This window comes from Medicago truncatula, chromosome 3 (assembly GCF_003473485.1).
Source record: "Medicago truncatula cultivar Jemalong A17 chromosome 3, MtrunA17r5.0-ANR, whole genome shotgun sequence".
Classification (NCBI taxonomy): Eukaryota; Viridiplantae; Streptophyta; class Magnoliopsida; order Fabales; family Fabaceae; genus Medicago; species Medicago truncatula.
The window spans coordinates 43,263,128-43,335,216 of NC_053044.1; the positions used below are offsets into that span (position 1 = coordinate 43,263,128).

General features: G+C 31.5%; 7 protein-coding genes across 10 annotated transcripts in view; 3 read left to right on the forward strand and 4 right to left on the reverse strand.

Moving 5' to 3' along the window:
- Positions 1–594, reverse strand: part of LOC11416117 (short-chain dehydrogenase RED1) — a 1,856-nt gene extending 1,262 nt beyond the window's left edge. Inside the window, exon 1 of the mRNA XM_003601965.3 lies at positions 212–594. Coding sequence (XP_003602013.2) covers positions 212–569 — 358 coding nt within the window. The 5' untranslated portion in view covers positions 570–594. The remainder of the gene's footprint in view (positions 1–211) is intronic.
- Positions 595–1,718: 1,124 nt separating this feature from the next.
- LOC11414023 (short-chain dehydrogenase RED1) lies at positions 1,719–4,187 on the reverse strand. Of its 2 annotated transcripts, none has more exons than XM_039831636.1 (3): positions 3,715–4,187; positions 3,002–3,161; positions 1,719–2,290 (listed from the first exon to the last, which is right to left on the reverse strand). In XM_039831636.1, the coding sequence occupies exons 1-3, from the start codon at positions 4,091–4,093 to the stop codon at positions 1,954–1,956; spliced, it is 876 nt and encodes a 291-aa protein (XP_039687570.1). In that variant the 5' UTR covers positions 4,094–4,187; the 3' UTR covers positions 1,719–1,953. The 2 variants fall into 2 exon arrangements, with proteins under 2 accessions (XP_039687570.1, XP_003602014.1); XM_003601966.4 differs by having other exon boundaries at positions 1,759–2,290; positions 3,736–4,179.
- Positions 4,188–25,419: 21,232 nt separating this feature from the next.
- Positions 25,420–26,223, forward strand: LOC11417623 (E3 ubiquitin-protein ligase RNF13). The gene has a single exon (XM_003601970.4). The coding sequence runs from the start codon at positions 25,533–25,535 to the stop codon at positions 26,004–26,006; it is 474 nt and encodes a 157-aa protein (XP_003602018.1). The 5' UTR covers positions 25,420–25,532; the 3' UTR covers positions 26,007–26,223.
- Positions 26,224–30,244: 4,021 nt separating this feature from the next.
- On the reverse strand, positions 30,245–35,670 carry LOC11418111 (uncharacterized). The gene is made up of 7 exons (XM_003601972.4): positions 35,368–35,670; positions 34,007–34,092; positions 33,112–33,258; positions 32,892–33,000; positions 32,596–32,719; positions 31,464–31,737; positions 30,245–30,641 (listed from the first exon to the last, which is right to left on the reverse strand). Exons 1-7 carry the CDS (start codon positions 35,495–35,497, stop codon positions 30,534–30,536), a joined length of 978 nt encoding a protein of 325 aa, XP_003602020.1. The 5' UTR covers positions 35,498–35,670; the 3' UTR covers positions 30,245–30,533.
- A 7,746-nt stretch (positions 35,671–43,416) lies between these two features.
- On the forward strand, positions 43,417–46,963 carry LOC11419128 (transcription factor TGA1). Of its 3 annotated transcripts, none has more exons than XM_003601974.3 (9): positions 43,417–43,871; positions 44,551–44,771; positions 44,865–44,939; positions 45,051–45,110; positions 45,204–45,281; positions 45,398–45,461; positions 45,566–45,837; positions 46,017–46,244; positions 46,541–46,963. In XM_003601974.3, the coding sequence occupies exons 2-9, from the start codon at positions 44,610–44,612 to the stop codon at positions 46,691–46,693; spliced, it is 1,092 nt and encodes a 363-aa protein (XP_003602022.1). In that variant the 5' UTR covers positions 43,417–43,871; positions 44,551–44,609; the 3' UTR covers positions 46,694–46,963. The 3 variants fall into 3 exon arrangements, with proteins under 3 accessions (XP_003602022.1, XP_024634133.1, XP_024634132.1); XM_024778365.2 differs by having other exon boundaries at positions 46,559–46,963; XM_024778364.2 differs by having other exon boundaries at positions 45,575–45,837.
- Positions 46,964–47,124: 161 nt separating this feature from the next.
- On the reverse strand, positions 47,125–51,704 carry LOC11414027 (glutathione hydrolase 1). Its single transcript, XM_003601975.4, has 7 exons — positions 51,450–51,704; positions 50,472–50,809; positions 49,342–49,857; positions 48,810–49,045; positions 48,443–48,710; positions 48,210–48,347; positions 47,125–47,624 (listed from the first exon to the last, which is right to left on the reverse strand). The coding sequence occupies exons 1-7, from the start codon at positions 51,472–51,474 to the stop codon at positions 47,382–47,384; spliced, it is 1,764 nt and encodes a 587-aa protein (XP_003602023.3). The 5' UTR covers positions 51,475–51,704; the 3' UTR covers positions 47,125–47,381.
- An 11,977-nt stretch (positions 51,705–63,681) lies between these two features.
- Positions 63,682–72,089, forward strand: part of LOC11414801 (long chain acyl-CoA synthetase 9, chloroplastic) — a 9,909-nt gene continuing 1,501 nt past the window's right edge. The window contains 9 exon segments of the mRNA XM_003601977.4: positions 63,682–64,333; positions 64,441–64,521; positions 65,674–65,937; positions 66,086–66,217; positions 66,325–66,394; positions 66,397–66,497; positions 66,587–66,816; positions 68,362–68,479; positions 69,609–69,740. Of these exon segments, the coding sequence (XP_003602025.3) occupies positions 63,890–64,333; positions 64,441–64,521; positions 65,674–65,937; positions 66,086–66,217; positions 66,325–66,394; positions 66,397–66,497; positions 66,587–66,816; positions 68,362–68,479; positions 69,609–69,740 (1,572 nt within the window). The 5' untranslated portion in view covers positions 63,682–63,889.

Here is a 72,089-nt window from a genome sequence, read left to right on the forward strand (position 1 = left end):
AAAATCTTATCATTCAACATAATGTCAGTGTCGTGAGGGTGTGGAACACTGAACACTAGTACGTTTCTAAAACCGGGACACGCCTTCAAACAGAAATGTGCTGTTACAAACATAACTATTTCCTTTTTGAACATCAACTTTTAACAATTATACATATTTTCAATTAAAAAAACCAATTTTTATTTTTTTGTTTATAAAAAGAATTACCAACCAAAGACGTTAGTATTAAACGTGTTTTGTATCGCAGAGAGAGGAACCTCAGCAAGTGGGCCTGTACAAGGAACACCAGCGTTATTAACAAGAACATCGATGCGACCAAATTTATCCAAAACAGTATTCACAACTCTGTTCACGCTTTCATCGGACTGAACATCGAGTTCTTGAAGGAAGAATTTAGGGTCTTGATCCAAATCCGCCATGGTAGAACGTGACCTGCTGGTTGCAACCACATTGCAGCTGTTGGCTGCGAAGGAGCGTGCAAGCGCGTTACCTATTCCTCCTCCGCTGCAACCTGTGATGAGAACCACAGGTTTTGAATCTTCTTGATCATTGCTGTTGATCTTCTCCATTGTGTAGATGTTGTTGTTAGTAACTGTAACAAGAAGCTTCTTCATATGTGGACCAGCCAAAGTTTAGCTTAATATAGAAAGCTTAATATAGAAATAATGACTTGACCGGGGCACAATTGGATTGATGACCAATCATGCATAACATTAACAATCAATTTATTTTTTAAAAACTAACATAATTGATTTATGTACAAAGGATGGTGAATTTAACCATACATTCAAGTAGGCGAAGACCAGGATAGATTAGTATAGATGGCGACCTCCAGATGGACCTTTCAAGTGTACCATAGCCCGCAGGGTAGTTCTAAAGCTTCTGGCATGGAGTTGTTATCAATGGTGAATCCAGTCGGGCAAGAGAACAAATGATAAAAACTTGATGAAGGAAAATATAAATGAGAAATGATAAGCATGACAAAGGATTTTTTATAACTAGAATTTGTTGTCGAACTTAAAAGTTAATGGAGTATTCAACTAAAACGTTAAGAACTAGAGGAATGAACTAACTTTTTTGAGCAATCTCATTTTATTAAGTCCTCAATAGTGATTTTATTTGTTCTCAACGTGATTACCTTGAGGAATGAACTATTGTCCTTCACTTGCGAGAGTTTATCTAGAGAATGTTAAATGTGACCAAAAAAAAAAAGAGAACTAAAATCTTAAGTAAAAACTAGAAGGAAAAAATATAGATCAAATGTGAGGAAATTTTGTTGTTTGATTGATTATGCTTAAAATGAAATTTACAACTGGTGTTTATAAACAATTGTTTCAGAGCCTAAGTCCTATTAGATACGATCTAGACCTAAAAAGATTGTACCATGCTTGACGTTATTCAGCTAAACCCGTGTGAACTTGAGCATTACTCTACACACGTGGCGTGCCATATCCTATGCTTTTCTCCACGTTATGTGACTCATTATGTTACTCACTCCCCACATACCTCTTTTTGATAAGCTTCCTAGATTTTAAGTGTGTTTGGCTGAAGCACCTTCACTTTCATCACCATAACTGATTATGTACTCGACTATCAAAAAACTCAACTTATCCTCCTTAATCCGTACATGTTATATTGCCATCAATATTATCCAGTTTGTGAATTGGAAGACCGGAAAGATATCTGAAGCCACCATCTAAGTCTCTGAAAGAGGAAGCTTACTCAAGAAATAATAATTGATTTTATTATACTAACCAATGCACAAAATAAAATAATAACTGATTTATGTACAAAGGAAGACATTGAAGTTGCAATATCATGGGTTAAATCTTATTCGAGTAAAATATTACAATTGAAAGCCCCCTAACAAGAGATTCCCCGATATTATCTGCTATCAAAGTGGAGTACAATTTATTGATTGAGATTGCCATAAAGATGGACAGCGGGTGTAGATCAACATTTCATTGCTTTCTTAAAAAGAAAGTCTCTAACACAGAGAGGTAAATGGTACATAACAGCCATGGCAGTAGAATAACGGCCATATGAGAACCATGCAGGTGGTTTCTTCCTAAGGACAGCAGCTACGGTGTGTCTAGCAAACTCATCTGTAGGGGTTGATCTTAACCCCTGAGACAATAGAGCTCTCTCTCGGATTGCTGCTTCAAATGGTTTGAATAGTTTCCACTCCGGCATGCGGTTGTAGATAGCTATGCCGGAATTTCCAATATTTGACTTCACAGCTCCAGGGACAACATTCACAACATCAATTCCAAAATGTCCAAGTTCCAATCTGTTTGTTGAAAATAACAACAACTGTTAAACATAAAGGAAAAAAGGTCAAATTGGCAAGCAACTACAAAACTAAATAATGGCAGAGTCCAGCCACCAAATCCCAAATGGTGTATTGTTGCATCCACCAAAATTTGGTCTTAGTACTGTAATGCCTAATATGAATAATATAGTACTCGTAGAGCCTCAATCTGATACTTCTAAACAACACATACTAGTCTAGTCATCGAAAGTGAAAGGTATCTAAATTTTTTGAAAAATGTTAAATATCTGTCAAATTAGTCTTTCTTAAGATAATTTTTAGAGACATTTTCGTCTCCATCATGAGCTATTTCATTTCAGTATTTGTCTTTTGCAATGGTCACTTGGACTTTACTCATATAAAGTACTGTGTAGGGCTTAACAAACTCCACTAGATTCTACTATCATCAAATTACCACATTGATACGAATTAGACTATGTCTAAAAGCATGCACATACATAGCAAAAGTGAAATCTGACACTAAGAGACTGATTCTACAACTTAAACCAGTGATTTCCATTGACATGGCATAGTAACTGTAACACTATTAAACCAAGGTTTCCTTCACGTACACTATAGCAAAGCAAAAATCTCTATCAAAACAAGCAGATTTCTATAACTTCCCTATGGTTGATTTGATTCAGACATGAACAACATATCCAAATTTAAAACAAGTTTGGAAAAAAAAACCTTAATGTATCTGTCAAAGCATGAAGAGCAGCTTTAGAAGCACAGTAAGCACCATTCCAAGGTCCAGATACCAACCCAGTAACACTTCCAATGTTAACAATCTTTCCCCGTTTCCTAGTTGCCATGTGGGGAACTACAGCCTGGACCATTCTCATGGAACCTGCACATGTATGCAGTTCTATTAGAAGCGATACTCAATAACTAAAACCTACAAACAACATTGATAAATACAAATACCTTTGTTTACACTTAATTGTACTTGGTACTACTAATATAACTAGACAACGACAAATTCATGTTCTGTAGTACAAAATGACATTGAAGTTTCTTTTGTTTTGGACCATACCAACACAAATGCACTGAACACACAAAACACAAAGTCTAATAGTATAAAAATTGTATCATTCCCTATGAAGCATGGTGCACGGAAACAGACACTCGGATACTGATATGTTGACACCGATCAATTCTCGAGAAAATGACATAATTCATTGTAATGTCGGTGTTCAGGTACCGTGACACGCCTTCAAACAGGAGTGTCTGCACCACAGAGATCATTCTGTTTTTTTAGCATCAAACCAATTCTCATTCTTGAAAAGAACACAAAAATCTCTACAAAAAAGCCAGACAACTACTTTTCAATTTCAAACAAACATGAATCCAACAAACAAAACTAGAATTAAGAATCATGTTAAGCAATAAATCAATAATACTCAATTTTTTTTTGTACAAACCAAAGACGTTAGTTTCAAACGTGTTTTGAATCGCAGAGAGAGGAATTTCAGCAAGTGGGCCCACACAAGGAACACCAGCGTTATTAACAAGAACATCGATACGACCAAATTTATCCAGAACATTATTCACAACTCTGTTCACGCTTTCATCAGACTGAACATCGAGTTCTTGAAGGAAGAATTTAGGGTCTTGATCCAAATCCGCCATGGTTGAACGTGACCTGCTGGTTGCAACAACTCTGCAGCTGTTGGCTGCAAAGGAGCGTGCAAGCGCGTTACCTATACCTCCTCCAGTGCAACCTGTGATGAGAACCACCGGTTTCGAATCTTCGTGATCATTGCTGTTGATCTTCTCCATTGTGTAGTAGTAGATGTTGTCAGTGATTGTAACAATAGGGTTTTAAGCTTCTTCATATGTGGACCCGCCAAAGTTTTAAGCCTGTAGGAAAGGAAAGGATGGAGATGGACCCAACAACATTATTATTATTTTTCTTTTTTTGACATAACCACGTTAGAAATGTTTTTCTTTTTTAATCTTTTAAAGAAAAACATTAATGTTTTTATTATTGGTACTTTTAGAAAATATCCTCAAAACACTTCAGTGTCAGTCTGAATACATATGAAAACTAGATATATAATCCGTGTGTTGCACGAGTTTGATCATAATGTTTGTATAATATTGAATTATTGTTTGATTTTAAAAAAGGGCTTTGTCAATGATTTAAAATTAGAAATAATCTATAAATTTCATGTAGAAAATGTTACTTTTTAAACGTTTAATGTGTTGAAAGCATCATTTTCAAGACAATTTTTTCTTTAGACTTTTTAACAAATACTTTTAAAAAAATACTATTGAAATTGTCGAATATTTGCTATATTGAAAAAAGGATAGTTTTTAAAAAAGAAATTAAAGCATATGGCATCTATCTATTTAAATTTTATGACTGTTTCTAATGGGATACACCAAAAAAAATGGATACAAATTTACAAACACATCCTAAAAAACTTCTTATAGTTTTATTGACTAAATTAACAAAGGAATAAAAATACTAACTAAAGACAGATATAAAGATCCAAGAGACAAAAAAGAATGTTGGTTTGTTTTCGTGAATGTATAGATTATTTTTAAACTATAGGGGAACACTGGAAATATAATTTTGATAACAATGACACTGACAATATTTTAAAGCCTAAAATATGGTTTTAGTCCCTGCAAATATAGCGAGTTTGAATTTTGGTCCCTGGTAAAAAAAAAAATTGAAATCCATCCCTGCAAAATTTTTTGTTTTTCAAAAAAGTCCTTGGCCCCACTTTCTTGCTGATTTGGCACCATTTTACTTAGGTGTCACTTGCTGATTGTACGAATTCATCCACATGGCAAATACATGGCATTTCAAGTTTTTTTTTAAACATTTATAAATTAATTAATAATAATTAAATTGTTTTTCATAATTAAGAATATATTTAATTAAATTAAATGAACAAAATCATATCAGAAAAGGAAAAAAAAATAGGGTTTCAATTTCCCCCTTTTCTTCATCCATCCCAATCCCTCTATCATTCTTCATCTTCTTCCTTGGACCTTCTTCATTTGACCTCCATCATTCTTCTTCTTCACAGATCCTGCGTTCCAATTTTTATTCTTCACATATCTTTTTATTTCTCTTCTTCGTTTCACTTCTTCATCACAAAACCTCTTCTTCGTTCCCTTTTTTCTTCGACGTTTCATTCAAAATCGAAACCTTCATCCAAATCAAAATTCTGGAAAACGTCCTGGGTGAAAATCTAGACTGAAATCCATCAAAATCAAAATCGAAAGCTATGCCGCTGCAGATTATGTTGTTCTTGTTTAATTTGTTTCTTGTGTTGACAGATGTTTTTGTTTGATCTGTTTTTGTTTCGTGATTGTTTGTTGTTCATGATACAAAAGGAATCAATTTGAAAAAAATTGGTTTGAGTAAAAATTTGGATTTGTTGAATGAGGTTTTTGTTGTTACTTCTTGCAGATTCAAGAGATGTATAGTAGCAGATCTGAAATAATTTTTTGTTGTTACTATTGCTTCTCTCTTTGTGATTTACTACAAGTGAATTTCGTTTAACATGAAGATGAGTTAGTGAATGAATTTGGGATGAATTTTTAGACTTTTCATTAAAATGAAATTATGGGTTTAGGGATGATTTTTTTTGGTTTGGGACGAAATTCATGATGAATTTCTATTAGGCAGCATGAATTTTTATTAATGAAAATTGTTTGTTTAAAATTAATTGAGTTTTTTAAATTTCAAAAATATGTTTTTTGGTTTTTTTAGTGTTTATTAATTAGTTAAATAAAATAATTGCTATTTAGATGCCATATGTACAAGTTATGACAGTCAGCATCCGCCACATGTACAGAAATGAGACAAGTCAGTAAAATAATGGGTCCAGGGACTACTTTAAAAAACAAAAAATTTTGCAGGGATGTTTTTCAAATTTTTTTTTTACCAGGGACCAAAACCCAAACTCGCTATATTTGCAGGGACCAAAACCATATTTTAGCCTATTTTAAATATTCTCGTGAATTTAAACCATATTTATCCAGGTTATAAAGTCAAGCTCTTACCACTCAATTACAGAGAATACATATTGACTAAAATATAATAATAATTTAGAGTTCGTATGTTATAGAAGTAATGTTGGCTAAGAAAAGTTAAGAGATTTTGAGTTCGAATTTAGATCTTTATATATCATCGTTTTTATAGCTACTTAATTTTTAAAACATGTAACCTAAGAAATCATGTCTTATTCGATTCCTATACCAGCTACACATTCTTAGCTTGTTATATGAATCTTAGTTTTATCTAAATAATAATTTATATAAACATTGATTGGCATAGTAGCAAGCTATAGCAACACTTATTCGTATTCAAGCACCATCTAATTTTTCATTTAAAGGCATTATCAAAGTCATTAAGCTTTCTCCTGTTATCCCATGTAATTTATTTTTGTGGAATCCAAATAATTTTTGTATCAAATTATTTGTGCAGGATAAAAAATAATTAACCTTTACATCTTTTTTATAAAACAGCCACAACATATATTACTACACTCTTTAGGTACGCTACCATGTGTCGTTTTGATGGTATATCTTTTGTCCTTCATGTTCGTGTAGTGTTGTTTTCTTTCATACATGGACGAATTGAATTCTTTCCCACAGTAGCAGGTAGGTAATGGTAGTAAAAAATTTAAATACTAATCAGTAGATACAAAATCAAGCTTCGATTTCACTAATTGTGTTGGCCATTAATAATATACTCAAGCATGCTTTCATGATATTATCATATCATAAACCGTGCTGAGGTGATGGACATAAATAAAAATCAACCTTGACAGTTGTTTCTAGAGAAACAAATGAGCCTCATGTTTATATTATGAATAGTTTTTTTTATCTAGTATATTGTCTATATTCACAAAGTTTTTGTGTGCGATTTTTAGTTGGTTGTCTGATCAGTTGGTTGTCTGAAATTTCACACGCCTATATACACAAAGGTTGTACATAAGGCACATATATATTTTAACTCACCCGACTTTTTTATACTATTGTTGAATTGGGAGGCTATGAAGAATTTTAAAAGGTTGAACTCTGAATAAGTTACACAGTAAAAAGGGATCCATCTCTTCACCTTTTTATACTATTTTTTTTGAAAGGAATGAGTTAGCACTATTTTCCTCAAATTAAACGGACGTTATATAATAAATTATGGTCAATAAATTTGTAACTAGTAGATGAAAAAATTGAAGAAAAAAAGAGCTACATGTAGTAGAATAGACGTAAGAATAAGAATGGATAGTGGGAGGGAAGTTACAAAGCTCAATTGGCAAGTTATATAATAAATATAAGAATGAATATATGTAAACATTTAGTAAATAGATGAAAAAAGGAAAAAAGAAAGAAAGAAAAGAGAGAGCCACATGATGAATGCTTATAGAATATAAGTTAGAAAAGGGGCATTTGTGAGATGACATGTAAGCAAAGTGTAGCTTAGAATACATGTATATATAGATAGTGGGGCTCGAACCCCGGACCTTGTATATATTATGCATTGTCCTTACCAACTGAGCTATAAACACTCAATCATGTCTCACCGTGTAAATATTTGTTAATATTTTTTTTTTAAATTAATTACTTTTTAGGGAAAACAATAATAATTAGTTTTAAAAACATTTCATGACACTTTTCTTTTTATATTGATAAGTGCATACCAATTAAACATAAAATATTTTACTAAAATTTTTGGATTTTTTTCGGCCCCCAATATCGTTATATTATAATGGCGAAAAGACGGGCACGATAACGTTTGAAAATTATTAACGATGTTTTTTTTATAAAATTTTGATTTTGATTAAAACTAAAAATATAAATGTTTGTTGATTTCAAGCTATAACAAATCAAACTAATCACGATTATTTATTTCAATGATACCAATAATATAACAAAAAAGATATAATATAAATTCTTGTTTTTAACAACACCAACAACAATCTTTATTATAAAAAAAATTGTTTAAGGGTATATTTTGGATATTGAAAAAGTAAATATGAATATATTCATCTAATTTGTTACACTTTTTAATTATAAAGAAAAAAAACCAGACATATATATATATATATATATATATATATATATATATATATATATATTCATATCGTATTTGTTACATTTTTTTAATATTTAAATTTTTTCTTATCGATTTGTTACATGCGTTATTTGTATTCAAAATTGAGGGTATTTTCGAAAAGAAAAAAAATCAACCCAAAAGAGCTCAAAGAAATTATTTTCTTTATATATAGTATAGATGTTGTAATTTAAATATTCTGCGCAATATGACATATAATATAATTATATTTATTTTAACTTTGCTTTATAGTACTCTTTAACATACTTCCGAGAATCTCTTTCATTCTCTCGTTATTTAATATTTATACATTTTTTTTAATATGTATGAAATTGTCAAATTCATCACTCATTGTGGTACTACGGGAGTAATATGGAAATGAAATGATCTTTATTATTATAGATACAAATTACAAAGGAAATTATACCCTTTACAATTACAGAACGGTGCTACAAGCCTACAACTGTAGAAAGTCCAAATTCAATACAAAGTCTACCCCTTTGTTATGTTGAAGTAGATACACTGATTCAAATTTGAGATATGTTACAAGCTACTTAGATCCCAAATCATAAATGACTGTATTTTCTCACTTCTATAAAGTAACTAAACAAGCTTTATTAGACAAACAAACATTTAAACTTCTTTTTTGAAGGATCAAACGTTTAAACTTTGATCATACTAAACAGATATAGATAGAAAGAAAGAAAGAAAAAAGTAGAAACTGTAATTGTTTTTTTGTGAGAGACTCTTTAGTCATCATTATGCTGAATTGGGTGCAACTCCTGGGTGCACCTTATTCTTACCAATAGTACTAGAATTTGAACTTGCCTGCACCTTTCTATTTTGATTATCACCACTTACCTCTCCCTTTCTTACTCTTTCCTCTTCCATTATTTTCATCTTTTCCTTCAGCCTCTTCTGCATAACAAAAATTTCAGCTGAACGTGCACCAATTGAAGACATGTTATATTAATTATTTGACTAATACTAGTACTTAATTATTATAATAATATATAATTAAACTGAATTGAACTAGTTATGAAATGTGATCTGCCAAACTAGTGTTCCCAAAGATGGAATTTATAGGAGTTGGAATTGGAGGTATGTATGGTAGATAGTGATCAGTATGTGGAACAAGCAGTCACGTTAATTAATGTTGTTATGGTTTGTGGTTTTGCTTTACAACCATGCATAGGTGTTTATTTAATTAATTGAACAAAAAATAGAATGTCCTGTTGTCATAGTGCCATGTATTATGGAAATTAAAATTTGGTCTGTGCGTGCAGCATCATGTGTTCTAACCGTTAACTAAATATATGTTACAGTTTGTATTATACACAAACACATATACACCACACAAATATATACATTAATATGGTGGTCGGTTTAGAGCATAGAGGAAGTGGTTGTTAATACAATTATAAAATGACTGAAGTGGGCTTCATCATGGTTAATTAAAGGTGCTAATTGCTATCCCAACATTATAGAAATCATTAATTAATATTATTGATGCTAAGATGACAAGTCAGCTTTGATCCACTGGGTGGAAGAAGTGTTTTCTTGTGATTAGATTTTTTATTTTATTTTTATATATCGATAATGTTATTCTTATGATGACTATTTAGCTTTGAAAAATGAGGGCATTTTATTTTATGTTTTAATTTTTAATTTTTTTATACTTTGTAAACTTTTTTTTTTACTATTTAAGTTAAGAGTAGAAGTGATATTCAAATCCATTTACAAGAAACATAACAAAAAAATTCCACAAAACCATAAACTAGAACCTATTAGTTGTTAAAGAGTCTCACATTAAATAAACTAGGACTTGATCATGAATTTATAAATGAGTGTAATCCCCATCTTGTAAATCGATTTTCAAAAGATGAATTTCACCCAATATAAAAATCTAATAAGATTACAGAGCCTGTCTAAGATATGTTAGATTACATGCTAAGATCATCGCTTTTAGGTCACATATGATATGTCCAGTCACGAGCGTGAAAGATATGTGTTAAAAAATCCCATATTAAATAAAGAGAGGGTATGGACATGAGTTTATAAATGAACGCAATATCCTCATCTTATAAGCCAAATTTGTAAGAATGAATTAAGCCAAAGGAAATGGTAACTTTTGTCGTCCTAAAGATATATACATGCTAAGAATTTAAGTGTAACTCAATAAAATCCTTTACAATCCTAAAATAAAATGACAATGAAATGTTTTGAAAATGCTCGTGTGTTTAACTTGTTCCTCAAATCAATAGACCTGGTAGACTTATCCTTGATGGAGAGGAAATTTACATGGTCCAACCAAATAGGAAGTATATCAGTTGCTTGGATAGGTTGATGATCTCACAACAATGATAAGTGAAATGGGGAGATTTGAGTATGTGGGCACTATGTATATATATTTTAGATAGTTGCCCAATCACTCTAAGGTATGTCGATTTTGATTAGGATAGAGAAACACACAAGAGAAGAGTTTGGCCGATCCACCAATTATGAATGACACTAAAAAAATGGTCCCTTAAATAATACTTCATAATTTTTTTTTATCCTGATAAACGTTGAATATGACAGTTGAATTCTCAACTATGTTGGCACCCAATTTACCGTAATAAAATGTTTTGAAATCCCAACTATATGCTGACATCCAAAACGTTAGGGTTGATAGTGATTTTCACCCCTGTAATATATGTTATTTTCGGTTTTTGACTTTATAAAATTTTTCGGTTTGATTTGCACCCTCGTAAAATTTTTATTTTCCGGAAAACACCCCTAATAGGCCATTTTCAGAATTATTTTTCAAGAAATTTTGGTTTTTGAATGGCCTATTAAGGGTGTTTTCCGAAAAATAAAAATTTTACGAGGGTGCAAATCAAACCGAAAATTTTATAGGGACGACAACCAGAAATGACATATATATATTACAGGGGTGAAAAACACTATTAACCCCTAATAAGTAAACCATTTGCAAAAAAAATATTGTCTCAAAAAAATGGACTCATATTACTTTTCAATACAACATTAATTACTTTTTTCCGATAATATATCTAATTAATACTACTTTCATCATTCTCAATTCAATATATTTTTGTGATAATACACTCAAAACCATCTCTCTCTCTCTCTCTCTCTCTCTCTCTCTCTCTCTCTCTCTCACTCTCGTAATATGAACAATGAAAAGAACAAAAGACTCACTTCTACTGGGACTGAAGGACTATTAATAAAAAGTTATGAACAAAATACTCACTTATAATGGGACAAGAGAATTATTAATAAAAAAGAATAACAAAACAAAAAAAGTTTGCGGCCAAACCAAACCCAACAAAGTTATGTAAACGATATGTAAGCTTATCAAACATATCTAAAAAACTAGGATATCTAAAAAAAACCTTTATAAAGAAAAACATATCTAAAAAACCAGCCCTTATAAAACTACGATATATAGATCACCATTGAGAATTTACAATTGTTTTACAAAATATCAACAACAAAGAAGCTTCACTTTTATCGGGAAGTCATGAGATTGTGGTTTCTTCAAATATTTTAAGATGCAAAATCACTTCAAATGTCTTCGATTCCTCAAATCTATTTTTCAGAAAAGTAATTTTCATATAAACAACAATAAAAAATAGTTGATTCTTATGAATTCTTGATCAAATAATAAAATATGTTCAATTTTTGACAATTTGTATTACGTCTCTTTAAATTGTCATTTTAATATTTTATGTCACTGTTTTGAAAAAACTAGTTAATCACAATTCAAATTATAAAATACAAAATACAACAAATAAGTTTCGAATTATAAAATTTAAACAGAAAAAATGATCAATTTGAAGGCGATTGAGAAGTGATTAGGGTGAGAAATAAAATTAAAAAAAAAAAAAAATGACGGTCAGGTGAACTTAAGTATGTTAGGGTTTAGAGCTTTTAAAGTAGTTTTGCAAAAAAAAAAAGAAAAAGAGTTGCGGGCCTTAAGTTTGTTGGGCCCTTTTATACGTTTTATTATATACAACATCATAAAATGAAGCTTTGCTATTTACACCTATTCTACAATTTTTTTTTGCCCTCTACTAGACTGGACCCAAGGCCGTCGCACCCCTGGCCTTCGCCTAGGGCCGGCCATGTACATGAATGATGAGCATTGTTGATCGATTCCTCGCCCCTTGGATGCCTCTGATCGTTGATATCCTTCATAAATTGAGATTTTGCCTTCTTCTCCTCGACATAACGTGTTTTTCAAGTGAGGCAAAAACTCTATATTTATAAGCGATAAATTCTCTAATTTTCTGAAATAGTTAATATGCGATGTACACAACCTTCTACACGTCTTGTCATGGACAATAGCTGACGACTTCGTTTTTCCTTCTGATGGCGTGACGCGTGGCTCATAGACACATTACACTTCTTAATTATAATAGTTAAATTTCTTCATCCTCTGTCCCATTTCGCCTCACCAAAACATCCGCAGTGACCATACCCCAAAAAATCATTGTGATTGTTTTTCATTTTATTCTCCCATGCGTATGTGTCGGTTTATTTATGAAAATTCAACTAAAACCATAGATACTATGCCAAAGGACTCTAAAATAAATCCTAAATTATGTTAAAATTACTAAATGACTGATTGTCATCCCTTGCAAAAGTTGGCATGTTTTATGAATATTGTTTGCACCTTAAGATGTGCAAAGTTGATGATGTGATAGAAAAAGAGAGATGTAGAAAAAAAAATGTTGAATGAATGTATGAAACTTAAGGATATCCAAATATAATTGTTGATATTTTATAGGTTGGAAGTGAATGAAAACTTTGAAGTTACAAGAAAAATGTTTAGTTACTAGCTGCAACAAATTCTTGCAATGCTTTATTGCATAATATATATATATATATATATATATATATATATATATATATATATATATATATGAGAATCTAATCCATGTAATTAATCTTCATGCTATATGAAGTCTCATGGAAGATCGCATACATTAATGTCCCTGGGTGATTCAATTTTTCATATTGTTCAAAATAATCCCTTCCCAGTTTACCCTTGGAGACCTCAACGACCTCTTTCCCTTTTTCATATTGTTTAGAATACCTTCTCAGTTCACCCTTGGAGACCTAAATGACCTCTTTCCCTTTCTTATTGGCGCCACATTCAAATTCAAAAGCTCCTCTTTATTTTTAGTTGCAACACTTGATCTCAAGATACACATAAAAGCCAAAAAACCATCTTTACTAAATTTCCAAAGTTTGAAATCAGGGTCATGATAAAAAACATGAAGGGGCTCTTCATTCACCACATGACCATGACCTTGCAACCAAGCAATTTCAGCACAATCAACGAAAAAACTAAATGCACGCACAGAAGCATATGCAATACCTTGATCATCATCATGAGCATTATTAGATGGATGAATGAATTTGACAAAGGTATTTGCCAATGTATCGATTATCATGCCCTCTATAATCTGTTTGGTAGATTTTGACATGCGAGTAGCCCTTATGCGACATGCATTTAGGTCTGGTAACATAAAACGAGACCTCCCTGGTAAATGGCCTAGTCTCTTTAGGGTTTCATGTGTCAATGCTTCAATATTTGGACGCACCTTGTTCATATGTTTGGTTCATTATCCTCTACTAAGTACCCTGTAACCAATCATATAACAAGTTAGCTATAATGATACATGTATATTAAATAATAATCAGGGATTGATGAAAATTACATAAGATAAAATATAAACAAACCTAATCGTTTTCTAAATAGTGGAAATATACATGCTCTTTTTTGTGGGGGGTATATATAAGCTCTTTTTTATCATGAAGAAAGTACTTTACCTGGTTATTATTACTAATATCCTTATAATGAGAAAATTGGATAACTCCTCAACAAAGGTATTTATGAGTTCTAGTTGGCAATTCGTAGGAAATAATTGAAGGCCGTATAAAAGACCAGGGCAAAGACAAAAGCACATTTGGAGATTCGAACAACAAGAGTGTCTCTTGCAAGAGGCCACACAAATCCTTCAACACAACAAAAAGTTGTATGTAGGAGACAATTAAGGTGTAATGCAAGGTTTACCGAAAAACGCCCAAAATTCAACAATGTTGATGTTTGTCCAACATTATAGTCCATTAAGATTAATGCACATGTCTGGCAAGCCAAAAGAGTAGTTATGCATCCATTTCGAATTTGTTGTATATTTCCTTGTAATGTTGACATGGTTTGTACACTGCAAAATATGATCTATACGAAGAAATTTTGAAACAAAATTAGAGGAGAAAAAAAAATATAACATATAAAATTAAATCAAATTAAAACAATTATAAAAATTTGAGATTAGACTCAATATTATGTACTATGGAAAATATTTGCTACAATTATTTTTAAAGGAGATGTTATGTTGATGTAAATCAATCAATGAGAATCTACTACAATTTGAGATTATTTATGTCGTCGTGATCGCATAAAGATTGTGATAAATATTGCATCTATCACTTTTGATGATGATTACCCACAATTCAAGAATTTTGATCTTTAAAACTGTGACCACTATTTAAAATATATTTTTGATCAACAATCAATATGGAGATGAGCAAACACCCATACACACAAATGAAATAAAAGATGAATCTTTAAGCATCGATAAAAGTAAAATGACATAAATTGTAAGGATTAAATGAGCATATACCTCGTCTCAGTCTCTAAAGAAGTATAGGGCAAAGAGCAAGAAAGAGCGTATATGATATATAAAGAGGGTTATGTGTTCATGGACATGACTGTTTAATTGTGAACGAGTGATATAAAGATGTGCATTGTACAATAACCGTTGATAATGAGCTGGCAATGACTCAATGCATAATTTTTTGCGCGTATTATTAATTTAATAATAAAAAAAATCCATTATTTAAATAAGAATATTAGTATATGAAAATAATAGGTAATTATTCAATAAAAATATTCATACAGAAAAATATTTATGAATTTAATTTTTCTCTTGAAGGAATGAATTTAATATTTTTACTCATATAGATTTCATATAAATATTCTATGTTTTTATATGTAAAAAATACATGTTGGTTTTTGTATACAACTTTACCGGTAATTAATCTCTGCGGGAGAACTTAGTTGACAACATTTTTGTAGGGTCTCCCCGTTCAACCATAATTTTTTCAATCACAAAATTCAAATTTGAGACTTTATCTTTAGAGAGTCCAGTACTACATAAACCAATTATGTGTTGAATGACTAAGTGTTAGAAAAAATATCATTATTTTCAAGAAAACATATCCTTAATCAAGGTTTTAATTATAGATAATTTTAGTCAATACGATTATGATAAATGTTGCATATACCACTTTCGATAGTGAATATCCATAATTTTTCAAGGATTGCAATCTTTAAAACTTTTACCGATATTTAAAATGATGTCCTTGATCAACAATCAATATGAAGTTTAGCAAACATACACATACACACAAATAAAATAGAAGACAGAGCTTTAAATATTGACAAAAGTAAATTGACTGAAATTGTAAGCATCGGACGAGCAAGAAAATACAAACAATATATAAAAATGTTTCAGTCTTTAAAGAAATACTTACATATGAGCAAGTAAAAGTAAAGGGTGGAGTGAGGAAATTAGCAAAAGTATATAGATTATATTATATAAAGGGGTCATAAGACTCTTTAATTGAGAGTGAATGGGTCATATAATAAGGATGCAACTCTTAATAATATTTTTTATTTTTTGGCAAAAAGGGTGGTAGCAAAGGAGCTAACCAAGCCAAAAAATAATATGTTGACATTAGTGAGTGCAAAACTTTGTGTGGTACTAAATTAATATAAAAAAATTCAAAATTAATAGTTTAAATAATTAAATTAGTATATAAGAATTATAAGTAATTATTTAATAAAAATATTCATAAAGTAAAATATTTATGAATTTAATTTTATACCTCATGTGAATTGCAAATAATATATTCTCTATTTTTATATCTCAAAAATATGCGTTGATTTATTTATACAACTATGCTAACAATTAATCATCGTTGGAGAACCTAACTAACAATTTTTTTGTGGGATTTCCGCTCTCAACCATAATTTCCATTGACAACATTCAATTTCAAGACCTTATTTTTAAGAGATTTGAGTCCAAATCTTTTCAGACCAATATGTTGTTCGTAAAATATGTGTTGAATGACGTTGAAATTAATGATCTCATTTAAATTTTTATTTATAATTCTCTCCTTTTTTTTTAATAAAAAAATTAATTTTCCATACTTGTATATAAGATGACACCAACTTCAGGCACATCCTATTTCTTCTACAAGTTCTAGCCTTTTATACTAATTTATGAACAATTTTGTCATCATTCATCTAATTTGGTATTTTCATTTTTATAGGGGATACAAACTTGGGAAATTCTATGGTGAAGTCATTAAATTGACTTTTTCAGAGCAGTTATCCTACATCCAATAATAATGCGCCACATTGTTGAATGATGTCATGTGTGTTGACTGTTGTATGGTATATACCGTGTATCTGCTCAATATGTACCACCGTAGACTAACTTTTTTGAACTATCAGATTAAGCAATTCACTAGTGTTATTGTGTTCATAATCTCCTTTTTGATTTTTTCTTCCTTCTATTTCAAAAAATATTTAAATAAACCTTTTTATGATAATCCTTTTTATAAAAAAATATTTCATTATTAAAAATAAATAAACCAAGGAAGATTATGAACATCATCACCATCTTCATACCTTCATCATTTTCTTTATTGAACAAAAAACAAAATAACTACTCAAATACATCTCCAAATAACATGAATCTCAATATTTTCTTCATCTCCATTTTCTAATCAACACAAAAGTCAATTACCCTAATTTAAATCCAACTCTTGATGGACAAGTAGAGTGTTAATTGCGGCTGCTATGCGACAATATATACTCTCAGTGGATTAGTTGCAGAATTATACAGATTGAATCAAGAGCAGCTATGCTTTTAGTTAATTTCCAGCAATTAAAAAGTAATTTTTTTTATCAAATTGAGACGACAAATCTCTATGATAGATGCACAAAAGAAGTGATGTGGTCAGGTTGAAAATTAGTATGTCCATCATGTTATTGGTTCAGCGAGTACTCGTTTATGGGGCAACAATATTGGTTAAAGTATCAACGACGTGAATTGAGAGAAAAAATATAATTATCGTAAACATGGTGATTTTAACCCAATCCATTTTTTCAATTTTAATTTAAAACAATTTATATAATCATCATTTTCGTCTTAATAGTTTTTAGGCTTAATTGAACCTTAAGTACTCTAACTTATTTTTTTGGCTTAATAGGAAAATGTTAACATTAAAAACGTACTAATAAGTAATAATTACCATTAAAACGCCCTTAAAAAACTAGCATTTCCGTTTCTTCTTAAAAAAAAAGCATTAAAAACGTATTAAGTGTGATTCAATTTATACAGCTAGCATTAAATACGTATTAAGTGTGATTGCAGAATAAAAATTATTATATTTTTTTAAAGAAGAAATATTGGCATCGAAAATTTATTTAAAAACAGTATCGAAAATGGCTAATTAGCTCGGAAATTTGCGTTAATAACGATATCGAAAACATCTTACGTTTCAGAAAAAGAAAAAAAAAATCAAAAACATCACACAAAAATTTACTTTAATGCAAAAGTTTTTTTTATATATTATACACTTTTAAATTTTTAAAAGGAAGTCTTTTTCTTGAAAAAAAGATTTTATATTAAATAATGACAAGTTAATTTGGAGAGTAAGAGATTGACATTTTTTTAGGCATTAATTGTATGTGGTTGAATCATGGAAAAAAAAGATAAATATTATTCATATCTTTAATATAAGATAATTATTATCATATGTTTTATTTAAATATAATTTTTTAGACAATAATTAAATATATTTTCTTAATTATAAACATTTTTTAAAATTGTATAAGATAAATAAGTTTCCATAATATTGTGTGCAACCTATAATATTCTAAAAAAAAATTATGCAAAATTTAAAACAATTTAAGATATTGAGTATAAAGTATTTTATTTTTAATTTAATTCAAAAAGAAGTGTTGAATGGGAGGGAGGTCTGAGCTTTGAGAGGGAAGTAGGTGTGCTAAATCAAAATTGTAACCACCATATCATCGATCTTTTAATGTCTAAAATCGAAATATATTATATATAATATATATAAGCATGTTATATCTACATTTTTTTTTATTATGTAATTTCATTTTATTTTTTTTATTTTTTGGGTTTTTTTTTTCTCTCATGAAGATGATGAATAAGTTGATGAAGATATGATATGAAGAAGATGAAGGAAAGATGAAGATGTTGATTTAATAAAAATCTGGAAGAGAGAGAATATAAATAAATAAAGAAAGAAAAATAAAGAGGAGATAAAATTGGTACTAGAAGAAAAATCATGTGTAGATGGTGTACCACAATAACATAGAGATCAAGTAAATCTAACCATTAAAATCATGAAATAAAGTTTTCCTTCACTTACGCTACCGTAGACCGCACTACACTGAAACATGATTAGGGTTTTTGACGTGTCATCATTTAAAATCTGATTGGCCCATTCAAACGACTTCACCGAAGAAGTCATTTTCCTGACTTCATCATAGAAGCTCCCTACAAACTTTTGGGATAACTTACTTCTTTAAATTTCATCATTCCATTTATTTAAACTATTTTATTTACAATTGTACCTTTATTTACCTAAGGTAAGAGAAATAATGATTTTTTTTTTAGAACAACAGACATGCAGATGCATTATTGGTGATTAAATGAGACTTAATTAGTGATGATTATATCCTGAAGTTTATCTCAATCATATATATATCATAAGAAATATAAACCATAATATGCAAATGATCCTTGATTATTTTACATACCAACTATCAACGAAATTAAATCATCTACAAGAGGATAAAAATGTATAACAAAGTCCTCTTTATTATACAAACAAACCATTAAACTTGATCATACAAAACAGGTATAGTAAAAAAATAGTAAAAAGTAAAAACTATTTTTTTTGGTGATAGGTTCTTTAGTTATCATTATGCTGAATTGGGTGCAACTCCGGGATGCACCTTATTCTTACCAATAGTACTAGAATTTGCTTGCACCTTTCTGTTTTGATCATCACCACTCACCTCTCCTCTTCTTACTTTTTCTTCTTCCATTATTTTCATCTTTTCCTTCATCCTCTTCTGCATAACAAAAATTTCAGCTGAACGTGCACCAATGGAAGACATGTTATAGTTACTTGACTAATAATTAATTATAATAATTAGAATGAATTTAACTAAATGCTCTTCCAAACTAGTGTTCCCAAAGATGGAATTTATAGGAGTTGGGATTGGAAGTAGATACTGTAGTGATCAGTATGTGGAACATGCAGCACGTTAATTAATGTTACTATTTAATGTTGATATGGTTTGTGGTTTTGCTTTACAACCATGCATGCATTGGTGTTTATTTAATTAATTGAGCAAAAAAATAAATATAATGTCTTGTTGCCATAATATATTATGGAAATTAAAATTTGGTTTGTGCGTGCAGCATCATGTGTTCAAACCGTTAACTAAATATATGTTTCAGTTTGTATTATACAGAAACACATATACACCACACAAATATATATACATTAATATGGTGACCGGTTTAGAGCACAGAAGAAGTGGATCGTGTTAATACAATTATAAAATGACTTAAGTGGGCTTCATGGTTAACTAAAGGTGTTAATTGCTATCTTAAGATTTAAATAAATCATCAACTAATATTATTGATGCTAAGATGACAAGTCAGCTTTGATTCCTTGAGTGGGAGGGGAGGAGTGGCATTGCAGGCTCGGATATACTATGTTGCTTGCTGTTTATTGAATTGTTTGCGATATAACATTATTCCCTCTTCTATGCTTTCGTTTAAAAAAGATGATATAGTGTGAAACTTTAACACTTATACTAACTAAACTAATGTATTTTGCATGATGCAAAAAAAATAGGTACATTCACCTGTTATACTATCTTTATGACCATCAAATTCTAATTAGTAATTTAGGTACATTCACATGCAAGGCGGATGCAGGATTATTGATATGAAAAGAGATTAAGTTATCACTGTATAATGTATATATTAACCAAAGCTAGTACTTATAAGTTTTCTCTGGGCATTGAATTTGCAGCCAAACATTATTTCTACTCAGTTTCGTGTCCTCTTGGGTCAAGATATTGGTTCTACAGAAAAAGTATGGGTCCTTTAGTTTCCTTGTCTTAAATATTTACATATCACTACGTACCCCATTACATATATACACTGCCTCTAAACTAAAATTCAAGTCATTTCCTATGCTAATCGTCCATCTACTTTTAAACAAAAATGATATATGTACAATATCATTTTTTTACACTCATATATATCTCTAAGAAGAAACATGTGTCTTCTCATCTAAACGCTCTTAGGCGACAGATTAGCACCTTTTGTGAGCTCAATCACCGCCCTCTTACGACGCCTCCAGCGGTTGATCCAAGTCCACCCTATATCAAGATCTATAATTTAAAGATGGGATAGTAGTATGCACAGTGCAGACAATTTACTTAACAACCACTAATTGTGGAATATGCTAATTTAGCTTTTGTATTACAATTAATTATTTTTTCCAAAAGTTAAGCACACTAATAGACTGATAGATTATCATAAAATAAAAAAGGAGTAGCATAATGGAATTTAGCCACCAATTATATGTTAGCAAAGCCTTACAATGGCGAAACAATGGGTTTAATAGGAGCTTATCTTTCCATTTGACATTTATAAATTATATCGCATAGTTTATATTATCCTCCTTCATTTATTTTTATTCCATGACCATTATAAATGAATTCTACAACAATGGATATCCCTACTAGGGCAACTTATCTAAGATTTGATTGGATATATAGTATATATTTTTTGTCATTGTCACGCTAAAGACTAGGAAGTCAAGTCAACTTAGGGTGTGCACAAAGGATAAGAGTTTTTAATCAATTTCAATGCAATTTAAAAATAGTTCAAAACCGATTTACATTTATAAATTGATTTAATATCATGAATGAGTTTTAAAACTTATTTTTTTGGTTTTTCAAAAATTGCCAGCCTCTCTTCCTCCCATCTCTATCCCCCTCCTCTCTCCATTGAAAATTTGGTTTAGGGTTCTTTGTTTCTAAGGTTAGGGATGTGGAATTCTTAACTGTGATTGGGGATTGGCATTTAGTTTCAAAATAAAATGTGGTTTTGAGGTTTGGTTATAGTGATTTAGTTCAATTTTAAATTTGTTTTTGAAAAGCATAAGCTATATTGTTCTGTTTAAAATATAGTTTAATACAATATGGTTCAGTTTTTAAAACTATTTGAACACCCTAGCATTGCCATAATGTTGCACATATTTCTCATTAAAAGAATTACCATGGAGACTATATATATTAATAAAAAAAAAATCTCTTTACCCATTTAAAAGATAAAATAATAATAAACTAATAGATCAGTAATTTTATTAATGAGGGGAGACCAATAAGATTAAATGTTGTGATCTGACCTCATGTTTTTGAAAATATGATTTCATATGATGGCGTTTTCAGGAGAATGATATCGTAATTAAATTACTTTTTAGTTTTTACAATAATAGCTTAAATATGATAAAAAAAATAAAATTGATGTAGTCTTGTAGAAAATTAAATTATTAAAAAGAATGACAATTTTTTTATTTTTTTTTTTTTACAAAAGAATGATAAATTTGTTATTTAACACAAAATACAAAATCTAATATAACAATATATTATTTATAAATATTTACTTAAGTAGGACTATTTTTTTTGGTAGCGTCATGATGTTTTAGTTGAATAGTCTTTTAATAAAGCTTTGACCAAATTGAAGGGTTGTGCTAACAAGTAACAAGTACCCTTAAGTAAATATTTTTCTAGTATACATGTGGACGTCAAAACGTTAAAAGTTACATTGAGTGTCTAAACTTCCTAATGAAACTTTAATTGATCGGAGGCATACATGTGGACGTCAAAAGCGTACTTCCTCCGGTCATTATTATAAGCAAATATTCAATAAATGATGTATGTATTCTATATATAGACCACATACATCATTTATTGAATGAATCTAAAAAGTAAACTTTTATTTATAATAGTGATCAGTTGGAGTATCAAATAACCATGTACCTCATCATGATGATCCAGTTGAAGAGGCTCCAAGTTTCTTAGATATATCCTCCACATGAGTAGATCAATGATAGTGGAGAGTACTCAAGCACTAAAAAGATGTCATTCCAACTTTTGAATGTGAACACACACACTTTAATCCAATCACTATGAAAACAGCAATTGTCTTTCTATTCATCTTCTTCTAATCGGCATCAAACTTATTATTGGGTTTAGTTGTTCCCTCTAAATAAGATCATACAAGTATTTAACAAGTCTTCCATGAGATCAGAGTGTATAATTAGTAGAATTGAGCTTAATCATATTTGTCCCTTGATTTTCCTCTATATAGCTAGCTTAATATTCATTTTTCCATGAGAGTCTCTCACATGTATATAGCTTAATGTTCATTTTTCCATCTATTACGAAACTCTTACACACATATTTATTCATCAAACACTAAATTAATGGTTTATTATCTTTCGGGTAAGGAACAATAGTGAATGCTACTGAATGCATAATGCATGCACAATTTCTTTTAAATATTGTTTTATTAGTAGTATTTTTGGCTTTTGCAAGGTTATCTATTGAAAACACAAAAGGTTATATTTAAGCCTCTGTAGATGACACAATATTTTTAAGTTTAAACTTGTCCGCTATCACTAATTACACAAAAATAATTTATAATTATTATCAACATTTGGAATTCTTTCCACTTAAAAAGGAAAATCATCCCAATCAATCAAGTTGATTCATTGTTGAATATCTCAAGATAAAGAAAATTTTAAAGATCACATAGTATAGGCGGTGCAAGAGCGTTATATGATTACATGTTGAATATAGAGGCATTGCATATATAAATCTAAATTTAGATAGCAACATAAACTGATTCTTAAGAACTAATGCACTTTGAATTTGGTCCTCCATAGATAAACTCTCTCCATGCACCTAACTCCACTTGTACATTAATAAATATACCAAGCCTTCCTAGAATATCTTATTCCTGCTAAACACTTCAAAACAAAAGTTCTTTAACTCTCAAGAAAATAACATAAACACGGAAAAACTATAAGAGCGAGCATTTACTTATGTTTTTGAAACTCCTCTCTGTCCCGTTCTGTTTTGGTTTTTTTTCTTTTCTCCATCAACAAAAACAACACATATATATAGGCAGGGCAGCTCCAATTAACTAATTTACCATAATACCTTCAATAAGGGTAAAATGGTAAAATCAACGGACATTAACTTTTATATTAGTATATAGATATCCTAGTAGCATAATTCCTCAAAAAAAAAAAAACCTAGTAGCATAACGAATTAGTCGAGAAAAAAAAAATCATGAATCATTATATCCTATATGTTTTATGATGTTATTTTTCTTTAATAAGTTGATGAAAATCTATCAATTTAATCCCTAACATCTTCATAGAATGGATAACATTGACAAATTTTAAGTAGGACACCAAAATTATTTTTTAATTACTAGTTAGTACTGTATAAATATATTTCTTTTTAACTCATTATGATTAATTATATTGAAAATATTTTTAAAGAACCTTTGATTATGAATGAATCTTTTGCAACAAAAGATACAATAATAATGATATTCGACTAATTAAAAAGCACAACTTTATTAATTCATTCAGGACGTCAAAAATCTTAAGATTGACCCTGACTTTAGCAATCACATTATATTTTATAGTTTAACGACTAAAGCGGAGATGAAGTAATAGTGTAATACTCTCCCGTTTCTAAACATATGCCACAATTTTACCATGTATATTATTCAAACAATCTATTTTGACCATATTTTTTACTTTTTTTCGAAGAAGAAGACAAACAAACTTGCATAAATTGACAATGAAGAAGAATCGAACATGAGACTTTGAGAAGGAACACACTCTAAGGTTAACAGATGTTGTTTAAAGTTACTAATGATTTACGTTATTCATTGGTATGTTTAAAGGGCATATGTATTTAGGAAGAGTAACTTATTCATTTGGTTTATTCATTTTTTCAAGGCGTAACACCGGATGCAAATTGCAGGCACAATTTCTTTTAAATATTGTCGACAAGTGTTTTGTCCTTTTCAAGGTTTTTCAAAATTGTGATTTTTGTTTGTGTTAGTCCTATCATCGTACCCCTGCAGCCCTGCTGCATGATTAAAATATTTTATTTAAAATTCTGAAAATTTAACCATTGAAAATTTTGTATTTATTCAAGCATCGTGAATTAGTTATAAAAAATAGAAATAGCGTACATGAATCATGATCCTCGATGTTTCGTTTTTCTTAGTCAAAGTTGGCCATCAGTAAAGAAGAGCACATATTCTTCCAATATAATACCGTCCACTTCCTTTGACTGGCTACACTATTGACTATACTAGTGTACAATATTTGCCTACTTCACAATTTGGTTCAACATCCATCGTACTTTAACAAATATTTTCTGAACGCCCATTGTCCTTATAATAAATAATTAAAAAAACCTATACATATATAGTTGAATATTTGCATGTATATGGAATTTTTTTCCCGTGTAAAAATTAAACTCGTATTATATACTATACTACTTACCCAAAAATAATTATTATATACTACCATAAACCAACGTGTGTTTCAGTTTTTTAATTGTTGTGGGGGATACATGAACCGTGCATATTACATTTATCAGAAAAATTCAAAAGTTAATTATAAGAAAGAAAAAAAATTGGTAGTTGTTGTACATTTTGAAGCAGCCAAGACAAAAACATCATTTTCCTTAGTTTTCCATCCACTTCACTACATATATATAGTACATTATTAGGCTGCACCTACACACATGTTCTGTTAGATTATAATTTATATATCTATCATATCATATAATATATAAAGATTGAATTTGAGATCTCTCATATCATATTAGGCATAGCAACCATGACAGTTGATATCTCCAACGTCTTCCAAAAACTTTGCAACAAAATTGCAATCTTACTAATATTCGTGTTAGTAGAACTTATCATCTTCATTTGGAAACTAACATCAGATACACAATCAATCACAACTCGCCAATACATAAAATTCATCGAAGAAAAGAACCCTACTATTCGTTACAACAAAAAGTTGAATTCACACGGGGATTGTAGCGTGTGCTTATCAGAATTCGAAGAAGGAGAGAAGGTTCGGAGGTTGAAATGCAAACACACATTTCATAAGGATTGTTTGGATAAATGGTTGCAAGATTATTTTGCTACATGTCCACTTTGTAGGGAACAAGTTTTACCAGATAATGTTGTGTTAAAACATCGTCAGCAACGAAATCAACAGAGTAATATTGAGGGGAATGATGAAAATCTTCCCTATGTGTTGTTCTTGTTACGTGGTGGTAATAACAGTCACTTGCGTAGATAGATATGTCTGAAATTCAAATTTGTCTCTGATTAAGATTTATTTAGTTAGATAAAAAAATTGTTAGTTTTCTTTTTAGCTACAACTAGTTTTATTTATTTATTTGTAAAATGGGGCTTGTTCTTCCTCTTTCTGGGTTCAATTCCCTGTTCTTTTTGTACATATATAGGATGATGATACAATATATCTTTAATTAATTAAGGAACATTATTTTGTATAACAGAGCATTCTTCTAAAAAGAAATGAGTAAATTATCAAATTGATCCCTGTCTTTGTAAGTGATTCTCAAATTAGTCTCTGACTCTATTAATATTTCAAAATAGTCATTGTTTTTGTCAAAAGTTTCTCAATAAGTCCCTCGTCATGTGAATAAACATAGAAACATGGGTCTAATTGAGAAACTTTTGACAAAGGCATGGACTATTTTGAAATATTTGTCAAAAAAATTTCAATTAGACTCATGTTTCTATGTTTTTTTCATATGACAAGGGACTTAATTGAGAAAATTTTAACAAAGATAGGGACTATTTTGAAATATTAATAAAGTTAGGAACTAATTTGAGAATCACTTACAAAGATATAGATCAAATTGGTGGTTTACTCAAAAAGAAATATCATAAAACAAGTATTTAAATGATTAGTGATCTGAACTTATCTTTCACTATTATATAACTATGTGTTGATATAGCAATGATACATGCACATCCCCTTTTGTACATATATCATACTTACCATACATACCTGATTAATCATGCTAAAAAAAATATAATTAATTCAATTGAGTAAATTGCTAATTCAATTGTCATGTGTATAGTTTAGTTTGTAGGAACAATGCATTGTAATATGTAGAAATCGGAATTCAAACCTCGTACATCTCACTAATTCATCTTTAAAAGTAAATTCTAACAACTAGATTAAAAATAAAATGTTAACAACCAGACTAAAAGTGAATTCTAATAAGTGATTTTGGGGTGATTATGATGCAAAACCGTGGTCAAAACATAAGTTTAAGAGGCTTTTGCAACGCTGGCACTGCAGCTGAGATGCTAGGTGCCCAGTTATAGAGAGCCAGCGCTAGACGCCCACACCCATTTATTGTGCATAGAACTAGCTATTTACTTTAAATTATGACATGAGCCTGTATATTAAATTAATAGTTTATGGGGGTGTATTGAATTATGATTTTAAAAGACTATTTTAATAAAAGAAAGTCTTTAAGATTTTAAAAGACTGTGCGAGATTGTATTGATTATGTGAGATTTTAAAAGACTTTTTATGTAAAAGACTTTATACACTCAAGATTTTAATGGATTTATCACACTGACTTTTAAGGATTTCAAATGATTTTATGGGATTTTAAAATTTCAAAGGATTCAGTGAATTTTAGGGGAAAAAGAACACACTTACAAGCATGAATGATAAAAATAATGAACAAATAAATTCTAGCGTTTGACTAAAGAAAAATAAAATCAATAAAAAATTCTTTTACTATTGATTTTAAAATTTTAAGGATTTTATGAATTTCATAAAATTTTAAGGGACTAAAAAACACTAACACATTATTCTCAATACACATTTTTTATTTGTTAAAAATGTTATTCCCACAAAATTCAATTGTACATATTTAAAATTATGTCAGCCCTTACAAATCTTTCAAAAAAAAAAAAAATTGTGTCGGCCCTCATTTTGTGTTTGAAATTAGAAAAGTCATTTGAGTTTTTCTAAGAGGGTGTATTGGATTAGGATTTTAAAGGATAATTTTTGCTTAAAGAAGTCTCAAAGATTTTGTAGGATTTAAATGACTATCATGATTTTAAAAAAATATCAGGATTTTCAATTTGGATCTTAATGGATTTACATCATAAGATTTTAATGGATTTTATGGATTTATAAGATTTCAAAAGATTTTTATGAATTTTAAGGTTTCTCATTGAAAATAGATGATTAGAACATACTCTCTATCATAATATTCTCAATACAATCTTTTTATTTTTTTTATGAGAGAGAGGGAGAGAGGGGGATGAGAGAGAGAGAGAGAGAGGAGAGGGGGAGGGGGAGAGAGAGAAGGGAGAAGAAAGAGATGGTAACTTTTAAAAGAAAAACAATCCCAAGAAATCTCATCTTTTCATGAAAGACTTTTTCTTGTTAAAATTACATTACAAAATCCGTCAAAATCTAATTTATTAAACAATTCTTCGAAATTTGAATGATTTTGAATATCACGAGACTTTTTTTAAGTGATGAAAAATCTTGATTGTTTTTTTAAGTTGCAAAAAGTCTTGATTGAATACCACAAAACTTTTTCATAATTAAAAAGTCTTTTAAAATCCCATAGAATCCTAATCCAATACATCCCCTAATTATGTGTGTTAAAATATGTATTTGATTAAATTAAATTAATTAATTGCGTTTTATAAAAGGTAATTTTTTTTTTTTTTGAAAGATGATTGTAAATAGATTTTGTTTTTCTTATAATTTTCGAGAGAATATGTTTTTCAAAGGTTTTCTATGGTCAATGAACTAATATTGATCAATCAAACAAAGGTTTTCCATGGTCAATGAACTAATGTTGATCAATCAATTTAGTGTATCATAGTATTGTGTCTGAATGCCCTTTGCCGTGTGCTTGGAACAGTCAAATCACGCTTAAAAAAAAAGGGTTAAAGTGCACTTTTTCCCCCTTAAGTTTGAAAAAGTTGCAATTTTAGTCCCCTATGTAAAGAAATGACAAATTTGGCCCTCTATAAATTAGTCCCTTTGCAATTTTCATCATTTTGACCGATTTTGACAGGTCAACGCTTGCATGGCATGCCACGCGTGTAATTATTTATTAAAAAAAAAAAGAAAAAAGCCACCCATATTATTTGTTGAATTAAAAAAAATAAAAAATAAAAGATGGCACGTTAAGTGTTGTCCCTCACTTCTCTCTACCTCTTCCTTCATCATCTCATTGTTCTTTCTTCTTCTCCCTTGTGTAACCACCACCACCGGTCAACTCCTACCAACATCTAACCTCTTCCGGCAACATTTAGCAAAAATACTTGTTCAAAAAAAAAAACATTTAGCAAAAATAACTACATATTCATCATCCTCTTGATCTCATCTATCTTTCTATCAAAGCCAACTATTAAGAGGAGTTAATTTTAAAAATGGGTCATTTTCTTAAAAGCGTTTTCCGGCTATGACCACCACAAACTTTCCGGCCACCACCACCACCAAAAAATGTGCAGTTTCACCACTGATTCTTTGTAAGGTTGTTGGTGTTAAATTTATGCCTTTTTGAATTCTTCTCAAATCTTTTTCCTACTACAAACTTGTGAAATTCAAAGGAATTAGATAGTTGTGGAGTTGACAGCACACCTTTGATTATTTCTGTTTTGGAAACAAGCTTGTTGCTGGTTTGGAAAATTTAGAAAATTCAGATTATGCGGCTGAGCCGCCTGTTCAGATGGTGGTGGAGGGTTTTGTTGATTAAAATGAAATTTTCTTAGGATCAAACAATTGATAATAATAAGATGTTTTCAAGATTTTTTTGGGGAAGAACACATGAAGATGAAGTGGTATGTGTCTTCTTTCTTTTGCAGATTTGGATTTTGAGAAAGAACAAATAGACATGAATACATGATTTTCCAGATTTTGCACACCACACGTGCAACTTCCAATTTGCCTTTCTTTTTTTATATTTTTTAATTCAACATATACACACGTGGAAATTATAATATTTTTTAACTAAAAACTTACACATGTGGCATGCCACACAAGCGTTGACTTAGTCAAAATAAGAAAAAAAAGACTACTATTGCAAAGGGGCTAATTTATAGAGGGCCAAATTTGTCATTTTTTTTTACATAAGGGGTTAAAATTGCAACTTTTTAAAACTTAAGGGGGAAAAGGTGCACTTTAACCTAAAAAAAATAAATCCTCGTTTCAATACATGTAAATCAATTTTAGGACAAATTATGATTCAGAACATTCACAGTGGCCTTTATTAGACCGTGAATTTCAATTTTGTTTCCCAACATCATTCGTGAGTAAATAGTGCCGCCGAATGAAATTGGTTGGAAGATTTTCCATTTTACTCAAAATAAGGGCATTGTATACAGCCGCAATTATGTTGTTAAATAGTACTTTTTTTTTTTTTTTGAGGGAATGTTGTTAAATACTTTGATTAGCAAGAGTATCAAAGTTTAAATCAAGCAACAAACAGTGAAGAAAACAACAGTGGCCTGGCAGCACCAATATATCAAGGAGTAAGTGGCAATGATATACCTGTAATATGTTATTCAGCATTCAAAGATCCTCTTCCATTTTCTTTACATTAGTATACAGATCAGAAATTAACAAATTTCCATGTATCAGAAATTCGACACAAGTGTAAAACTGTAATCAAACTGAATTGAGCGGCTATTAATTAACAGTTATCAATCAACTGCAGATCTTCACGAAAAGGACAGCCTACGAAAACAAAGGAAGGGCGAGTCTACTTTTACGGTCATTCTCGTCATAAAAGAGATGATGACTCATTCAAACTCATAAGAGGCCCAATGTTTTCAATTGTTGAACATGCTCAGTTGGGAGGGCTGGGGGAGACCAATCAGACCCTGTCATCTCTCCGTCAACATCTTCAACAACATACTCCTATGATGAGAAGTAATAACAGTTTTAAAATCAACAATTCAAGACAATGACAGAATATTTCAGGGCACCATGCAAGTATTATTAAGGATAACTTGTCTCAAAATGTCTGTAATGCTCATTGTTATGCCAAAAGATGCATTCACTGGTTTATCATTGATAACTGCCCTCCCATGACTAAATTGTACCACAGGAGGAAATGGAAGAGCAATAGGGGAATGCACGTACACATGAGGGGGATGTCACCAAGGATCAACTCTGGGAGTTGGTATCTAACAAACTTGCACATGCAGCAGATGGGACAGAATTGTTTCGGATGGTATGTGGAATAAGGGGAAATTTGGGGGACGAAATGAGGTACGAAAGGGCTGAGTGAGAGTTTGGCTAGGAGTTAGCAGAACACTCAGGTCCGCTATATCTGAATATTAATAATATCAGACAGGGAGGCTTGATAAGGGAGTTTGTGCTGTACAGCAAAACAGCCCCATACAGAACAATGCATGTGACCTAGAGTTACGCTAGTAGCTGAAATACATTTACTTTTGCAAAAACCATCAGAAAAATCCTTTCAATCGAGATTTGAAGTGAATGCAAGTGTCTAAATAAGTCAGTTACAAAAGCAGAAAAGTTTTTGATTGAGATTCTTGGCTCTACCTTACTAATTATATAGGATTTAAATTCTAAATAAACAAAGTGACGGATAAATGGGCTAATTGCATAAATGCATTAGGTATGAAGTTTGATTTATCAGCTGAGTTGCAGCAAGAACTAACACAATTGTAATGCACCAAAGACACGGTAAATGAGAAAGTAAACCAAACACACCTTTGTTAACATCCTTTTAGCAAGTATGTGATAGTGACGTTGCCATATCCGTTGACCCACCATAGTTGCCACCAATACACTGTAAAATATCCCAATTACTGTAAAAAGTCCCAGAACAATCAAAGCCATTATGAATAGTAATGGTAGCCCTGCTTCCCCAGCACCTCCCAAACAACCACCACATTCTGTTGCCATGGTTCCACAGCCCTCAAAACATGCAGTGCAATCAGTCCACAAACAAAGAGTGCCTGGCAAATGACAGTCAGCGCAAACTCTGCAACAACAGCATACACAAATAAATAAATAAAAACCTTAGTCATTAATCATCATTAACATTCTGAATTTCAGACGTCAAACCAACAATAAGATGCATCACATATAAGCGAGCATGAATAAATTACCAGCTGAGTTTTATATTCATGTGAAAAAGATAAATCTTATGCATGTAAGAAAGTCCAAAATTTAGACCAAAATAAACACCAAATACCATCTCCAATCATAATTCTGGCATAATAAAATTAAGGGTTAATGGTGCTTTACCCCCTTGTAATATAGGTCATTTTTGGTTTTCTCCCCTGTAAATTTTTTTTTTTGATTTACCCCCTGTAAAAAAAAAAAATTGGAATACCCCACTAATAGGTCATAAAAAAACAACTTTATTTTTTTTTTTTCCAGAATTTTTTAGTTTTTTTATGACCTATTAGAGGGCATTCCATAAAAAAAATATTTTACAGGGGAAAAACCAAAAATGACCTATATTACAGGGGGTAAAGCACCATTAACCCTAAAATTAAATAAGAAAACAAAAATCGCTATAATGACTACCAGAACGACAAGCACTTTTATATTTTGAAGGGGGTTCACAAAATGTTTTAGTTGAAAAAACTCATTACAAAATGTAAGTGCAGTTACAAACGCTGTTTTGTGCTAAAGCAATGAGAATGGTTAATATACAATATCATCATCATTGGAAAAATTGTGTAGTGTACGCTAAAATCTGGTATTGCCATTATATATAATATAGTTAATACTGATACTATGAATAACGACGCTTCAAGCAGATGCTAAGAGCAAACTTATGTGTTTTTAACAGTGTCAAAGGCTCGTAAGCATGTAAAATAAGTGCTGTTACCCAGGTTGACAGCAACAAAGACATAATTCTCTACAAGGTTGAGCCAAATCATTGCGAACTCTTCGATCATAACAAGTAATGAAGCACCCAGAAAGGCCAAGCAAGGCAAAAAATAATAGGGCTCCTGCATTTGAAAATGCCAACATGAAATTCAGTAATTCACAACAAAACTGGTACCATTTTATATGTGGAAGGAGAAAACTCTGAACTCGGGGCAAGATGGAGAAAAAGAGAAAATTCATGGAAAAGAATATCATATAAGCATTTTGATGAATACATCTTTAATTTTCGTTTACCGCATATATAATAGAAGCTCAGTGCACTATCAAAACCCCAGAGAATACGAAGCCAATTTTGCTGGTAACCATCTATCAGATAAACCAAATATGCCAGTGAGGTAATAATCTGCATAAAAAGGGAAAAAAGCGCTGAATCAGATAATCTGTGTACATTTATACATTACAATCGGATAAGTATGTAGATGGCCAGATGGACGGATGGAAACAGTTAACCTACAAGCTGGACAGCCAGAAAAATAGACAAAATATCTCTGGTGACGAAAAAACGAAATTTCAAGGTTCTCCATTTCCTATCAGCAGCAACATGAACACGCAAATGATATGGAGCCTTGCAGGTAGTGCAGTGAGCAAATGCAAATCCTTCCTGTAAAGTACACCATTTAACACATGCAACGGTTAGCAGACTATAAAGTGGGTTGGGCTTCAAAAACTAAACTTTAGGCAGATTATAAAACTGATTATTATGCAGATGCTTGTATATAATACTGAATATCCAGGTTATAAAATTGAAAACACAAATTACCAAAAATAAAGAAGGTAAACATGTAAAACCTTTCTCTGACTGAAATGAGCAAGGTATAGACAGGGGAAGTTGAGATCCTCTACAATTTGTTTGGAGAGCTCTATTTAGGAGAGAGATAGATACAAATGAGAGGTTGTGCCTATCTCTGTCCTAAATTGATCTTTCTATTTCTTTTGAGAAATTGAGAGGATCTCAACTTAACCGTGGGATAGAGAGATAACGGGTAAAAATCAATAAAAATCCTTTGCAGTGTCATGATATTCTACGAATTACGGGCTAATACACATGGATTGGAAAATATTATGAGATTGTGATCAACATGTAATAACTTAATAAACATCATTGTTTAATTAATCAGTGGAATGAAAAAACTTGTTGACCACTAAGCAAGGCTTCCAGTCAGTTTAAGATACTGACTTTATGTTTTCCACCCTTCCTAGTTCCTAGTAATAATTAATCAGGAATCATCTCTTATAAAAGCTGTTCTTATACTATGATGGATTGATGTATATAAATTTCTTGTCGTTTGGCAGAAGAACATTACATTGTTTGAAAACATCGACAGTAATAGTGATCAAAACAAATTTACCTTGACAGATCGCCAATGATCCAAACACTCTCGATGAACATATTTTGAAGTACCTTTGCACTTGCAAGGAGCTATGAAATCCCTACCTGAGAAGGAAACAAAACGGTAAGTGTTAAATTAAACGATATATCATGCACAGCTCTGGCATTAAGTGTGTCCCAATGTCCGACACTCGTCAGACAACTGTCCCAAAAAAATAATAATAATTACTTCTGACAAACTTTTACACTCCTTAGACACTTCTACAGGGCTTAAAGATGTGTCATAGTAGTGATGATCAATGAATGGATTGAAGACATTAAATTTGATAATGTCATTTTTAACTTTTCGGTATAGTAGATGGATGGATGACTCAATTTAGATGTACATATATATTTTGCTTAAGAACTTCTATAGATGATGTTCATATTTTATTTAATTATAGTAAATAAATAAATATGTATGTGTATCCATCGGTGTCCGTGTCCTATATTTTTAAAATTAGCAGTGTCGACGTGTTCGTGTCGAAGTTTATGCTTCTTTGCTCAACAGTGGGTCACATAATACGTAAGGAGCTCCAAGCGGCAAGCACCACTACACATACTCCATTACTCCTCCTAGATAAAAACAACTACTTTCAAACCAAGTCGCTTGGGCTCCAGTGGCAAGGAGCTCCTTCCAAGGACGTACTCAGGGAATTTCGGGTTCGATTCCCAGAGGAACAACGCTTGGCCAGTGTGCATGCCTCTACGCATGAGCCGGATTAGTCGCCCACAAAAAAAAAAAAGGAACTACTTTCACACTTCTTAAAGATGATTCTTGGTTACATTTAATTTTCTCGATTTCATGTAAAAATAAAAAATGCAATACATTTACTGACGTACCCAGGGTTAAGAACTGCTGGACTATTATTTCCGATAACCGTTGGTCCCTCCTTGTGACTATTGCTATCTTTACCTCGCTATAAACGATTATTTCTATATACACACCCCATAAAAAAAATTGGCCCCCTTGACCTTCTTCACCTTCACTTCACCCTCTCACAAAGCCATACCTGAACTAATTATAACGGTCATCTCCTAACAACATTAATTTAAGGGAAGTATAGGAATAATAGTTATTAAACCATTTGCTTATATTTGAGTCCAAAAATTTGAATCAAAGCCCAATCAATGATCAAGATATTGTATACTTATGTGAAATCAAACAATTCATTAATACTTTTCTGTATAACTGAATAAAAATCAGCAGAATTTAGGAAATAAAAAAACATGCTTCAACGTCACAATTCAAGTTCTCGAGCACTTCATGAAACGACAAAAAAAAAATCAAACAGATGGAAATCAAAAGTTGAAAAGGGAAAATGTTGAAATTGAAATTACCATCAGTTTCGAGACAAATCCGGCACTGAATTTGTTCGGAAGGACCGGCTTCGAGGTCGATCGAGGAAGGATCGACGGGAGGAAGAGGTGGGACGAGAGGAGAGGTGTCTGATTCTGAGTGATCGGCCATTGAAATTGAGCGGAGGAGGGTAGAAATGTCACATGAGAGATTCAATCAAGAATTATGAATTTGATTAGAGAAAGAGAAGAAGAATTTCACTGTTCTTCTTCCTCTCTCTAGCTATCTTTCTTTCTATTCAACTCTGAACAGTGATTAATTTTCAAGTTTCGGTCATTAATTAATCTACACTTTCACACACAGGTTATTTTTTTTTTTTTTTACTTATACTACTTTCCTTTTTTTCTTTTCTTTTTTTAACCAACAGTATTTCCGTTTTTTTATTCTGCTAATGTTTGGAAATATTAAATTGTATTTTTTTACAAAATTTTGATTTTAATTAAAACTTTAAAAAAAATATAAATGTTTGTTGCTTTCAACTTATAAAAAAAATCAAACTAACCATGATTATCTATTTCAACGACGACAATATATAATAGTACAATATAACAAAAAAAATAATCTAAAGGAGAAAACTTAGGTACTATTCCTTAGGTGTTTTTCGTATGGTTCTTAACTAAAAATACCATGATTTCCTCAAATCCATAATTTTCTCACAAGTTTGTTATATCCAAAAAATATATATTTTTAGTTAAGAATCATACGAAAAGCACCTAAGGAATTGTACCTAAGTTTTCTCCTAATCGAAATTCTTTTTTTAATGACACCAACAACAATTTTATTATAGAAAAAGTTGTTTAAGGCTATAATTGGAATGATGAAAAAGTAAGTATAAATATACTCATATAGTTTGTTACACTTTTTAAATGATAAAGGAAAAAAACAAAAAATATATATTCATATCGTGTTTGTAACATTCATAGTTTTAAAACTCGGCTCGGTCATCGACTCGGCGGGGGTACTAGGTCAATGGGTCAATGGTCGAACCACTGAGTCATTGGTCGAACCGCATGATTGAATCGGAACCACTCGGATGACTCGGTTAGATAACTCGGTCCTTAGATTAAATTTATATAGTTATTTAACCGGATTAACTCGGATTGAATCGGTGACTCAGTCACTTTAGAAACTAAAATAATTAATGAGTGTTGTAATTTAAAAAATGTTTACATTTAAGGACAAAAATAAAATCAAATGGGTGTTAAATATATGGACGAAGAGAGTAATACATATTCAAATAAATATAGTAAAATAAAAAAATTCTTTCAAAAAAAATATTTAAAAAAAAATGTTTATTAAAATATTTTAGACGTCGGACAATAATATTTAAATGATAAGAGTGTGCTTGGTTCCTTAAAATAAAAAAAGTGTTTGGTTCCCTTTAAAAAAAACTGTTTAGTTATTATATATAATTGATAAAAAGCAAGATAGAAATAAAAGATCTACACAGCGCATTGGGTAAAGGGATTGCATTGCAATTTAAGAGATGCGGGTTCAACACCCTACGCTGCCATTTTTTGGAAAATTAATATGATTTAATTTCTGCTTCACATAGAACCGGTTCACCGGTTTTCCCTGAGTTTGGCCGAGTCTCATCGGTTCAGGCCGGTTTGATTGCATGACCGATCCGTTTATCAACTCGAACCGGTCACCTCACCGGTTCACGGTCGGACCGGTTCAACCGGCCGGTCCGGTTTTTAAAACTATGGTTACATTTGTTTTAATATTTAAATTTATTCTTATCTATTTGTTACATGTGTTATTTATATTGAAAATTTAAGATATTTTTTTTTAAAAAAAAAATCAATTCAAAAATACTGAAATGGATAGTTTTCTTTAAATATATTATAAATTACAAACGGTGAAATGGGTTAATTCCCAAAACTAACCATGGCAAATAGCCAAACAACATTAGTGACTTCCATCTTTTTTTTGTCAGCCACCTTAGAAAAACAAAATATTTCCTTGATCTCAAATGAATTATTTGTTCATTTCACACATATTAAGCAAAATGTATAAATGAAAGAGGATGAAAATAATAATTTTAAGTGCTATTATAAAATATTGGTGCAAAATGGAAGCTATTTGAATTGAAAGTGATGAAATTAATATTAATTATAGTGTATAATTAGAAAAAATAATAATTAATATTATATTGAAAAGTGAAATAAATCGATTATTTTAAAGCAATTTTTTTTATACAAATTGGTCATTTATCATGTGGGAAAGGGAGTATATTCAGCAACAATTAACTGTCGTTCAAAAGACTTTTTAAATTGGTTTAACTGATTTAAAAAATAATTAATCCACTTTAAAAAGTGTCAAACAACCTTTAACTACTACTAGAGAGACAAACGACGCTTAACTTCTTTTTTAGTGGTGGTCGGGGTTTGAATCCGAAACCTTGTATATATTATGTATTATTCATACCAATGAGTTAAACTCACGAGGACAAACGACACTTAACTACCGTTGGAGAAACGAACCACCGGTACGAGAGAAACTTAAAAAAAATTGTGAAGTGAGAAGAGTATTTGGGCTTGGACTATGAAGTTAATTGGGCTTCTTTTTTGAAATATTTCTAATTTTTGATCAATTGTTTTTAAGCCTCCTTAATATCTCTTAGACGCCTAAAAAAATTCAAAAGATAATTTTTGAAGGACATTTTTTTAAATTTAACACATTCAGAAATAACTCTTAGAGAACATTTTTTTAGAAAATAATATTGAGGGGCCTAAAAAAAATCCTCTTGGTTTTTTATTCTTTCGTCGCTACTACTTATTTAGTCATTTATTTATGTAATTATATTATCACGATTTATATTGTCCACTAAGAACTTTGCTTTAGAGAAAAAAAATGTCTATTACTAAAATTTTATGTCTACCATAAAAGCGTAATATAATTATTTGTGTCTTGTAAACATGTTTCAGTTGTTAGCTGCAGAGATAATATTATATAGGGATTGAGATTCGAACTCCAAACTCCTCATTTATCCATATTTAAAATGTGTGAATCGCTATAAAGAATGATCTTATATCGAATATTTAAAAGTTATCTTATAGTTTACATTGGATAAATTCTTATCACTTGTCCCCTATTTTTGTTTTTTTACGGTCATTGCTCCATAGCGAAGGGGGGTGAGGCATATATCCTGCTTGTAATATTAGAATTTGAGAATTTTGAAGAAGGGAAATTCATAAGATATGGATATATTGATGTGTGTACTGATATTTTAAATTAATGTGTGTGTATTTATTGATATTTTAAAAATGTGCTCTTTATTATATATCTTTTTTTTTCTTCCTTAATTTTGATACATGATTATGCAGTAGAATATTCCCAATCCATTAACGTTGCCCCGTCCATTTCAAGTGACTCTCCTCTATATGATTCCACGATACCCTGCAAATTGTCAATTTTCATTGCTTTGTTACAACGCACGAGAGATATCTATTAAAGTGGGGATAGGAGCAAGATATAAAACATATTTTTTCTCTTACCAAGTAGTTAGTTTCTATAATTAATCTTTTCTATAATTAGTTCCTATATATTACATTGCATTGTTCATACCAATTGAACTACGTTTACGGGGAGAACACACTCTTTATTTCAACATAAACACTAATCTACATCTACATTACATACAATTGTTGATAAAAAAAAAAAGTGGTATGGCTAATGTGCCCCGAAAAAGGTAAACAAAATAGATTGACTGACGCAAGAGAAGGCATCATAGAATAAAAACGGCTATAGATAAAGATATTAGAAACATGATTTCATCCATTATTTCATGCATGCATAACATTAATTTGATTACGCCAACATCTCTATCTATTTTTTTCTTTCTTTCTTTTATTAGTACATGTAAATGTAACGTAATGATCGAACCATCAAAAGTGTGTATAGTATTCTCTTTCATTTTGTTCTTATTTTATTTAATTATAATAAATTCCTTCCCCCACGCTGTCCCCTGTTTGCCGAAAACATACGCTTTGAACACTTGGGACTGAATTGTAAGAATTTTGAGACCTCAATAACCATTCTAAGTGCCAACCCACTTTGGATTGCAACTGAGAAAAAATATAATAAAATATGACAATGGAAGTTTGCTTGTCGTATCATTTCCTTTAATAATTATTAAAACCAATACATAGAGGGAATATGAAAAGGAAAATCACTAATGTGTCGACCAACCATTTCCTAATGCACCCACTACTATCATTGTAGCTTTATACATATATCATTGACACCAAGACCTAACTAATTAAACTTATCCTGAATTTTTAAATTATTTAATGCGTCTTTTTATCTTAAGTAAGTACACAATCCAATCTAATCCATATATATCTATATATCCAATTTTATGATTTTTATCTATTGCTTATCGATTAGGCATTTTTTATTATTTACCAATATATGTTGCTATATATATACTCCATATATGCTTCATTCGTTTCTTGTCTTTGGCTTTTCACATACACCTATGGTTCACTCGTTCAAATAACTTTTTTAATTAGAGATAATAACGGCGCCCCGCAAGTGTCAAGAATATTATTAATAACCATACAGACGAAGGAATGGGGGCACATCACAAAATTTGAGCAAGAGTAAACAAAGATTCTAGATTCAAGATATAGTCACACCTTTTCATTTGAGAAGTGAGAGCCATACCTCTTCTCTAGCTAAAGGATGTTTAAACTCATGGTTGGATTTCAATTATGAGTGTAGTTTAATCATATATCGTCTTTGAATAGATAAAATATTGGATATATAAGAGAGATGACTCATATTTAGTGTCTTAATTTTTTTATAGAGATGTTGTGTATATCTCTCTTGTGGATATATTAGATATAAAAGAGAGGTGACTTGTATACCTAATGTTTTAATGATTTTGGTGTTCACCAACAAATTTGTTTATTAGTAACACCATAAAACAAAGGCATAGAAAAAAAATATTTTATGGACAATAATTTTGTGGCGATCAATAGTTCATTTTGTGTATTTTTAAAAAGTTCTGAAAATATGTTTTACGTGTTGATTTGTTTACCTAATCTTCACCTCTTTAATTTGATCTAAGAAATAGTTTTGCTAAGTAATGAGTTCATCGGCCATTCTATATGCATGCATGTATATATTATGATTGATGAATAATAATGCAAATAATTTTTACTACTTTATTTCCACATTAACGCAATCACCATAACACCCTTTGCTAGTTAATAGTTGACTTATCGGAGAAAGTATGATTGGATAACTTATCTTGTCACTAGAAATTAGAAACTCGATAACAAAAGAACTATAGCAAAAATTAAAATGCACAAAGAAAGAAATGTTGATTGTTTATAGTGGAGAATGTTGGGCTAGCTAGTTGAGCCGTTAGGCTCATATATTCAGATATTGCTAAAACCAAAAAGAGTGTCAACGTAGATTTGGATTCCAAAGTTATAAAAGGAGGAACACTTTAAACTTAAAGTGTTAGGCAAAGGTAGACTTGCAATAAAAATAGAAAGAACCTTAATTACCAAGCAATTGATGTTTTTTCTTTGTATAGGGAATTAAGTAATTTGTCCATGTGATACAAATTAGTTATCAAAAAATAGATTCTATATTTAATTTTCATGTAAGAGAGTGAAAAGAGTGTGATCTTTCATCATTTAAAAAGAAAAAGAAATGCATGAAAATTTTCGATGAGATAAATTTAAATGATGAAATATTTCACTTATTTTCTCATGTGAAAATTATAGACTTAGAACGCAAGGTTTGCCCAAATCTTCAAACAATGATCACCGTGGCATAAGCATTGCTACGTTTTTGTTTGAAATTTGAGACATAATTTCCTCTTTTACCTTTACTTTATTATAAAGTTATGTTGAAACCAAAATCATAACGAAAACTTCTATCCTATGGAATCTTCAATCTTGCCAGTTGCCAATCCACGGAAGCACGATGAATTCATCACTCACTCTGCCCACTTTTGGATCTTTAGAAATTGCACGTGCATCCCTTTTTTTTTATTTGGTTGACGAAAATATTCACAACGAAGGATGCACAAAAGAAAGAAAAAAATTATTGATGTGTTTTTGTTTTAAATAATTATAATTGATGATGATCATATTCTCGTTCTCGTCCCAACATGATCTGAAAGGCCAAAACATATTACAAAAGAGGCTTGTGCCTTCTGGTTTGTAGGGATTGCTAATTAAAAATATCATATATATGAAAGACAAAAAGGACAAACGGTACGTGACGTAAACAAATTTAACAATTACTCCTGGAACTTAAATATAAAATAAAATATCATGCTTTAATGTTAGTATTTGAAAATACCATCAATGAATATTTTTACAGTGCATGCCAATAATCTGGTGAAATATTTGCTTTCAGATATTTGATGCTTTGATTTGTTAGGCACAAATACTTTTAGTATTTTAGTTATGGTGGAGGTCAGATCAATAGTTAAAAAGAGTACTGAAGTAAAGTTGGATGCACCGAATCACTACCTTATACATATAGCATAATAATCTATATTTCGTAATCTTTTTTTCATTATTCGTATTCATATCCAAATCCAACCAATACCTAAGAGACGTAAGGAACTGCCACTTCTCTCATCACAAAAATCTACGCAAAGTCCTTGAATTTAATAATTAAAAGTAATAGATAAAAACAACATTTTCAAAACCGTATTAACTTGGTAATACTAATTATTTAGAAGTTCATATAATGACATTAAGATACTACTAAAAGCAACATGTGATAACAGCCAAACGTTAGGGTTGTGTAAGTAACGCAAGACACGAATAAATTATTGAAATGATTAGGTTTTGTCAAATGTCTTATTAAGGTATGATGTCCTCTTCTACACTTCACCACATTGATTACCCAATCATATCATATATAAATTTAATTCTTAATTTCTTGACTTTCCAATATCAGTCTCCACCTATGTAGTTGCCACACTACTTAAGTTACCATTTTTCACAACAATGGGTAGTGTAGTGTCCCATAGGTTGTTGATGATTTTTGGGCATATGTATGCCTACCTCACATTGATGATTAATCTTTCCACACAAAATTCTCTAAAGGATTTTAATGCCTCAACATTTTTATGATTTGAAATTCAAGCACACGTATGTAATTTTTTTAACCAATGCTACAAGTTATTTGTGCAAATTATACTTTTTTTTTTAATTGATTAATCTCCACAATAAAATTTAACTAATTGCCTTTAGAAGAATCACCTCTCCCAATCATATTTTTTTTCACCCATAAGCCTCGTATCCCAAGACCTTGCTTAAGGAATACAAATTTATGTATGTTATCCACTGGGCCAAGGTCTAACCTACAAAAGATCTATGATACAACCAAGTAAGTTAAATTGTATTCAAAGATATACAAGATCAACCCTCGTGATAAAAGCACAACTCTGATGACAATCGGATGACAATCCATGAATCACATCAGGATTCCTACAACGGAATCATTGTCACATAACCAACCATTCCTTACAAGACATCAATAAAAAGCTTCTAAATCTTTATGAAAGATGCATTTTCAATTCTAGTTAAACTTCTAAATTCTCCTAAAATGCTCATTAACTTGAGCGTCACTCCTATCACCAAGTAACAACCTTTATAGCACCGATACTTCTAATCAAAGACGTGTCCAAAGTATCTGACAACTACACATGTAATTACATTAAATAATGTTATTTTTTTAAATTATTATTGATATTGAAGTGTCAATATCCATGTCATGTCACTTGAACATGTCAATGTCCATGCTTCATATGAAGCAGCATCATCCTCCATCACATCAAGTCAACTCTAACTGTCGTCTTCAAGTCCACTTTAGAGCAAGTTCTACTCGAACCAACACAATACCCTACTAGAATGTATAATAATATAATAATGATAAGAAGGGTGCCATAAATAATGAAACAAGAAGAATGAAAACAGAATGATAATATAGCAAAAATTCATTCCGGTGAAGGGTGGAATAGTGTTTCTGATATACATGGTGCGCACATTAGTGGTTAGATAGTGGAAACATGACAATGACTAGGACAACTCTCAATCTTATACATATCATAACCTTATTGTGAAAATGAAATGAAAATACTATATTTGACTCTCTGTAGCTCAACACAACCAAGCACAAAAATACACATTTCAACCACCACTCCCCATTCTCCAATAACATTACAAACACTCTTCCCCATCCATTTCCACTTTTTATAATATTATTATTATATTATACTTCATCAACACAAATAATAATACTATAAGTATAAGACAGTGCCTTTCATTTCCATTTTTATATTTATACTATACTATTTATTTATTTATATAAAAAATTTGAACTATGAGTCTCTCTTTGAAGATGGAAGATTCATTAGTTCTGCAGTTTTGTGGTATTGGTCATCATAACCATGTTGGTAACAAGATTTGAGCGGGAACAAAAAAGATAGCTATAGCTTCTAAAGGTTCATCTCTTTTTTCATATTTCACTTTTGATTTTTAACTTTTTTATTTTATGAATTTGTAATGATTAATATAATTCTAATTCGAGGAAAACAAGGAAACAAAACGGTTACAGATTATAATTACCAAAACCATATATCTATCTATGATGACATCAATAGATAGATAGATAGATAGATAGATACCTTTGTCTTTTGTCTTTGATTGCCAAAAACAACAACCTTTTATTTTGTCAGAGAAAGGAAAAAAATAAGGGGTCTATAAGAAATTTGGTTTTGTTTTCCTATATTTGTACTAAAATTCATTTCTTGCTTTGTTTCCTGATTTGATGATAAAATTGTACTGTAGAGTATAGTCTGTTTCATAGGTGTTAACTAAGCTATTGGTTAGTTAATAGAATCATGCTTATTTTGTACTTTTCTTCTGGTTTTTCTTGTGATTGTAATTATTACTTCTTTTATTGCCTTTTAAAATCAAGGAATTTCACTCTTCTTCTCTCTCACTTACTAAAAAAGTTGAATAAATGGCCCTTCTTAGTGCATGTTTGGATTGACTGTGAAATTGGCAGAATCACGTTTGCCATTGTGATTTTGCAGAAATTTAATAGTATGTTACCTTTTTATCCTGCAGGAACTTTAATGCATCTTTTTTTTTATATATATTTTTATTCCTTAACTGCAGTTTGCTATAGAGGAGTGTTGAAGGCTGATTTAATTGCGGCGCGGATAAGTCCATTGAGCATGAATTCTCCGTCCGCACAGTTTGTTTCCTCGAGAAGGATGAGTGTGTATGATCCTATTCACCAGATTAATATGTGGGGAGAAGGCTTCAAAAGTAACGGCAATTTAAGCGCATCCATTCCCTTAATTGATGAGGCGGACTTGAAGTTTGATAGTAGTCAGGTAAATGTTTGCAGAGGTTTATTTGTTTATTGGCAAATTAGAATGCATATTCTGCTTATTAACCAAATTGAATTCATGTTTTGTAATGCTTAGTCAGAGGATGCTTCTCATGGTATGCTAGGAACATCTAACAAGTATGAGCAAGAAGCTAATAGACCTATTGATAAGGTAAGAACATGAAGAATCTGTATTCAGTGCACATTAAGTCATTAACTGTTACCATGCTTTCAAATTTTGGATGTTGTACATTAAGTCATTCTGATATGATTAAATATGCAGATACAAAGGCGTCTTGCACAAAATCGAGAAGCTGCTCGTAAGAGCCGTCTGCGAAAAAAGGTTTTAATGTTGTTTACAAATTGATGAATATGTGAGACGAGTAATTATTAGTGCCAATGTACTGACCAAGTCATTTCTGACATTGCCTTACAGGCTTATGTGCAGCAGTTAGAATCGAGTCGTTTGAAGTTAGTGCAGTTGGAGCAAGAGCTCGAACGTGTTAGACAGCAGGTGTGGGGAAGATGAGTTATTATTTTACTTGTAGTTTCTCTTTTTGATAATTTTATGTTGCCAGCATCTTCTTTCCTTTCCCTCTCTCTAATACCTTGAGGCAACAAAAACTGCAGGGAATGTATATGGGTGGTGGGTTGGATTCTAATAATATGTGTTTTGCTGGACCTGTGAATCCAGGTTGGTTTGTGAAGATGCTACTACTGCTATATATTTATCTGTATTGCATTTAATTTTTCCAATTAAATTCTTGCATTGCATTCTAAGGACACCCTTATCTGTAGGAATTGCAGCCTTTGAGATGGAGTATGGACATTGGGTTGATGAGCAAAACCGACAAATCTCGGAAATGAGAAATGCTTTAAACTCGCATATTAGTGACATAGAGCTCAGGATGCTGGTTGATGGTATGATGAACCACTATGCTGAAATCTATCGAATGAAATCTGCGGCTGCAAAAACAGATGTTTTTTATGTGATGTCCGGCATGTGGAAAACAACGGCTGAAAGATTTTTCTTGTGGATCGGTGGATTTCGTCCTTCTGAGCTTCTCAAGGTGATTGTTCATATTTAAAGAATATAAGTTGAAAAATTTATCCATAGAAGATGAGATCAAAATCTCATCACTATCATAATGTGAGAAAGAATGGGAGGAATTTAGAACTGCATGACAATTATGGCATGACAAATTTGTAATGTAGTATGGTGGAAGTCTATAACTTGATTTAATTGCAGATTCTTGGTCCAATGATTGAACCGTTGACAGAGCAACAACGATTGGATATCGATAACCTTGGACAATCGTGTCAACAAGCAGAAGATGCCCTTTCACAAGGCATGGAGAAACTGCGGCAAACACTCGCTGATAGCGTAGCAGCTGGACAATTCATTGAAGGAACTTATATTCCACAGATGGCTACCGCAATGGAGAAGTTAGAAGCTCTTGTGAGCTTTGTGAACCAGGTATTGTACCTAGCTTTCTTGATGACCATTACTTTTCAATTTAGTAAAACTTAATTTCCTTTTCACAACATGTCATGCTAATCGAAGAGCACGTGCTTTCCATTTTTCACTAACTTATTATCGAGCAAAATTGTCCGAACTCCGTGATCAAATCATGTATGTTTTATGTCTGCGTTTTTCGTATATGTTTATTTTTTAACCAGATTTGTTGTTATAACACAATATTAATTGACCCCTTCTAAAAAAATAGCTTGGCCATTAGAATCACATATTTAACTGTGATTCCTGTTTAACAGGCTGACCATCTTCGGCAGGAAACCTTGCAGCAAATGTCGCGAACACTTACAATCCGTCAGTCAGCTCGATGTTTGCTTGCTTTGGGAGAATATTTCCAACGCCTGAGGGCTTTGAGCTCACTATGGTCTAATCGACCCCGAGAACCTGCTTAGTCTTGCAACAAGACTATAATATTAATGTAAACTTTGTAATGAAACGTGATGAGTATGGTCATTTTCATTGGCCACAAGCGTCAAAACCATATACAATGTGTGGTTTAGGCTGCTCAAATTTTTCCTGCAGTCTTTTGTTGTGGAGAAGCTGTGAATATGACTGCTCATTTTATGCAATAGGAGTTTGTAAATAAATTAATTTTGGATGCATGTATATTTGGATTGTTGCAAAATGATATGCTTAGAATATGCAATTTAGTCTGTGTGAAAGTTGGTCCTGTAAAATGCATATAATATTATGAAAGCTGTGTTTTTGAAAATAAATCGGCTCTCTATGTGGACATAGTTTATTTTCCATTTTACTTTGATAAATATTTGAATTTCTTTTGAAGATGCAAAGAAAACGTTAATTGACTGTCTGTGGCTCCACATATGACACTTGAGTTTTTATTTTACAAGCATGAAACCAAAATACACATCAAGCCACATTTAATTATTTCAATTCTTGAAATACAGCTACTAGTGGGACCAAGGGAGTAGCATATTTTTTAAGCAAAGCCTAGTTAATGAAAGCGATCAAACTCGGGACTCCAGATTGATTAGGACTCCCGATCAATTTGACTTTATCTGAAGCTCATTGACCACTTAAGCTTAAGTAAGATATGAGGGACAATGTCGATGAATTTTCTCAAATGCCTGCAGGAAAACCACCCTTTCTTGGATCACTTACGGCCACAAGCTTTCCGACACCTTTATTTATTTTGGAATGTTCAGAAGTGTCTGAAACGATAAATTGACATATTGTCCCACCAGCAAGGCTCTGAAGGACATGGCCCTTACTTCTAAGGCCTTCCCTGATATCAGCAGAAAGTTCAAAGTGGTCCCCGCTCACTGTTGTCCAGTTCTCATAATATACCACATTAGGTATCAGCTGCATAATTAATCATATGGTGAGTTAATTTTTCATCAGTTAAGTGATTGATTGGTTGAGGAAACTATGCCTAGTGATCTTCATATTTGAATGTGCAACTGTACATCCATATTTATCTTCATATTTTTAGAAAGTGATCAATGGTAATTCAAATTTGAAGTACAAATTTTACTACTTTATTAAGATTTTAGTTATTATGTTAAATGCTAAACAGTATAAAAATCTTCACACAAACATCCAATTATATTTATTAAGTTAATATTTGTATATAAATTATTTTAGGAAATAATATAATGACATAACTCTGCATAGGACTAAGTTAGGATTAGACATCTATTGAATTTTCCATGTCATGAGAGCTGTCCCACTTATAACTATTTTTCATGTCATGTTTATATCATTGTCCAAGATGAGACTACAAGTAGATAACATTTGGAGTTTTCCTAGGTTTTAATGTTGTTATTGATTACATCTGTAGCACAATAAATGTTCTAAATTTGTCCATATTTCACATAGCTCTGAATCAGAGCTTACCAAAACATAGGCAAAAAAATATGCAACCAGAACAAATGTAAGATTCCATACCTGATGATAGACCCTAGGAGCAGTTACAGAAGAAAAAGGATCCATTCCTTTGACAAAGTGATTCAAAAGAACCTCTGAAGTTGCAGCAATAATCATAATTCCTCCACTTGCACCTACTACTGCTTTCAATTCCCTGTCCTGCAGTAACACAAATGTTACAAAATATCTTCAACAAATGATAATAGAATTTCATAATCATTGCTATAAAAAATTATTCTATAATGTGGAAGAACCTTGAGAACAATAGTTGGTGACATGGATGATAATGGTCTCTTCCCCGGCACGACGAAATTGGCAGGAGCAGGCGGTCGAACATCCTTGGAAACATTTTTTATAGGCATGGAAAAATCATCCATCTCATTGTTGAGTACTATTCCTGTACTTGGTGAAAGTATTGTTGCACCGAAATACGAATTTACTGTAGTGGTCATGGAAACAGCATTTCTCTCAAAATCTATTATGCTCAAATGACTTGTGCCATGATCATTTATCTGATTCCACCTATAAAGAGGGAATGAATGAAATTTACTGCATTTAATTAAATTGCTAGTATAAGATTACTATGACTTTGTAGTTAATTAAACGAACGCAGAAGCTTACTTGCCACCATAATGACTTGAATCATAAGTCTTATTATCGTTGATGTCTTTTTTCAACACTTGAGCAAACTTCGTAGAAAGCATATCAGAAAGAACTTCAGTTATATTTACAAAATCAGGATCCCCAAGATTCATTCTCACTGAAAATACATGTTTCAAAGCCTCAATTTCTCTATGGATCCCAAGGGAACCAGAAAGGCCTGAAGGAAGCTCATATTGTGCTAGAATGTTCAGCAGCTGTAACAGAAAGATGAGATTGGCTAAGCCCTTTTTTATTTACAAAAATAAAAGAAAAACATAGTACATCATATCATTATATAACTCAATATTTTAAAAACTGGTTTGAATTGCCGGATCAACAGGTTGAACCGGAAACCAGACAGTCCGCTGGTTGGTTTAATCCCGTTTACATTGCAGTTGGGTTGAACAACAATTGTACCACGTGACAGCGTCCCCATCTATTTTTATACCTAGGGAGAAAGAAAAAAAACAGAAACTCCTTATATAAAAAAGAACACAGCAAATCAACTTACCAGCATCATTTGAGGCCCACCTGAAGGAGGAGGCATACCAAGGATCTTTAATCCAAGAAAATCTATAGATATAGGTTCCTTTTGTTTAACAGTGTACTTTTTGAGGTCTTCCAATGTCAATATCCCGCCGGCCTTCTGAACATCTTTAACTAAATTAATGCCAATTATTCCACCATACAAAGCTTGTGGACCAAACTTCGCAATTGCTTTTAGACTTGCTCCTAGTTTCTTATTATAACATATTTCACCTGGTTTCAAGAGTTTTCCATGTGGTGCAAATACACTACTAAGACCAATGTCATTCAATATATTTGATTCTGTTTTTTCCATCTGCATGTGAAGGTATGGTGATATTTTAAACCCTCTACTAGCAAGAATCACAGATGGCATTACAAGTCTATTCCATGGAAGCTTTCCATGTTGTTCCCATGCCTTGTGAAGGCCAGCTAGTTCTCCTGGAACTGCTACTGAGAGGCCACCATTTGCCTTCAAAGTAATGTTGCCACCATACATATCCTGGAAAAAATGGATGTATCATGTATATGGCATAGAAGATTGATTTCGACAAATTCATTCACTATAGCGTTAATTTTTTCTGTAAAATTAATGAGAAGAGAAAATTTCGAGGTTTGAAATGAAGAGAAATTAAGGGCCTGTTTCCTTCTGGTGTTTCCTGTTTTCATTTCCATTGATAAACAAATAGTAGAGAACAAATAATGGAAAGTTTTGAAAATGCATTTTCAAAATAAATTCAACATTTCTGAAAATTCTAAAAAATGTTAAAACATTGTTTTCAGTAGTTCTGGAAATTTATTCTCTATCACAATTAAAAAGAAAAATTCCTAACCATAGGTCAATTATATCATCCATCTACTAGACTTTTCTTACTAGTTTCCTCTACATGTCCTTTTCATTTCTCTACACCACATGGTTTTTCCAAACAAATGTCTGCAAGTGTGCAACTTGGACTACAGCATAAAGTGTTTTGATATGTCAACGTGGTCAGCGCAACCGCGATTGAGGATGCATCAGATATCATGACATAATCGTTCTCGTCCACCACCACTATTTAATTAAAATCTTCGAAACTATACGCAAAGGAATAATTTTAGTCCACGATTGAAAGGTACCTTGGAAGCATGAAGAGGAGCAGTTTCTCTCATATCAAAGGTCTTTGCTACACCATTAGCTAACCTAAGAAGCATAAAGGCACCACCACCAATACCACTTGAAGCTGAACTGACAACTCCCAAACAAAGAGCAGCAGCCACAGCTGCATCCACTGCATGTCCCCCTTCTTGGATAACATCCATCCCAATCTTCGAGCATCGACGATCATCGGTCGCAACAGCTCCATGATGAGCAATGATTACTTCATTTCTTGTTTTTGTGTGTCCATTTTTGGCAGAAGCAGATGCCAAACTGGAAACAAAGAGGAGGCATGTGATGGCATGCCATAATAGCATAACTGCAGCCATATTATAAAGAATTAAGATGGTAATGAATTGTATATTTTCATTGAGGTACAAGACCAATTATATATACAGGTTACAACAATAACTTGGCTGATCGCAAATTAAAGTCAGCACTGATTCAGAGAGATATTCTCAATTCAAATTCAAATATCGCTAACTGAAAATCTATACAATAACTGCATCAGTAACCGGCAATTGAATTATCTAATTCAAAGACAAATTCTGTTAGATGAATATCTGCACAATAATTGCAGAAATCAGTTCACTGATCTTACACATATTGATATATCAAGGCATCATCAAAATTTGAATTCATCTAAGGCCATCCCACCAAAAATTCTATTTTAATAATATCTTTTTTAAACTTGGAAGAGTAAATCAAATGACTATTGATGTCAAATCAATAAGCTAGTAAATAAATGTTTTTATTTTGTCCTTAATTCTGTTTGATATCTATCAATGAAATTGTTAATAGTGTGAATGTGTAACTTATGTATATGAATTTCAGGTTCATTAGAGAAAATAGTAATAGAATACAATTTTGAAGAAAATTATGATATAATAACATGCAAGCATACTAGAAGAAGAGATGGACGTGTATTTGATATAAAAAATTAAAGTACAATTGCAGACCTATTGATGCAGAAGAGAGAGACATTGAGTGCAAGCTGTGATTGCAGTGAACTGCTTTGTTAAACAAGCCTGTGAGTTAGGACTGCCAGAATGGAGTAGGAACACAATTACACAAAGACAGTATACTAATACTTTCTATGTTTCTAATTATATAATGTATTTGAAACAATGATGTCCATAAATATAAACCTCAGTTTAAGTTATTAGAAATATGTTTTTAAACTATACTTCTTAGCTATATTGTTAGTATGTCTTAGAAGATGAAAAGTCAAGGTTGAACAAATTTATACACAAAAGGATATACTCCCTCCGTTTCAAAATACATGTTCAAGTCAACCACTTCACATATGCCAATGCATAATTTTGACTGTTAATATCTTTAATTTTCTAAAGTAAAAAATTATAAAAATTTAATATTTTGAAAATATTTGTCGAGACAAATCAAACAACATCTTACATGCTAATATTTGTATTTATATATTAGTTAAAAAGTATGGTCAAAGTAAGTCAAGTGAATAGTGCACATTGCAAAAATTGGACATGTATTTTAAAACGGAGGGAGTATTAATAAGACTCATACATCTCTTCTAATTACAACTATCATGGTAAAATGTTCCCAAGAATATTTAATGCTCTCTCCGTCCCAGATTAACTGAGCCAAAAACTCATTTCACACATATTAAGAAAAATGTATAAATGAAGGAAAGAGAAAAATAGTTTTAAGTGATTTTGTTAAGTATTGGTGTATTCTCCACTATCATAAATGCAAAGTGAAATACATTGAATTGTGAGTGATGAAAGTGGTATTAATTAGAGTTATAAAGGGGAAAAAGTAATTAATATTGTATAGGAAAGTAAAATGGCTCAATTATTTTGGAACACTTTTTTTTTTGCAATTGGCTCAGTTGTTATGGGACGGAGAGAGTATGTTAAAAGAGTTATGCTAGAAGCCACTCTTTTAGCAACCCACACCTCAAGGTGTGATTTCCACTTTTTAGTTACTACCTTCGTTCTTTTTAATTGTCACTTTTTGACATTTTACACAAACCAAGACAATCAATAATTGTTTTTACTTTTGATGCAATAAGTTATGCTTTTACTATAATGACCTTGTTAATTTAACATCTCATTTCATATATTTCTCTCTCCGCAATAAATAACTAAGAATAATATTGGTAAATCAACATTTAATGTTGCATTGAACTTTAAAAGTGACAGTTAAATAGGAAAAAAAAATTCTCCAAAAGAGACACTTAAAAAGGAACGGATGGAGTATAACTTTGCTAAAAGAAAAAGACACCTTCATAAAAATTAGTTGGTATCATTTAAGAAATGTTTATAGAATAATTTGATAAATGACACCTTCATAAAATGTTTCTTCTAGCAAAACCCTATGTTAAATGTTTAGTTTCGAATTCACAATTTTTCACTTCTCAAGAAGTGTATGAGTTGCCGCTATACTCTTAAAAAAAAATTATGCATTAAATACATTACCATTTTTCCTTGTCTGTGCGGAGCACCTATAATCTAAAACTCACACATAAGGTTCTAGATTCAAACGCAAATGAAGATGTTCAACCTAACATTATCAACTTTTCCAAAGGTCTTATATACCACAATATCACTTTTTTTTATACATGTGAGAATAACAAAAGATGTTTAAAAAACAGAAATGGATATCTCGAATTGTTTATTTGGAGTATTTTTATTTTTTTAAGTATGTTAGTGACTAGAAATTCACCTTTAAGGTAAATATATGGACAAATTATTTATCGTTTTAGAATACTAATAAATTATTTTTCCCCAACACTTTTATTTATTGTGTTATGGTTGATCTAATTATTTTACTCGCAACACCAAAAAAAAATTTACTAGCTACTTTTTTTTCTGTTAGCATAACTCAGTTGGTATGGATGTTGAGAGTCAGTGTTCCACATTCGAATTTCACACTTATTCATCTCAAGGTTAAATTTCTAACCACTATAATATGTAAACAAAAAATTGATAAAATCAATAAGGATATTTTAAATCTATATTTTTTTCTAGAAAACCTACATAACGTTAAAAATAAAAAAATAAAAAATAAAAAATAATTAGACGGATAAAATAAGATTTTTTTTTTGACAACTCACTTCCCTTAAAAAAAGAATGTTGCAATCCACTTTAAGTTGCATTTCTCTCGGTCAGATATTTTTAATCAATTCACCAATTTTTTTAGTCAAACAAATGGTGCAATTCTTAAGAATTGAATTCCATGATTGATCCCACTTTTTTCTTAAAAAAGAAAAAAAAATGATTCATCCCGCTTCTTATTTTCTTCTACTTTTCCTTTCACAAATTCTTTTCACTATCATGTGGCCCATAATTGGAGTCATGCTTTCTTTTCCTTGTATTCCCGTTCATACTTGCAAAATAAACTCTTAATCCTAAATAATGATTAGAACGTGTAACTATTAAAATCCCCCATGAACTTTAGGAGAAACACTAGGATGCATCATGCATGTGGAATTAATCATATTAAAATCCTATAGTACGGGTAACTATTTTTAATAATACTATAATATTATGCTATTGATTTTATTGATAAGAGACCATGTAGTGAAATTTGTAATCACAATAATGCTTCCTCTATTTTATTCAACGTAGGCCATCTTAAAATACACTGAAACGGTTATTTTCAAGTACATTAACGAAAACAATAGATACCCTTTTGTGCACTCGACAAAACATCGTCTTTGACCTTTTTATGGGTCGAAAACATTTCTGGCCATGAGAAGGTAAAAGATTCCTAGGTAGTCTGGAACATCGCTGGCGTACAAAATAGTTTGGTAATTTTTACATAAGAGTTTGGCTCTTTACCAAGAAAAAAATAGAGTTTGGCAGCTTTGGCTTATAGAGATACTAAAACGAAAGCATTTATTTAAACCGGTAGAATATATTGTAAACAACGCAAATTCAATATCGTTAAAATTTTATAGGTTGGTTGTGCGAACAAATGAATATCACACAAGTTAACAGACAATGATAAAAAGTTGTCGTTGTAAATTTAACTCAGTTGATAGGATCAAGTCCGAGGTTCAAGTTCCGATCACCACAAAAAAAAAAAAAAACAATAATAAAATGCTACAAAATGGCAATTTAAACGGAACGAAATTGTAAAAAGATAGAGTACCAAACAATGTCGCATCTAAAAAACGAATAGAGTAATCATGCGCTCGCACAACGAAGTCAAAAATCACAAAAGAAGTATCATATGTATGTGTAGAAATTACTTTTGAGATAAAATGAGACAAAAAGTGACCCTAAGGGTGATTCCGAGCTAAAACAATGGTTTAAAACCATCCATATTCGGTGAATGAAAAATGCATAAAATTGAAATTATAGAAGTATATGCTTCCAAGTTTGGTGTTGCTGAAAACAAAGAAGATTGTGTAGGATTTTACTATATCTTTATCCTTGATTGCACACTCTTGTTCTCTTACAAGAATCAATCAGACAGAGATAATTTCATACAACCCAACAACAACAAGCAATAGCATATACTAGAGTAAACTCTGCTTTTGTATCCTTGTTTTGCTACTTGGAGGGTTTAAAAAAGATTCATCAAATTGCACACTCTTTCTCACATTTTTCATTCCAAGGATACACAAATATCAATCTATTAATTAATTTCACTCTTTAGTATTTTTAAATATTGTTAATTCAGCTGCACATTCTCAAAAGCTTTAGCCCAAAAACTGCAAAAGCCAAATAAGTTAAAGGTTAGCATAATGTTTTTTTTTCTTTCCAGAAAATGGGTATAATGTTTGATGGGGTTTGAGAGGGACAGTGGAAGAAGATGAAATGAAATAGATACTGTTTTAATTTTGGTCCCTAGCCAGCATGGAAGTTACACACGTATGATGTACAGATGTGACCAAAAAAATGCACGCATTACGCTTAAAATGACTTTTTTTTTTTTTTGCCGAGATTCGAACCTCGGACCTTGTATATATTATGCATTGTCCTTACCAACTGAGTTAAACTCATGCAGACTAAAATGACTAACATAGTAACAATCTAGCAGATTTTCATAATTTTCGTTAATTCAGGATGTGATTGATGACGAGTGATACTTTCATAAACGAAAATAAGGGTTTACTCGAGACATAAGTTACTATTTGTTTTTTTATTAGGATTCGTTTTTTTAATTAGGTATAGGGGAACAGGACACTTGGTTGATCTAGTCATCAAACACATGAGTTCATCTTTCATTTTGCAACCTTGAGAATTCATTATACATGTTCTTGTTGAACAAGAGAGAGTGGATGGTCCCATAATTCCCACTTCCATCTTCAGTCAACTCCCTTGATCTGTTCTTTATATCTGTGCAGGGGCTTATTGCTACACGCACCAAATTAATTTTTTAATTTGACAGTGTATGTTTTACTTGTAGCTATTCCAGCAGTAAAATATATTTACCAAATTCAAATCAGTTTATTTATATTCTTACAAAAAAAGTTTATTTATAAAAAAAAAATAGTAGAAATAAGAACGTTAAAAAATTATCACATGTTATATAGATTTATCTTGTCGTATTTACTTCTGATTCTTCAGCAACTACAAAAGATTTTAGGCTTAAATAAGTAAAAGGTTCTTGTAAGTTGACGCGTTTTTTGTTTTAGTTCTTGTAAGTTTTTTTCTTGCGAAACAGCCCTTGTAATTACGAAACGTTTTGGAACTCGTCCTTGCCGTCAAATTCCGTGAAAAAATGCATTGTTGGCTAACGGACACCTACGTGGCACTTGCTGATATGGCAACTGGTTTAATTAGAGGGACTAAAATCAAAAACGTATTTTTACATAGGGATGTAATTAAAAAACGTAATCATCAATTTTTGAATTTTAAAAACCACACTCTTTCCTTCTTCTTCATCTCTCTAATCTTTCTTTCTTCTTCTTCAATCCTTCCATACCCATCCTCAAATCTCTTCAACTCTCTCAAAACCGCTGCTATCTTCTCTAACAAGAGCACACCACCTCAAAACCCCAAAATCAAATCTCAATAAATCCAAATCCTCTTCCTCCAACACACAAAATTTCTCCAAAAGCTATGGTGGTTATTCAATAAACCTCAAGTTTGGAACACCACCACAAACCTTATCATTTGTCTTAGACACATGTAGCAGCCTTGTTTGGTCCCCATGTTCCTCTCGCAACCTGTGTCCTAGACACATGATTGAAGAAGAAAGAAAGAGCAAAATGAGTCAAGGGAAAGACTAGAATCAATGAGTAAAACTCACTCTTCAACTAGGAAGACGGAGAAGGAAATGAAGGTGGTGCAGTTGAAACCATGAAAGTGCCATCGTGGTTCCATAATGGGTGATGAGTGTATTGATGTGGATGTTCAAGACATCATCCAACATAATAATAGGAATCAAAATGAGGATTGTTAGCATGAAGATTGTAATAGCAGTAGTAACAAGGGTCGAAGATCTTTCTTTCCATTTCGTTATTGTAGGGTATAAAAAACCGCATTACTTCCTCTTGAGAATGGTGTTTAATAATACTATAATGTAAACTTGTAATGTGAAGTGATGTGGTAATTTGATTTTCATTCTTTTTTCTTTATGTTGCGTTCAAAATTTCCATTCCAGTTATGTCGGTAAGGAGTGACAGAAACGATATGAGGAAAATAAGATGTATTGCTTTCATAGAGCTGGTATGTGATACTGTCAAAAAAGAATTGCTTTTTGTCTATCAATTGTCATTACTTAAAATCACAAATGAAAGCAAATGATTACTTGCACGCACACAACTTTCATTCATGTTCAATTCATGGTCCCTCTGTTCTTACTTTGAGTGTCACCTGGGCCAAGGGATTTTGAAGGGGCAAGAAGTGAAGAAAGCAGGGTAGGTAATCATTGGAAGGCAGAGCATACAGGGACAAAGAGAATGAGAAGCCACTAGGAAATTATATCACAACATTAAGTGTGGTTTTACTTTCTTTGTTTTTCTTTTTGAAGCCAACTTGGTATGGTTTATGTTTTAACTTAGAGAGAGGAAGAAGAAAGAAAGATCAGAGAGGAAGAAGAAGGAAATAGTGGTTTTTAAAAATTGATGTTTACGTTTTTTTAATTACATCCCTATGTAAAAATATGTTTTTGGTTTTAGTCCCTCTACTTAATCCAGTTGGCAACTGTTGCCATATCAGCATGTGCCACGTAGGCGTCCATTAGTCAGCAAAGCATTTCTTTCACGGAACCTGACAGCAGGAACAAGTTCCAAAACGTATGGTAATTACAAGGGCTATTTCGCAAGAAAAAAACTTACACGAACTTAAACCAAAAATGCGTCAACTTACAAGGACCTTTTACTTATTTAAGCCAAGATTTTATTTGAATCCTCTCATTCTCTCATTCTTCCTCCTTCCACTGATACATCTATCTCTTTTTAAATATTAGAGAGAAGATCAAGAGGAAAAAAAAAAATTAAATAAGAAGATCAAGAGAGAGATAAAAACAAATTTTAAAAGAAGGGAAGGAGAGAATGAGAGGATATTAAATTACCTATTTTTTGCTAATAACTAATTATACTAGGAAACTTAACCGGCCCTTTAGTGCAATCTCCCACCTCGATCATATTAATTTTTTTTATTTTTTATTTGATGGAATATCATATTATTTTTTATGTACAAGACTTGAACTTTAGATCTTTCTTAACAAATTTGAGTTTGGTTCAACTCGAACCAATATAATAGTAATAAAGATTATGTGATTTATAATATAATCAGAAGTTTTTTTATGTTTTTTTTTTACAAAGTTTTTTTTGTTATGTTGTATGCATTATCTCATGAAATATATAATAAAGTCTTCGATATACTTACCAATTTATCCTTATAATATTAATTTCTGTTAATTGTTTAGCTCACAAAAGAATCTCATTTTTTTATTTGGAATATTATATAGCATCGATGTGAAAGATGTTTGCATGTCAATAAATCATGATCTGTTATGAAATAATGACTTAGTGGATGTCCATTCTTTAACCTTCCACCTTCCTATAACACCCATTTTCTACCTTCCTATAACTTTCATTAGTAAGTGACCTTAATTGCCTTGATCACTCACTCAGGGGGAGAGATTAAGCAGCTGGAAAAGGAGATCATTTGGAAAGAATTATCATTGTCTCATCTTGATCCTCAAACTAAACAATGTGAACTTGAAGTTCAAAAGATAATTCATTTGCAAAGTTTAGCAAATCAATTGCCAAATGCATTCTCTGATCCAAAAAGTCTGACAAAATCATATATGCCAACTGCTAATGCTCCAATAAAAATGGATGTCACAATTGGGCAATCTCATATTTCAAATAAGTCTCAACCACGCCTGAAGCGTGGTAGGTCAGTCGGTTCCAAAGATAAAAATCCTCGAACGAGAAAAGGAGCTAAAAAGAAAGATGGCACAAGTGAGGATGTAGAAACTCTGAAAGAGTCTTCAGGCATAATTGAAATTTCAGTTCCAGAAGAGGTTGAACAGGTACCTGAAATTCATTAAAATAAAGAGATCTCAATAAATTATGTCAATAATGGAATACAATGGAACCGACAAAAAGTCAATGTTGACGATGCTTTTGCATATCTGTCGCGTCATTTTTCGAAGATCAAGGTTATTTGATTAGCTTTTGACTCACATATTATTTCACGACTGAACATTTAATTTTTTTAGAAAAAAAGGGGTAAAAAAGATCAAACTACCCCATTTTGAAAAGATTTAGGGTTCGGGGGTTAGTTACATAAAAGGAAGGTATTAGCACCATTTATGTCCGTAGTACTCTACGGGAACCTCTTGGTTTTTATTTAATTTTCGTGCTATAACTTGCTTGCTTATTTTGAAAAGAAGGAATTAAAGTGAAAAAATAAAGACCTAATTATCTACATTTTTTATTGTCTGGAAGGACGAGTGTCTTTTGCCTACGTACCCGTGAGGGATCAAAACCTCGTAGTTCGGGGTAGAAATTGACGTTTGATTTGTTTTGTGATTTTTATTAGTTTTAAAAAAGGTTTTAAAAGAAAAGTCAAGTGGCAAATAAGATTTGGTTTGTATTTTTTAATTTAAAAGAAAATGAACTCAAGGTATGATTAAATTGATTGAAAGTTTGATTAAGAAAAATAAAAAAGGATCACTTGATTTTGGAATCAAGGTTTATTATGAAAATATTTTTGTGATTTTTGATTATTTGCATGTTTTTGTTGTTTTTGGAATATTAAATGAAAATTAAACTAACGGAGCAATAAAAATAAAAGCGCGTGGATTTTTGTAGTGACGTTGGATCACCACAAAATCCCTAATCTATTTTTTTTGCATTTTCGTATATATATATAAGGCGGTAAAGAAATAAAAGGACACACACACCCACACACTTTTCTCATCTATATTTACATTGGACCTAAATACATTCTAATTGCTGGAAAATAAATAACAATAATTAAAATGATAAATAGAAATAAAATAAAATGCAAAAATGCTAAAAAGAAATAAAATGCAAGAAAATAAAAGAAATGACTCCTTAGTGAAAATAAAAGAAATGACTTCTCGAGACGACTATTCTATCAAATTGAATAAGTCTTTATATGGGTAAAACAATCAGGGCGCATGTGGTATGATCGCGTTAGTGAATATTTGATTAAAGAGGAATATACAAATGACTCCATTTTTCCATGTATTTCTATAAAAATATATGAAAAGGAGTTTGCTATAATTGCTGTGTATGTTGATGATATCAATATTATTGGAATTCCTGAAGAGCTTCCAAAAGCTATAGATTGCTTAAAGAGAGAGTTTGAGGTGAAGGACTTGGGAAGGACAAAGTTTTGTTTGGGATTATAAATTGAGCATTTGAATAATGGAATATTTGTGCATCAAGAAGCTTATGTTGCAAAAATATTAAAGTGTTTCTATATGGACAAATCTCATCCATTATCTACTCCAATGGTTGTTCGATCACTAGATGTGGAGAAGGATCCTTTCAGACCTCGAGAAGAGGGTGAAGAAATACATGGTCCTGAAGTACCATATCTCAGTGCAATTGGATCACTAATGTACCTTGCTAATTATACACGTCCTGATATTTCATTTTCTGTCAATCTATTAGCAAGGTATAGTTCTTCACCTACAAGGAGACATTGGAAGAGAGTCAAGCATATATTTCGTTACCTTAGAGGTACAATGGATATGAGTTTGTTTTATTCAAAAGTACCAAAATTTGAATTAACGGGTTATGCAGATGCAGGTTATTTGTCAGATCCTCATAATGGAAGATCACAAACAGATTACTTGTTTACCTGTGGAGGTACAACCATTTCATGGAGATTCGTGAAACAAACCATAACAACAACATCATCAAATCATGATGAACTCTTAGCCCTACATGAAGCGAGTCGAGAATGTGTTTGGTTAAGGTCTCTAATTCAACACATACAAGAGAGTTGTGGTTTATCTATCGGGAGAGCAGATGCAACAATTATTTATGAAGATAATATTGCATGCATTGCTCAGTTGAAAGAAGGTTACATTAAAGGAGATCGAACAAAACACATTTCTCCTAAATTCTTTTTCACGCATGATCTTCAGAAGAACGGTGATATAAGCATTCAACAAATTCGGTCTTGTGATAATCTTGCAGATCTTTTCACAAAGTCACTTCCAAGCAAAATTTTTGAACAACTGATACAAAAAATTGGTCTTTGTCGACTCAGAGATGGTTATATTGTTGAGGGGGAGAAATAAGTGTATTATGTAAAATGATATTGTACTCTTTTTCCTTCACTAGAATTTTTTTCCATTAGGTTTTTTTCTAGTAAGGTTTTAATGAGACATATCCTGATGGACATCCAAGGAGGAGTGTTATGAAATAATGACTTAGTGGCTGTCCATTCTTTAGTCTTCCACCTTCCTATAACTCCCATTTTCTACCTTCCTATAATTCTCATCAGTAAGTGACCTTAATTGCCTTGATCACTCACTTACTCATCTTGTGTACTATAAATAAAGCTCCTATTGTATTGCAAAGACACACTTGTGAAGAGAAATACAAATTACTTTCATCTTCTTCCTCCTTTTCTTAGATTTGCTTTTATCTTATTTCTTAACATAATCATAATTTTTAGACTATTAAATAATATTTTCCTATTATAACTATTTATAAAATCATTCATCTGGTTGATGGAATTGGTTGTAATTTGTTGGAGTATATTGAAATTAAACTCATTTAATCAATTGTGGTTGGTTAAGATGGTTAGACTTTCCATTAACACCAAATGTGAATTGGGTTCTACTCTAGAATTCTTAATTTGTAGTTTATATATAAAAATTCCATTGCAAATCCTTAATTCTATTGTAGTTTTCCTTGACCTTCATGTGGTGTGCCTTAGTGCCTAGAGCTAGGTATGTGAGTTGATCCGCCACGTTCAACTCACTTCGCATAAACGTGCATGGTAAACAAACTAAGTTGGTCCGTCTACAAATAAAAACAAGTTTTAATATGTTGGTTTGAGTTCGTCCTACATTGGTATACGGTTAAATGTGTTTGTCTTAAAAAATAAATCATTTTTCAAATAAATCAAAACAAAAAATCTATTACTACAAAAGAAAAACTAAAAATGTAATATTATTGATAATTTCATGGTGTAAATTGTAAGTACCAAGCAAGAAAAATGCTAGTTCGTCAAGGAAAAAATTAAGAAAAAACCCATAAATCATACTTCAAAACTGTAGTTATTCGGTTCACTAACACCCAAAAAAAGAGCTTATAGCTTATAAGTTCGTTTGACTAAAAAAGCTCTGTTTGATAACACTTTTTCATCATGAGCTTATAGCTTATTTCACGAGCTTATAAGCTATTTTTCAGAAGCTATTCCAAGTAGCGTTTGAGCTTATAGCTTCTCACTTTTAATTCCAATTTTACCCTTATTATTCTAACTAAATTCCATTTTTTTACCCTTAATCATTTATTATATTATAAATTAAAATACATATGTTTTAAATATGAATTCTATTTTTTTATGAATGAAAGATCCTTTTTTTTCTCAATAGAAAAAGATATTTTTTTTACCATTACGTTTAAGTTTTTTTTCGTTACAATTTTTACGTTTTTTTTGTGGGATTATTTCAATATTTAATGTCACTTTATTTTCACGAAATCACACATTATTTTTTGTGTGATATATCAGAATTGTAGAGAATAAGAACAAGGACAATAATTTTCTCCAACAAAAAAAAAGAGAACGTTACGTTTACCTTCACTATATATATATATATATATTTTTTTGTACAAACTATATTTTATTTATTGTTACGTTTAAATTTTTTTACACTTTATATCTAATTTTTTTAGGCAAATGAAAATAAATATAAATTAACATTTAGGAATTAAAAATTAATTTAATAATAATATTAAATTAACAATTTTTAATTTTTAAATACTTTAAACATTAATTGATATAAATGTTATTATGAATTAAAAATGCCCCTTTTCGTAATTTTACATCTATCAGCTAATTTTACCAAACACTTCAAGTAGCTTATCAGATACTACTCATCAACTATAAGCCATCAGCCATCAGCTAGCTTATCAGTCATCCACTATTTTTTACCGAATAGAGCCGGAGTGTTCTATCTCCACTTTATTAAGTAACACAAAATTTCTAACTCAAACTTGTGAGACTTCAAAGCCATTGACCAACATGTGCATCTACAAATTTTAATCGCATAATCCATAATTCCATATATCCTAACTCTGTTTATCCCTCCCTAACATTGAGTTGACAAGTGATCTCATGTATAAAATATTCAAATAGCATAATCCATATACATCATCTCTAGGTGTCCCTCCATAATATTAAGTTTATGAATCATCTCACTTATAATATATTCAACTTCAATTTTTTTAAACAATGTGAGAATTCAAACTCACAATTATGCGAGTCATTTCATTCATTATGACCTCCATCAAATAGAAACATTTTTCATCCCATACTCTTGTACCTACGACATCCTTGTGGCACTCTTCAGACCAAAAGTTGGGTTTATAAAATAGAAAATGCTACTAGTAACAAATATTTCCGAGACATTAGTTAAGAAAACAAATATAATAATTTTACATTGAAACTTCTTTAACCAGGGCCGACACCGATTAGCATGACAGTATAAAATACTAGTATTCAATATCAACATTTTTAACCAATTTAAGAACTATGACCCACATTTGAAAACACAACATTAGATGGACCGATGATAAAACCAATTGCATTGAGTTTCTGAAATTCCAAACCCCTTTCTCTTGTTATTTCCGCCCCACTCTTTCTAAATTGCTTTCATCTAATGCAGCTCCATTCATAAACCTCTCTTCCTCACTCTCATTACTTTGTTTTCAACTGAATCATTCAGATTCAGATCAACAACAATGAACGCCTACATTGCCGGCCTCATAGTTCCTCTCGTCATCCTCCTCTTCCGCAACTCCAACAACCGCAAACGCCGCGGCTTACCTGCCGACGTCGGCGGCGAACCCGGTTTCACGGTCCGCAACCACCGCGTCACATCTCCATTAACTTCACTTTGGGAAGACGTGACGACACTCGCGGAGCTTTTCGAGCTAACATGCAGAAAGAATCATGATAGATTGTTACTCGGAACTCGTGAATTGATCTCACGTGAAATGGAAAGTTCTTCTGATGGAAGAAAGTTCGAGAAGCTTCATCTTGGAGAGTATCAATGGGTTACGTATGGGAAGGTTTTTGAATCTGTTTGTAGTTTTGCTTCTGGTTTGGTGAAGATTGGTCATGTTAGAGAAGAACGTGTTGCAATTTATGCTGACACTAGAGAAGAATGGTTTATTGCATTGCAGGTGTTTGTTTTTATGCTTCAATGAAAAAATGATTCTGATTTTTGTTCAGTTTTGAAATTTGAACTTAGATGGAAGAGAATGATTTTACGCTTTTTTTGTTCGTTCAGGCTTGCTTCAGGAGAAATGTGACTGTTGTTACCATTTATGCTTCTTTGGGAGAAGAAGCTTTGTGTCACTCATTGAACGAGGTTTGCTCTCTGCCACTCTTGCCAAACTGAAAATTGTTCTGTGGAAAATTTTAGGAGAAGAAACTAGCATTCTATGAATGAGGTCGAAATACTCTAAAATTGGAGACGTATCTGTATTGGATACTGTTACTTTGCACATACTTGGCATAGGTACCCTAAAAGTATTATTTTTATTTTTAAAAAAATATTTTACTCAGATACTTCAAGGATACTTCAAGTATTAGTGGAGATGTAAGCAGATGATGGTAGTGAGAAAGAAGAGACTGAATCGATTAACATTAGATAAGACACTTTTGAGTTCTTTTAATGATGTTTGTGTTGATATCCTTACATAAAGATTCAAATACATTATAATTTTATACAAAAATTCTATGATATGTTTTGATCGCAATTTATTTATTTTTTTGTATTTTTTTTTTTTTTTTTTTTGTAAATTGTGATTAGAAGAATGACTAATAGATCTTTACAAGTATTTTACATCTATATAATCTTTGTTATAAATGTTTTGCTAACGTATCTAGGCCGTATCATATCTTGAATTTAAATAATTTCATGTATCCGTATCGCACCCGTACTACGTGAAAAGAAGAGGGAGAAGATGAAATTTTAGATTATAATGTACATCTCCCTTTCATGTCATTTTGAAAATAATTTTATGGACACCTCATTAGATGGCATAATATGAATGATCGGCACAAATCTCTTGAGGGCAGTATTAATACTGAGTTTGCAAGTTTTGTTGGGAAAAAATTAACAAGTGATATAGTTCATAGGTACACCGGGGCTTTATTTCTTTTCCATTTTCTCTTTAACAAGTTCTCGATTTTAGTCATAATCTTATTTCCTTTCTCTTTTCATTTTTATAATTTATTTATTTGTAGGGCATCACTTAACTGCTCAACATGTAATTTATGGTGTTTAAATTAAAGTTTTAAAGTTTATTTGCTTGCAAGAAAGTCAATTCTATTTCACATGGTTTTTAGTTTACCTGTGAATTTCTAGCAGTATTGAAATTTACCTTCAGATTTGCGGTTATGGTTTGAAGCACAACAATTGTATTGTTTTCTTCATCACCATCGTATTGGTAATTTAGTTCCTGTGCTCTTGTTGTTGTTGTTATTTTGATAACCTCATTTGTGAAATCTGTACCAGACAGAGGTTACGACTGTGATTTGTGGCCGCAAAGAATTGAAATCACTTGTAAATATTGCTGGACAACTTGACTCTGTGAAACGTGTGATATGTGTTGACGATGATGTCCCATCTGATGCCGCATCTGCTCAGCATGGATGGACAATCACTTCCTTTTCTGATGTTGAGAGGCTTGGTAGAGAAAACCCTGTTGAGGCTGATTTACCCCTTTCAGCTGATGTTGCAGTTATAATGTACACAAGTGGAAGTACAGGCTTGCCTAAGGTTAGAAGCATCTTTGAGATATGCAGTTATTCTAGTGGCAGCTTTTCTTTCTAGCCTAGAATCTGGATAGGAGTGTGATATATTTTTCTTTTTCGCCGTCCTTTTTTCTTCATTTTACTGTTTCTTGAATCTCTTTTCTTTTGCACAGGGTGTGATGATGACACATGGCAATATCTTAGCAACAGTGTCTGCTGTAGTGAAAATTGTTCCCGAACTTGGGACAAAGGATGTATATCTAGCATACTTACCAATGGCTCATATTCTTGAATTAATAGCTGAGGTATGTGTATCCAGTAACACTTCAGCATATATGGCACTTTGTTTGCATTTTATTTTCCTCTGTTTTCCTATCTTACATGTTTTGACAAAATCAACTACTTGTTTTAGAATTTGTTTGCTGCTGTTGGAGGCTGTATAGGATACGGAACTCCATTAACTCTAACCGATACATCAAACAAGGTAAAAAGGGGACAAAAGGGGATGCCACTGCATTGATGCCAACTGTGTTGGTAGCTGTACCAGCAATTCTTGATCGTGTTCGTGATGGAGTTTTCAAGAAGGTATTTGATTTTTTACACATTTGAAAAATTCTTGCCTGTGTATTATGCACCAATGTGAGTGTGAGTGAGTTCGTTCTCTGGTCATACAGGTAAATGCAAAGGGAGGATTATCAAAGGCGTTATTTGATTTAGCCTATGCACGAAGGATGCAGGCGATTAATGGTAGCTGGTTTGGTGCTTGGGGCTTGGAAAAAGCTCTATGGAATCTTCTTGTCTTCAAAAAGGTCCAAGCAATTCTGGGTGGTCGTATTCGTTTTATACTGTGTGGTGGTGCACCCCTTTCTGGCGACTCACAAAGATTCATCAACATTTGTCTTGGGTAAGTATTGCGAGTCCTTTTTAATAATAAAATAAGGCCAAAAATATGCTTTGGGTCCTTTATTTTTTTACTTCATATTCATTTTAGATTGTCCTTCTAAAAGCTAAAAGCATATTTTAGTCAAAAAATAAAGAAATACCAGTAGGGAAGAGTAGGAGTAAAATAATGGCCGTGAAGGATAATATTTTCACCTGAAGAATCTGTTTTATTTTCTTCCAGTAGTATATAAGGTAAAGAAGAAATACACAGTAACCAAGCAAAGACTGCTGGTTTTTGAATGTCTGCCACTCAGATCCCTATAAATTAACCATGAGCTGAGAAGGCTACTGTATTATCACATAAAAGTATAGACTAATTCAGCTTTTGAAAGTTTAGACTATGAATTCTGTCACAAGTTATGATCATGGAGTGTTAAGCACCAAATGCGCGTGACATGAGAAACTCACATCAATTGTTCTTTTGATGATTAATCGGTGGTAATATAAGTTCTTTCTGGATTAGTCCTTTAAGTTTGACCCATTTTTCTGGATTGGTCCTTTAAGTTATTTTTCCCCATATCCGTGCTTTCAGTCTCAAAACATGCACGTCGTGGTTCTTCCTCTTCATCAACCAAGAAATTCTAACCTATAAAATTGCAAACTGAGACCCAAATTAAAGTAAGTTAAGTTTTTTAGGTTTCTTCATAGGCTTCCAAAATATAAAACTCAGAAATTCTGACTTGCAGTTACTGGAAGCAAAGGTTAAAGCAAAAATTACGGCAAGCTTCCCAACCCCATAACATATCTGTTACAGCAAACCCCTAAGAAAGATCATGAGCTTTCCGCACCTTTTTGCCGCACTGTGAATTCACAAAATAAACAGAAGTTCACAGGAAAAAATATACTCAAAGTGGTTTAGAGGATATTAAAAAAATATTCTTAACAGCCACATGTTTTTTTTTTTTTTTAACGGAGTAAAATGGAAATAAAAAAAGAAAGTATGCGTGCACATTTTGAGACTTAAAGGACCAATACCGGGAAAAACAATCTTAAAGGACCAATCTGGAAAAACCGTCAAACTTAAAAAACCACGAGTATAATTTTGCCCATGTTCACAAAGAAATATCACAAACCATATTCACTTTAGCACGTTTGCACTTGATTCATTGTCTGATTCCTAGGAATTCAATATTGTACAATTTCTTAATAGCAGTTTAGTGTAATCCAAGATAGAGGAACTTGTGAGTTGCGGCATTTAAGTGTAAACTTTTTCTGTCATGAGTTGTAAATTATATGTTCAACTGGCCTTGATAGTTGATAGTAATAATAAATCTCACTTTCTATGGGTTTGCTTATTTCTCTTGAAAAACTCAACCCCAATACTTGTTGCCGGTAGATTGGCCTTCTGAAATAAAAATATGAGATTCACTCAGAACTGGTCTCTGCTAAAGGAAATGTTAATACACTACCGCTTCTTACTAACTTCACTCATGTACTTATCTATTTTGCATTGTATTATTATTTTTTTCTATTTTCTTTTCACATTTACATCTACTGTCGTTTTCAGTGCTCCAATAGGTCAAGCATATGGTCTCACGGAGACTTGTGCTGGTGGGACATTTTCTGATTTTGACGATACTTCTGTTGGCCGTGTTGGACCACCAAAACCTTCCACATATGTTAAGGTAGTTATTGATCTATTTCACCTTCACACATTTATAATTTAAGGGTTATTTTTCAAACACAAGTGCTACTTATTTTATCTACTTTTTTTCTTTTACTTTTTGCTATTTATCGGAATCACAGTACTTAAATAGATATGGAGCAGTTATTTATTTCAAGCAGTTTACATATTATCACTGCACTTATAGGTACAAGTAATATGCATATCCCCCTAAAAATATTCCATGAACTTACACCTGGTTAACTCCAAAAATGCAGAGCTTTCTTTTATTTAGGCTTTCAGAGTAGCTTCTAGTATCGGTAATAGATGTCTACTCCTGGTTCCTAAATCTATCTATTATAATTTCATTTTCTACATCCTCATGCAAATCCAAAATTTATTGTCATTTATAACAGCTTTTGGGTCATTTTCAACTGACACTTGTCTACTATTCTCTCCATATATTGTGATCATAAATCCTCAACTTACATATGGGATACACAAGGATCTTTAGTGTACAACCCAAAAAATTGATTCAGCCATCAAATAATAATTTATTCGAAATGAGAAAATAAGTGGTAGAACCGAGAATAAGCTATCCTCCGAAATGAGACAACAATATTATAAGCACAACTGAGACAAGCTGATTGACTAAGTATTGCTGTTCAATGTCAACCTGAATCCTATTTCATTCTCCATGAGAACGGACACAAAGCAATTGGATCAACAACAATTTAAATATAATCTGACTAACTGTATTTTGCTGTAAATACCATCTTCAACAAAAATAATAAAATCATGTCATGCCCAACTTCTTGGCCTTGAAATTCATCAGGACCTTGTGCATGTGGAAGAATTTTCTGTATGCAGGTCTTAAGTCTTGATATATTTTTTTTTTTCCTTACATATTATCTTTTTAAATGGTGATATTGATTTTTGGTCTGATGTGAACCCAAAATGAGTGACAAATAATAGAGAAAAACATATCAATAATGAAAATTAAAGAGTGTATTATTTCTGAAATGGAAGGAATATACAAAAGGATGTATTTGCTTAAAAGAAGGTTTAGAGATGATAATATGGTGGTTTATTTTATCTATCTGCATTTGGAAAAAGATTTCTTATGCAAGGATTTGGTGCTCTTTTATCAGTTAATCGACTGGCCTGAAGGTGGATATTCAACTACTGACTCACCGATGCCTCGTGGTGAAATAGTAATTGGTGGTCCAAGTGTCACTCTTGGGTATTTCAAAAATGAAGAAAAGACAAGAGAGTCTTACAAGGTATAGCTACATGTTCCTTTTTTATTCTTTTTTTTCTTGTGGAGCAAAAGGCAATGTGTGAAAAGATATCATATATGATATTCTTCCGTTTCCGTTGCTTTGTTAGTTCTTGTTAGATATTAAAGTCGTTAATGAATCTTCACTTAATAGCTTAAGCTTTTAGGAGAGTTGGTCCATGGCATTATATCAAAGCCTCTATAACCAAGTAGTTAAGAGTTTTCTCCTCACCACCTCTGTTCTTTGAAACGAAAGTCGAATATTAACACAATGTTAGGCAGGATTGTGCATTAACCCAACCCAGTTGTTAGATATAATAAAACCATTCATGAATCTTACCGACAGGTTTATTTTTTAGAACATTTGGTCTTTGACAGTTCTTGACGTAGATTGGATTGTTTATTTTATTTAGGCTTTTAATTTCGTAATTATGTTCTTTTTGTGATTATCCATTTATTGTTATTTGTTATTATGTCATTTTATTCTATTCTGGGTCATCTTATTCCAATTTGGGACACATATAGTTTATTGGGGGTGTTTGACTGTTTTACATCTATAAGTGGACCTTTAGACTGAACAGTAAGGTTCTTTGAAACGAAAGTTGAATTTTAACACAATGTTAGGCAGGATTGTATTAACCCAACCCAGTTGTTAGATATAAAACCATTCATTTCCTTACTGTGACAGGTTTATTATTTAGAACATTTGGTCTTTGCAAGTTCTTGACGTAGATTGGATTGTTTATTTTATTTAGGCTTTTAATTTCATAATTATGTTTTTTTTTGGATTATTCATTTATTGTTATTTGTTATTATGACATTTTATTCTATTTTGGGTTATCTTATTCCAATTTGGGTCACAAATAGTTTATTGGGGTGTTTGAATGTTTTACATCAATAAATAGACTTTTAGTGTGAACATTTGAGGTGCTTATGATTACCACTACCTCCTTCCCTATCTGTAAGACCCTCTTGATCAAAGTGCAAGAATTGAGAAAAGCAATTTTCAAATTAAATTTGTACACAATATACATTCTCTTTCCAAAATTATCCTTCAATTATTAAGAGAGAAGTGATTGGTCTTTTAATTATCTTCGTCTAATTAGGGTTACTTTTGTAAAAAGATCATTAGAGTATCTTGTAGTTTGAAAGGAGTCTTATAAAAAGGGACAGGAAAAATTGTCAAGAGGGTTTTACATATAGGGACCTAGGTAGTATGATATTGAGTTTTTTTTCCAGTCAGAGAGTATCTATTATTTGAATTTTAGAAGTACTTCACCCTACATGAGTACCCTTAGATTTCTTTATATCAACTATCCAGGGTGCATTTCGTTTAACAACTTAAGTTCTTATGTACAAGCTATTTCTACAATAAAAAAATAATGTGGTTAAGTTGTTTCAATATAAGTTGCAAGTTGTTTTCATAAGCTATCCTAGGGAGCATATTGAAATAAGCTGAAAATAACTTATAGAAATGTCATATGCTATTTTCATAAAAGCGCCTAAAATTTGATATCAAAGATTAATTTTGATTCACTTACATGTTCCATCCACTTTTTTTTGGCTCAGTCTCACCACTGTGCTCCATTCACTGCATTAATTTTTGTACCTGCCAAAAATTCCAATATTTCTTTGCTTCTTTTTGTCCTATTGGAAATGAGAAAGTTATTACGGTCTTCTTGCACAGGCTCTCTAGATGAGTATAGTATTTGGGTTATAAATTCATATGTTGCATGGATATAGGTACGGTATCAGGAACAGGCACAAGATACGAGATTTTTAGAAAAACTAAGGCACGGGCACGTTAATAATATACAAAGAAACGTCTTTTAACAACAACAAAAAAAGTACAAGAAGACGTCTTTCATAATTTACTACATCACAATTCAAAAGAGTTATGTAATAAATATACATAATCAAGAAAATTAGGACGGAAAGAGGATATTTACATTAGTCTGATAAATGTTGTTTTTATAATTTTAATAAATAGTGAGACATTGGAAAAGAATATACAATAGTGAAGTGCTCACGAGCACCGGGTGTTACTGGTATGACAACTTTGGAGTACCATGCTTCACATATAAATACTCTTTAGGTGCTTTGTGCAACTAGACTTTTGGATAATCAGTAATAATAATAATAATAATAATAATAATAATGCAATTTTCACCTTTTAAGAGTGTATCTCAAACTTGAGTTAACAGAAGCATGCTGCAATGAGATTATTCTTGATTTGCTTTTAAGTGTTTACCCTACCAAGGGGAGTTTGGTAGAACCGGATGATTCTACATCAAAATCTACTTAGGGAGTAGAGCTGGATGATTCTACATCAAACTCTACTTAGGGATATTGA

Coding starts and splice junctions, on each gene's coding strand:
- LOC11418111 (XM_003601972.4), bottom strand. CDS start 35,497: ATGGCCGATCACTCAGAATCAGACACCTCTCCTCTCGTCCCACCTCTT. Junction 34,093..35,367: donor GATTTGTCTCGAAACTGATG/GTAATTTCAATT, acceptor TTTCCTTCTCAG/GTAGGGATTTCATAGCTCCT. Junction 32,720..32,891: donor GAGCTTCTATTATATATGCG/GTAAACGAAAAT, acceptor TTTCAAATGCAG/GAGCCCTATTATTTTTTGCC.
- LOC11419128 (XM_003601974.3), top strand. CDS start 44,610: ATGAATTCTCCGTCCGCACAGTTTGTTTCCTCGAGAAGGATGAGTGTG. Junction 45,111..45,203: donor AGAGCCGTCTGCGAAAAAAG/GTTTTAATGTTG, acceptor ATTGCCTTACAG/GCTTATGTGCAGCAGTTAGA. Junction 45,838..46,016: donor GTCCTTCTGAGCTTCTCAAG/GTGATTGTTCAT, acceptor ATTTAATTGCAG/ATTCTTGGTCCAATGATTGA.
- LOC11414023 (XM_039831636.1), bottom strand. CDS start 4,093: ATGGAGAAGATCAACAGCAATGATCACGAAGATTCGAAACCGGTGGTT. Junction 3,162..3,714: donor TTTGTACAAAAAAAAATTGA/GTATTATTGATT, acceptor ATACATGTGCAG/GTTCCATGAGAATGGTCCAG. Junction 2,291..3,001: donor GCTTTGACAGATACATTAAG/GTTTTTTTTTCC, acceptor TTCAACAAACAG/ATTGGAACTTGGACATTTTG.
- LOC11417623 (XM_003601970.4), top strand. CDS start 25,533: ATGACAGTTGATATCTCCAACGTCTTCCAAAAACTTTGCAACAAAATT.
- LOC11414027 (XM_003601975.4), bottom strand. CDS start 51,474: ATGTCTCTCTCTTCTGCATCAATAG. Junction 50,810..51,449: donor TCTCTCTTCTGCATCAATAG/GTCTGCAATTGT, acceptor ATATGGCTGCAG/TTATGCTATTATGGCATGCC. Junction 47,625..48,209: donor CTCCTAGGGTCTATCATCAG/GTATGGAATCTT, acceptor TTAATTATGCAG/CTGATACCTAATGTGGTATA.